Below are 72,089 nucleotides of genomic sequence, written 5' to 3'. Positions count from 1 at the left end.
CGCTCAGTCAGTTCCAGCTGACGGTCATAAAAAGGGTGCGACACAGTCCAGTAATTCAGCGGTTCCCGTTAAAGGGACATGCAACTATTGTAAACAGCCAGGTCATTATATAAACGATTGTGCAGTTCTGAAACATAATATCTCCACGGGTAAAACCAAGGAGAGACCACGTCCGCCTAGACAGGATCAGATCCAACAACAAGTACCTCAGAATATACAGCCTATACAAACTGCACAACAGACCGTACCACAACAACAGCCACAGCCTATTGCCGCAACACAAAACACGACACAACAGATGTACCAGTATGCACAAAATGACTATCCAGAGTATCAGCGCTACACATGAAATAGCCTGGAGAGGGAAGTTGGCTTACCCCTTATTGAGGTTCCTGTAGATCAAGAGGGTCCCTATGTGCAGAGTCAAGTATTAGGGAAAGACAGAAAGTTTCTACTCGATACAGGGGCAAGCAGAACAACTATAAGTCACGATGAAGTTCCAGGGGCACCCCTCTCAGGCTCACAAAATATTTCCCTTGGTTTTTCAGGAAAGCCCACTATTAACGAAGTATCGCAACCACTTGCATTCACAGTCGGTCCATTAACACGGACTACAGATCTATTGCTTACGAAATCATGCCCAGAAAACTTGTTAGGTATAAAAACATTGAAAGCTCTAGGAGCTATAATATGCTGTTCTCCGGACGGAGTACGACTATTTTTGCGTGACTTTAAAGGTCACTACGTGTCTAGAGATATGGATCACCGGTTACAGAATCTACCTGCACACTTATGGGCACAAGGCCCCACTGATGTAGGTTGTATGCACATTACACCTTATCGAGTTACGCTCAAAACAGGAGTGGTACTACCACGAATGCCACAATACAAGTTACCACCAGATGCTGTAGTGGCTTTACTGCAAATCATTGACGAGCTCATTGCACAAGGAGTGGTTGTAGAAACCGACTCCAATGTATGTAATTCTCCGATTATTCCGATTCTTAAACGAACCGACCCAAAAGCACCCCCAGTATATCGATTAGTTATTGATCTGCGAGAATTGAATAAATGCATTGTACCACAATATCCCGTGGTCCCAGATATTTCTTCATTACTGACAGCTATTGATTCAGAGGCAACGTTCTTTACTGTAATTGACCTCAAGAACGCCTTCTTCAGCGTCCCAATCGATCCGGAAAGCCAATATTTGTTCGGATTCAGTTTAAATGGACGAAGTTTTAAATTCGCACGCGCACCTCAAGGATTTACAGAAAGTCCTAGCATCTACAGCCAAGCACTGAAAAGACAACTTGACAGTATCCACATGCCTGTTAACACTGCACTGCTTCAGTATGTCGATGATCTGCTGATCACCGCCCGAAGCGAACCCGAATGTGAAAAAGCATCACTGACGGTTTTACATTTCTTAGCCGACAAGGGGCACAAGGTGTCCCCTTCAAAGCTGCAATTTTGTGCCCAGCAAGTTGTGTACCTAGGGCACTTGCTGTCCAAATGGGGGAGACAGCTCACACCTGATCGTATCCAGTTAATTGTAAACATGCCACCACCCAAGACACAAAAGGAGGTACGGGCCTTCATAGGCCTCACTTCGTACTGCAGGCAGTGGATTCCCCAATATGAATTTTTAGCAAAACCACTCATTCAGTTGACAACCCAGGAGGCAGCGACATCGACTGTCCTCCCTTGGACTCCAGAACATACACAAGCTTTTGAAGACTTAAAGAAAGCTTTATGCCAAGCACCTGTTTTAGCGACACCATGTTATAGTAAGCTTTTTACACTCTTTGTTACAGAACGTGAAGGTACTGCTTTGTCAGTACTCACGCAGGAACAAGCAGGATCACACAAGCCATGTGCTTACTTTTCTAGCACATTAGATCCCGTAGCTCAAGCTCTTCCTGCGTGTCTGAAATCAGTTGCAGCAACAGCTCTAGCAATTAGACAAAGCGATTCCATAGTATTAGGACATCAATTGACAGTACAAGTACCACACGCAGTAGAGGTTCTCTTGAACCGAACACAGACACAACACTTGACTATAGCACGACTGACAGGTTACGAACTCACATTGTTTCAGCCACACATAGAAATCAGACGTTGTAGTACATTAAATCCTGCCACACTTTTGCCATTAAGTGGAACAGACCCACTGGCACATGATTGTATTGAAGTCATTACTATTACGACGAAACCCAGACAAGACTTGACAGATGTCCCATTACCAGATCCAGACCTGACACTTTATGTAGATGGTTCATGTATGAGAACAAGTACAGGAAAATTAGTGGCCGCCTATGCAGTCACGACAGACACCGAAGTCATTGAAACAAATTGTATCGACACATTATCAGCTCAAGCAGCAGAGCTTATTGCTCTGACACAAGCCTGTATTCAAGCCAAGAATAGAAAAGTTAACATATACACAGATTCACGTTATGCTTTCGGAGTCGTACACGACTTCGGAGTCCTTTGGCGAGAGAGAGGTTATTTGACTTCTCACGGTGCCAACATTCAACACGGTCCCCTCATTCAAGCTCTATTAGATGCAATACATCTACCTACTTCAATATCTATCATGAAGTGCAAAGCCCATACAAAAATCACCGATAATATTTCCCAGGGTAACGACCTAGCAGACCGAACAGCTAAGCAAACAGCACAGAATCAGACTCATGCAACTGACTTGACAAAGACAATAGTTCCAACGCCGACACACTGCATGACAGTTAAGGATCCCGCTCTTGATGTAATTGACATACAGACACATGCTACACCAGAGGAAATAAAGAAATGGACTGAATTAGGAGGGATCCAAACCGATCAGGGATGGATGACGAAGGGAAAATCTATATGGTTTCTCCCCGACTCAATGGTTCAAGTTATCATTAACACAATACATAGTCCAGCACATCTAGGAGACAAAGCTATGTTAGACAGTATTCAACACATTTGGTTCAACAAACACTTACGAGCTGCAGCCAAACAGAAAGTCCGAACTTGTATGATTTGTTGTCAGTTCAACCCAGGTAAAGGCGTACCTGTAGAGCAGGGTGGATTTCAACCTCCCGATCACCCTTTTCAAGTCCTCCAGATGGATTATATCCAGATGGAACGATGTCGAGGATTCAAATATGTCCTCGTAGTTGTATGCGCTCTTTCCCGTTGGACAGAGGCGTATCCCGTTTCAGATTACACTGCCCCGACTACTGCCAAACAATTAGTTCGTGAATTCTTCCCACGGTATGGTTTGCCCCGTATCGTGTACTCAGATAATGGCCAGCCGTTCTCATCCGAGCTAATGAAACACATTTCACTCTTGTTAGGCTATCAATGGAAATTCCACTGTGTCCGACATCCCGAGGCAGCAGGTCTCGTGGAACGTCATAATCAGACCCTGAAAATACGACTTTCAAAAATCTGTAGAGAGAAAGGTGTCGACTGGATAGTAGCCTTACCGGTTGCACTATTTTACATGAGAATGGTAGCACATTCTCGCACAGGGCTATCCCCGTACGAGGTGGTCTTCGGTAGGCCACCAAATATGTGGGGGATGCCCATACCTCGTAAAATAACTGATGTTGATTGTAATATGCTGACAGATTACCTTGCTTCCTTGATGTCTGCACTACAATCTTGCCGTTCACAGGTAGCTGCAGCCTTTCCCGACAACACCGAGGTAAAGCCCCATGAAGTAGTTCCGGGAAATCTCGTTTTCATCAGAAATTTCGACAGGAGGAGCCCGTTGGAGCCTCGCTGGCTACAACCGAAGCTGGTTCTCCTAACGACGAGGACAGCAGTGAAAGTCGAAGGTCGCAAGGGTTGGTTACACTCGAGTCATATCAAGAAATTTCATGGACTACCAGCCGATCTGAACTCTCAGCCCTGCCCCCTTCCAGAGACTGATTCAAAACTCCCCCTGGTTGAACAGTCCGAATCTCAAAACTATAAACTGAAACTAAGGTCTAGCAAGTCAGACAATTCGATTGTTTAAGTCCTCTCCAAGGTGAATCTGTTGAATTGAGTCTTTGACATGTATCCTCTAGACCGAATGAGAGAGAAAAATAGACAGAAACAGCTCAAGAAACATGCATACTGTAAATCACTTCATAGTCACTGTATAGTGACATTGTTGATTATGTTTTTTCTAAGTCTTTTTATTATTGCTGCAAGCATACTGTTACATATGTACTATCCTATTTTCAAGCATGCTTACAATGTTACTGCCGAACATTCTTTTAGTGAACTACCTCCACATGAGTTGTCCTATAGATTTGCGCTGCGCAACAATACATTCATTAGTATGTTACACCATTTCCATCAAACCAGCAATGCTACAAATTGTTGGATATGTGGCCGACTCCCTCCCTATCAGAAATACAAAGGAGTTCTGCCTCTCTTTCCATATCCGTTCACACACAATGGTTCCTGTGGAGCATGGTTTAGTTTGATTAACTCTTTAGATTCAAACACCGTAGTTTACCAGAGCAACTGGGTATGGGGAAACCTGAACTTAGTTTTGCTTAAAGCCTGTTATCCTAACAAGGAGGGACTTCCCAAAAGAACAGGAACTGACCTAGAAAATGAAGTATATGGATTAGGTAATTTTACACTTAACCTCATGATTATAAATGTTGAATCTGAAGCTACACTAGTCTTGCCTGCTATGTCCGTATTACCAGTCAAAGGTGAATTATGTGTAAGAAAGAATGGTTCAGTACACCTGGGTCATAGTAAATGTACTACTGTGATCGAATTCAGTGATAAAGGCAAGTCTACATTTAGAGCTTCCCGTCACTCCTACTTCATCTGTGGTCACACCGCATATATACGCCTACCCCTAGATTGGGATGGTACCTGTTACATTGCATTCCTTCTGCCACCTGTTTTCCTAGCCCCTCCTGATTATCATAGAAATACCAATCTAGTACACCATAGACCCCAGAGAGATATCCCGATTGTTGACTACACCGAAACAGCATGGGAACAATATACAGACTTCAATAAAGGTCTCTTTCCTTACATAGGTGTTGTCTCAAACAGTAAACTGATACGTAGATTAACTAGAACCCTTGAAGCAGTAGTGAATGAAACTACCTCTGCCCTAGGCAACTTAACAGAGGAGCAGTCTGCGATGCGGATTGTTGTTCTCCAAAATCGTCTTGTCCTTGACGTCATCCTAGCAGATAGGGGCGGAGCTTGTAGGGTCATCGGATCAAGTTGCTGTGTTTTCATCCCAGAAAACGCGCCATCCGTATATAAAGCCATAACTCGTCTTCACAAGATTGCAAACCAGATACATCAGAATGCAGGCACCTGGACATGGTCCGGTTGGTTCTGGAGCGTGTTGTCAGCCTGGGGATGGAAAGTCCTATCCTTCCTAGGTATTGGCCTTCTCATAGTATTCAGTTGCTGCCTATGTCTACAATGTGGACCAGCGATTTGTGGCCTGTGTGCCACATCGTGTATTCCACGTTCAAGTTTTCATTCAAGATCCCGGAAGAAGAAAGAAGAGCAAATGATGTTACATGAGCAGATTGATGGATTCCTGAAGATCGATATTTCATGAGGGTCCGTAGGGGACAAGGAGGGAATGAGGAAATATGAATTTTTTATGGTCAATTGTGTCCCCTATCTAGACCCCAACGGCTCCATGTACATGCTACAAGTACATGTATGTTCCCTCCACTTCAAGCTATGAAGACGCAAATACAATTGTGTCCAACGTTAATATGTACTCCTTCATATCTGCCATGAATGGGCCAGATATTCCGTTCCTAAGTATGCCTTGCCACCGTCTTTATATGGTATACTTTTCACGTTTTCCAGCTCTGGCAAGGTAGGCCCTGAATTCTGCCATCGAGCTTTTTCTTGCTTCTGCCTCTGAATGCTCCAGCCTGAACCTGCATCTGTATCCATGAACTTTGTCTTACTTCCTGCGCGGCTAACGGTGCCTGGCCCGGCTTGTTGCCTGCCAAAAACTGTATTCAGCCTTCAAGTTATCTGTTTCGCTCCTCAAGAAATGCATTCCTGTCTAAGTAGCTTAGGTAAACATCCCTCTAGCTGCAGAGCAAAGGGCCCGGCCTTACTGTCTCCGTGCAAGTAATTCATGACTCTCGTTACCATGGTAGGCCCATGCCCCCTCGCATCCCATGTAGACACTTAGACGCTTGTACACGCACTAACAGTCAGTATAGAATAGGATCTGTCCGAGAAGACTTTTGCCTTCTAGATAATATAGTTCCTTAAACACAAGATATTAGATATGATTTAGGACTAGGTTGTCCTGACACCCCAGACTTCTGTCTCCTCATGTAGGGCTAAATGTCAAGTTCCCTTCACCCTCTAGTTACACGTCAATCACACGTCATGCGGCTGCGCGCGCATCTCTGCCATGTATTTTTGCTGACTTTGCAGGATTCTCTTATGGATCCACCCATTTGTGTCACCATCATAATGACGTTTTTAGTATACGCCTCTATGCACGCCTATTGTAACGCCTTTTCTATTACGTATGTGTATTCTTATCAGTTGTTACGCCTCCTGCATCTGTCTTCACTGTAATGCATCACTATATATGCCATAACCTGTCAATAATGTATTGCTGATCCCTTCCTGAACCTTCGTGGTGACGGAACTAGATTGCCTGGTTCGAACCATCATTCCTTTGTAAGGAATAAATACCCTATTATACCCTCGAATACCACGGATTCTGCCTCTTATTTTTACTGAGTTATTCGTATTGTATTTTACCGCATAAATTAAGTCTAGGTAATTTAAATTTACCACAACAATGAAAGAAAGATAGGTCCGGGGAAAAGAGGTTGAGGATGAGAAAGAGAGAGAGCCCTCTCACCAGCAGGTTGGATGATAGATGACCTGAACTGGATTCTTAGAATTACAGGAGACACTGCGATACACGTACCTATGTACATAACCCAAATATCTGTTAAGACACAGAGTGAAAGACAGCAAGTACTGCATTAGTCATGAGGGAAAACAGATTCAACAATGATATGCAAGACCTAAAAGCTTACCCAACGAACTGCGGAGTCTCACTGTAACTAGCCCCACCTTCCAAGGCAAACTAGGAAACTTGACAGAGAACCAAAAATGAATAAACTCCACAGGACCAGACAGGAGGAGCAAGGCTGGATATCCGTGTCTGTACACAGGAGTGGAGAAAATGGTACAATGAATACGGCAGACTCTACAGAAGGAAACACTATAGCACAATCATAGAGGACAAGGTCACAGAACGGGATCGAGGGAACAGAGAAGGGAAAAACAATAAACGTTTGAGAATGAGAACAAGTGCAAAAGTATGTGAATGCGAAAGAGTCACAACAAACGCTGTCACCAGACACCCGCTTCCAGTTCAAACATCATCTTTAGAGGGCTCTACCTATTAGACAGTGGCTGCGCATCTACTTCCTACCGGCCTAAAAGAGCTGGTGCAGCGTAGATGTTGTGACGTGGTGGCCCCAAAATGAAATACGACCAAATTGGCAGTAGAAAGATATTCATTAAGAACACCCCAGGAATCAACCGCTTCATTCCAACTGACGCACAGCCAATTCTCAAAACCCCAATGAAATAACTACATTCTATAAAGGGCACTCTGCATGCAGAGAATAGTGCAGAAGAGAAACACCTCACAGGTTGTACTGATTTTGCAGTGCTGGATTAAACCCGGTGCAGGCCCCTAGGAAGTTGAAATTTCAGGGCACCCCACGCAAATTATCTCCTAATACATTTTTAATTTTACCAACCAACTATTTTAATAAACCAATTTTATTACACTAAACTAAACATTAACATGTATTAATGTTTATTTATAGAGCTCAGACGTGAGTCCCTTGCTCTCCCTGCCACTGGAATCAAGCTATCCTGGCTGACGAGGGCTGAAAGCCCGAAACCGGTCCTAGGATGCTTGTTTCCAGTCCAGGGAGGACCTGGCTTGGCAGTTCGGGCTGGACTGTTCCCATGGGGCACAGGGTCAAGACTGATTTGCATATGGCTGGGTTCAAACTGGAATGGCATGGTGAGCAATAAAACGATGGATTTAGGCCCAGATCTCTGTACTGGGGTGAATGTATGACATTGTTCTGCATTCTGTCCATCAATTGTTGTTTTTGCATTTGTCACCCCGAGTGGGAAGGGTATGCTCAGACGTGAGTCCCTTGCTCTCCCTGCCACTGGAATCAAGCTATCCTGGCTGACGAGGGCTGAAAGCCCGAAACCGGTCCTAGGATGCTTGTTTCCAGTCCAGGGAGGACCTGGCTTGGCAGTTCGGGCTGGACTGTTCCCATGGGGCACAGGGTCAAGACTGATTTGCATATGGCTGGGTTCAAACTGGAATGGCATGGTGAGCAAAAAAACGATGGATTTAGGCCCAGATCTCTGTACTGGGGTGAATGTATGACATTGTTCTGCATTCTGTCCATCAATTGTTGTTTTTGCATTTGTCACCCCGAGTGGGAAGGGTATGCTCAGACGTGAGTCCCTTGCTCTCCCTGCCACTGGAATCAAGCTATCCTGGCTGACGAGGGCTGAAAGCCCGAAACCGGTCCTAGGATGCTTGTTTCCAGTCCAGGGAGGACCTGGCTTGGCAGTTCGGGCTGGACTGTTCCCATGGGGCACAGGGTCAAGACTGATTTGCATATGGCTGGTTCAAACTGGAATGGCATGGTGAGCAAAAAAACGATGGATTTAGGCCCAGATCTCTGTACTGGGGTGAATGTATGACATTGTTCTGCATTCTGTCCATCAATTGTTGTTTTTGCATTTGTCACCCCGAGTGGGAAGGGTATGCTCAGACGTGAGTCCCTTGCTCTCCCTGCCACTGGAATCAAGCTATCCTGGCTGACGAGGGCTGAAAGCCCGAAACCGGTCCTAGGATGCTTGTTTCCAGTCCAGGGAGGACCTGGCTTGGCAGTTCGGGCTGGACTGTTCCCATGGGGCACAGGGTCAAGACTGATTTGCATATGGCTGGGTTCAAACTGGAATGGCATGGTGAGCAAAAAAACGATGGATTTAGGCCCAGATCTCTGTACTGGGGTGAATGTATGACATTGTTCTGCATTCTGTCCATCAATTGTTGTTTTTGCATTTGTCACCCCGAGTGGGAAGGGTATGCTCAGACGTGAGTCCCTTGCTCTCCCTGCCACTGGAATCAAGCTATCCTGGCTGACGAGGGCTGAAAGCCCGAAACCGGTCCTAGGATGCTTGTTTCCAGTCCAGGGAGGACCTGGCTTGGCAGTTCGGGCTGGACTGTTCCCATGGGGCACAGGGTCAAGACTGATTTGCATATGGCTGGGTTCAAACTGGAATGGCATGGTGAGCAAAAAAACGATGGATTTAGGCCCAGATCTCTGTACTGGGGTGAATGTATGACATTGTTCTGCATTCTGTCCATCAATTGTTGTTTTTGCATTTGTCACCCCGAGTGGGAAGGGTATGCTCAGACGTGAGTCCCTTGCTCTCCCTGCCACTGGAATCAAGCTATCCTGGCTGACGAGGGCTGAAAGCCCGAAACCGGTCCTAGGATGCTTGTTTCCAGTCCAGGGAGGACCTGGCTTGGCAGTTCGGGCTGGACTGTTCCCATGGGGCACAGGGTCAAGACTGATTTGCATATGGCTGGGTTCAAACTGGAATGGCATGGTGAGCAAAAAAACGATGGATTTAGGCCCAGATCTCTGTACTGGGGTGAATGTATGACATTGTTCTGCATTCTGTCCATCAATTGTTGTTTTTGCATTTGTCACCCCGAGTGGGAAGGGTATGCTCAGACGTGAGTCCCTTGCTCTCCCTGCCACTGGAATCAAGCTATCCTGGCTGACGAGGGCTGATAGCCCGAAACCGGTCCTAGGATGCTTGTTTCCAGTCCAGGGAGGACCTGGCTTGGCAGTTCGGGCTGGACTGTTCCCATGGGGCACAGGGTCAAGACTGATTTGCATATGGCTGGGTTCAAACTGGAATGGCATGGTGAGCAAAAAAACGATGGATTTAGGCCCAGATCTCTGTACTGGGGTGAATGTATGACATTGTTCTGCATTCTGTCCATCAATTGTTGTTTTTGCATTTGTCACCCCGAGTGGGAAGGGTATGCTCAGACGTGAGTCCCTTGCTCTCCCTGCCACTGGAATCAAGCTATCCTGGCTGACGAGGGCTGAAAGCCCGAAACCGGTCCTAGGATGCTTGTTTCCAGTCCAGGGAGGACCTGGCTTGGCAGTTCGGGCTGGACTGTTCCCATGGGGCACAGGGTCAAGACTGATTTGCATATGGCTGGGTTCAAACTGGAATGGCATGGTGAGCAAAAAAACGATGGATTTAGGCCCAGATCTCTGTACTGGGGTGAATGTATGACATTGTTCTGCATTCTGTCCATCAATTGTTGTTTTTGCATTTGTCACCCCGAGTGGGAAGGGTATGCTCAGACGTGAGTCCCTTGCTCTCCCTGCCACTGGAGTTAAGCTATCCTGGCTGACGAGGGCTGAAAGCCCGAAACCGGTCCTAGGATGCTTGTTTCCAGTCCAGGGAGGACCTGGCTTGGCAGTTCGGGCTGGACTGTTCCCATGGGGCACAGGGTCAAGACTGATTTGCATATGGCTGGGTTCAAACTGGAATGGCATGGTGAGCAAAAAAACGATGGATTTAGGCCCAGATCTCTGTACTGGGGTGAATGTATGACATTGTTCTGCATTCTGTCCATCAATTGTTGTTTTTGCATTTGTCACCCCGAGTGGGAAGGGTATGCTCAGACGTGAGTCCCTTGCTCTCCCTGCCACTGGAATCAAGCAATCCTGGCTGACGAGGGCTGAAAGCCCGAAACCGGTCCTAGGATGCTTGTTTCCAGTCCAGGGAGGACCTGGCTTGGCAGTTCGGGCTGGACTGTTCCCATGGGGCACAGGGTCAAGACTGATTTGCATATGGCTGGTTCAAACTGGAATGGCATGGTGAGCAAAAAAACGATGGATTTAGGCCCAGATCTCTGTACTGGGGTGAATGTATGACATTGTTCTGCATTCTGTCCATCAATTGTTGTTTTTGCATTTGTCACCCCGAGTGGGAAGGGTATGCTCAGACGTGAGTCCCTTGCTCTCCCTGCCACTGGAATCAAGCTATCCTGGCTGACGAGGGCTGAAAGCCCGAAACCGGTCCTAGGATGCTTGTTTCCAGTCCAGGGAGGACCTGGCTTGGCAGTTCGGGCTGGACTGTTCCCATGGGGCACAGGGTCAAGACTGATTTGCATATGGCTGGGTTCAAACTGGAATGGCATGGTGAGCAAAAAAACGATGGATTTAGGCCCAGATCTCTGTACTGGGGTGAATGTATGACATTGTTCTGCATTCTGTCCATCAATTGTTGTTTTTGCATTTGTCACCCCGAGTGGGAAGGGTATGCTCAGACGTGAGTCCCTTGCTCTCCCTGCCACTGGAATCAAGCTATCCTGGCTGAAAGCCTGAAACCGGTCCTAGGATGCTTGTTTCCAGTCCAGGGAGGACCTGGCTTGGCAGTTCGGGCTGGACTGTTCCCATGGGGCACAGGGTCAAGACTGATTTGCATATGGCTGGGTTCAAACTGGAATGGCATGGTGAGCAAAAAAACGATGGATTTAGGCCCAGATCTCTGTACTGGGGTGAATGTATGACATTGTTCTGCATTCTGTCCATCAATTGTTGTTTTTGCATTTGTCACCCCGAGTGGGAAGGGTATGCTCAGACGTGAGTCCCTTGCTCTCCCTGCCACTGGAATCAAGCTATCCTGGCTGACGAGGGCTGAAAGCCCGAAACCGGTCCTAGGATGCTTGTTTCCAGTCCAGGGAGGACCTGGCTTGGCAGTTCGGGCTGGACTGTTCCCATGGGGCACAGGGTCAAGACTGATTTGCATATGGCTGGGTTCAAACTGGAATGGCATGGTGAGCAAAAAAACGATGGATTTAGGCCCAGATCTCTGTACTGGGGTGAATGTATGACATTGTTCTGCATTCTGTCCATCAATTGTTGTTTTTGCATTTGTCACCCCGAGTGGGAAGGGTATGCTCAGACGTGAGTCCCTTGCTCTCCCTGCCACTGGAATCAAGCAATCCTGGCTGACGAGGGCTGAAAGCCCGAAACCGGTCCTAGGATGCTTGTTTCCAGTCCAGGGAGGACCTGGCTTGGCAGTTCGGGCTGGACTGTTCCCATGGGGCACAGGGTCAAGACTGATTTGCATATGGCTGGGTTCAAACTGGAATGGCATGGTGAGCAAAAAAACGATGGATTTAGGCCCAGATCTCTGTACTGGGGTGAATGTATGACATTGTTCTGCATTCTGTCCATCAATTGTTGTTTTTGCATTTGTCACCCCGAGTGGGAAGGGTATGCTCAGACGTGAGTCCCTTGCTCTCCCTGCCACTGGAATCAAGCTATCCTGGCTGAAAGCCCGAAACCGGTCCTAGGATGCTTGTTTCCAGTCCAGGGAGGACCTGGCTTGGCAGTTCGGGCTGGACTGTTCCCATGGGGCACAGGGTCAAGACTGATTTGCATATGGCTGGGTTCAAACTGGAATGGCATGGTGAGCAAAAAAACGATGGATTTAGGCCCAGATCTCTGTACTGGGGTGAATGTATGACATTGTTCTGCATTCTGTCCATCAATTGTTGTTTTTGCATTTGTCACCCCGAGTGGGAAGGGTATGCTCAGACGTGAGTCCCTTGCTCTCCCTGCCACTGGAATCAAGCTATCCTGGCTGACGAGGGCTGAAAGCCCGAAACCGGTCCTAGGATGCTTGTTTCCAGTCCAGGGAGGACCTGGCTTGGCAGTTCGGGCTGGACTGTTCCCATGGGGCACAGGGTCAAGACTGATTTGCATATGGCTGGGTTCAAACTGGAATGGCATGGTGAGCAAAAAAACGATGGATTTAGGCCCAGATCTCTGTACTGGGGTGAATGTATGACATTGTTCTGCATTCTGTCCATCAATTGTTGTTTTTGCATTTGTCACCCCGAGTGGGAAGGGTATGCTCAGACGTGAGTCCCTTGCTCTCCCTGCCACTGGAATCAAGCTATCCTGGCTGAAAGCCCGAAACCGGTCCTAGGATGCTTGTTTCCAGTCCAGGGAGGACCTGGCTTGGCAGTTCGGGCTGGACTGTTCCCATGGGGCACAGGGTCAAGACTGATTTGCATATGGCTGGGTTCAAACTGGAATGGCATGGTGAGCAAAAAAACGATGGATTTAGGCCCAGATCTCTGTACTGGGGTGAATGTATGACATTGTTCTGCATTCTGTCCATCAATTGTTGTTTTTGCATTTGTCACCCCGAGTGGGAAGGGTATGCTCAGACGTGAGTCCCTTGCTCTCCCTGCCACTGGAATCAAGCTATCCTGGCTGACGAGGGCTGAAAGCCCGAAACCGGTCCTAGGATGCTTGTTTCCAGTCCAGGGAGGACCTGGCTTGGCAGTTCGGGCTGGACTGTTCCCATGGGGCACAGGGTCAAGACTGATTTGCATATGGCTGGGTTCAAACTGGAATGGCATGGTGAGCAAAAAAACGATGGATTTAGGCCCAGATCTCTGTACTGGGGTGAATGTATGACATTGTTCTGCATTCTGTCCATCAATTGTTGTTTTTGCATTTGTCACCCCGAGTGGGAAGGGTATGCTCAGACGTGAGTCCCTTGCTCTCCCTGCCACTGGAATCAAGCTATCCTGGCTGACGAGGGCTGAAAGCCCGAAACCGGTCCTAGGATGCTTGTTTCCAGTCCAGGGAGGACCTGGCTTGGCAGTTCGGGCTGGACTGTTCCCATGGGGCACAGGGTCAAGACTGATTTGCATATGGCTGGGTTCAAACTGGAATGGCATGGTGAGCAAAAAAACGATGGATTTAGGCCCAGATCTCTGTACTGGGGTGAATGTATGACATTGTTCTGCATTCTGTCCATCAATTGTTGTTTTTGTATTTATAGAGCTCAGCATTCATCCCGAAGGATATCACGGCGCTCTGTAGCGAGAACTCGTGGTAGGGCCGCCGATGGGTGTGGTGGAAGTGTCAGGTATAAGACCTTAGGAAACAGATGAGTTTTAAGTTTCTTTCTAAATGCAGTATAGTCAGCCGTGAGGCGTAGGTCTTGGGGTAGTTTGTTGCACTGCTTAGCTGCCAGATATAAGAATGAACGTCCTCCTGCCCTCACTTTCCTTATACGTTTTGTCCCGGCCTGCGCTTGGTTGTGTGACCTTAAGCACCTCGTAAGGAAGTAGAATTTGATTTTATTCTGTAGAATTCTAGGGCCACAGTCAGGGCCGGACTGGCCATAGCGGGCATCGGGCAATACCCCGGTGCGCCGCACGAGTGGGGGCCGGTTTTGGAACCCCTGGGGGCCGTTTTTTTTTACAGGGCTGTTTTTGCAGCATAGCTGCAAAATCGACCCTGTAACAAAATCGGCGAAAACCTGCCCTGGCAAAGCCCCAGGGGGGCCGGCCGAGCACTTTGCCAGGGCCGATTTTGGTTCCCAATCCGGCCCTGGCCACAGTGGTGCAGGGGCTTGTGTACTTGTCTGAGCAGCTTAAATAATGCTCTTTGGTGCATGGGTAGCCAATGGAGTTGTTTCATGCACATCAATGCTGAGCTCAGTCTGCTTTTATTGCACACCAGTTTGGTCGCAGCGTTTTGTAGCACCTGCAGGAGTGTAAAGAGGCACTCTGCCATGCCTACAAACAGTGCATTTCCATAATCTAACTTGCTGATAAGGAGGGCCTGCAACAAAAATTAACTAGAAACAATTTAAGAAATCTTGATTGTAATTTTCTTTCAAAATCAAATCAATATTATTTTGATCCATTGTCCAAGGGCCCCTAAAAGGTGTGGGCCCATAGGCCGGTACCTACTTTGCCTGTTTGGTAATCCGGAAATTTGACTTGGAAGTCTCTGCCCTTCACAACTGTAGTCTCCATTGCACTGTCCTCTGTCTGCTCCATATGTGGAGCTTTCTGAGCCTTTTCTATGGTGTTTCTGTCAGCTCTGCACAGTGAGGGTCATTATTTCGCCGGGCACCCTATTCTTGATGATGAGTACTTCTCATGGCACAGAGCTGCAAGTATTATTACTCATCTTACCTTTAATCAGAGAGGATATTATGGTGCCGATTCCAATCCTGTAAAACCCGTGTACGAATCGTCGTACGGAGCGTATTCTCCATACGACTCGTACCCGGGAAATCCACCGTACAATACAGCAAGTACGATTCGTACAGAAATACCATTTCCGTACGAAACATACAAAACACGGTACGGCTAAAAAATACCTACGAGTCTGATCCAGGACAGCGCGTACGCGACGTTCGTATGGAGTCGGGCAGTGTTTTACGGACCAGCAAGTACGAATCGTCCCTACGTCACTCCACACAGCTATTTTTTTACGGCAGCCAAAAAACCCCGGAAAACTGAGTCTGACATGAAAACGGAGCCCCGGTTCGCGACGGACAGCCATGGACCCCATCCTACGTGTCATCCCGGCCCTCTTAGCCTACGACCTGGTGCACCGGACCCGACGCACACGCCGCAGAAGGTGAGAACAACACCCAGGGGCCAAGGGGGGGTGAGGGGCAGGAAACTTACCCCTTCCCCAAATTAAAACCTACAATATTGAGGACATACATTACCTCCAGGGTCTGGTCACTTCGGGGGACGTGTCCACCAATCCTTGCGTCCTGCAACAACGGATGTGGACGTGTACGGGTACCCCTACGGCAACACTACAATAGTGATACGCACCGTACTCACACATCCATAGCGTGGGTACGGTCCGTATCACGATTGTAGTGGGGCCGTAGGAGTACACGTGGGACAGACCGTACACATGCTCTCAGAGCGTGTGTACGGCCCGTATCACTATAGTAGTGGTGCCGTAGGGGTACACGTGGTACGGCCCGTACACACGCTCTGAGGGTGTGTGTACGCCCCATATCACTATAGTAGTGGTGCCGTAGGGGTACGCGTGGTATGGCCCGTACCACGCGTATTCCTATGGCACCACTACTATAGTGATACGGACCGTACCCACACATACATAGCGTGGGTACAGGCCGTATCACTATTGGATTGGGGCCGTAGAGGTACGCGTGGTACGGACTGTACACACTATATGAATGCGGGGGTATGGTCCGTATCACACGTACCCCTACGGCACCAGTACATTTGGGATACAAGGCGTACACACGCCACGAATGTTGGCTTACGGCCTGGTGCAGCATATTACCTTTATATTGGTGTGTGTGTAGGCCCAGGACAGCAGTGTACTGAACCAAGTGGGTGGGTGGGTGGGTGGCTGCATAGGATTCCCAGCAGTGGACAGACATGTGAGCGGTGGGTGCAGAGGACTCCCAGCAGTGGACAGACATATGTGGGTGGGTCCAGAGGACTCCCAGCAGTGGAAAGACATGTGAGGGGTGGGTGTATATGACTACCAGCAGTGGCCAGAGACATGGGTGTGGGTGCATATCACTAACAGCAGTGGACAGACATGTGAGGGGTGGCTGTAGAGGACTCCCAGCAATGGACAGACATATGTGTGTGGGTGCAGAGGAATACCAGCAGTGGACAGAGACATGGGGGTGGGTGCATATCACTCCCAGCAGTGGACAGAGACATGGGGGTGGGTGCATATCACTCCCAGTAGTGGACAGACATATGTGGGTGGGTGCAGAGGGCTCCCAGCAGTGGACAGAGACATGGGGGTGAGTGCATATAACTCCCAGCAGTGGACAGACATGTGAGGGGTGGGTATAAATGACTACCAGCAGTGGCCTACAATATGAGGGGTGGGTGCAGAGGACTCCCAGCAGTGTACAGAGACATGGGGGTGGGTGCATATTACTCCCAGCATTGGACAGACATGTGAGGGGTGGGTGTAAATGACTACCAGCAGTGGCCTGCAATATGAGGGGTGGGTGCAGAGGACTCCCAGCAGTGTACAGAGACATGGGGGTGGGTGCATATTACTCCCAGCATTGGACAGACATGTGAGGGGTGGGTGTAAATGACTACCAGCAGTGGCCTGCAATATGAGGGTTGGGTGCAGAGGACTCCCAGCAATGGACAGACATGTGAGGGGTGGGTGCAGAGGACTCCCAGCAGTGGACAGATATATATGGGTGGGTGCAGAGGACTCCCAGCAGTGGACAGAGACATGGTGGGGTGTACATCATTATCAGATGACCACAACTCCATGGTTGTATGTACGCATCCCTAACTTTGGACTATGATAATAGTGCCATAACAACACATCACTGACAGCAGTGTCCCACTCCCAGGAGGATGGATGTCTTTCCCCCACTGTATGACACATCACATGTGGGTGTGAGGACAAATAACACATGCATACCCACCCCTGGCGGATGCAGCACAATACACACACTGAGATCATGCCACAAGACTGTATAGTCATGTCACTGCCTACTAAACTAAGAGAGCCAAAGGGAACACACACTGTCACGCACATCCCAGGACTGATAGGACTGTACAGGTGCTGGGCCAGCCACCAAGATGTTGTCTCTCATGGAAGGAATAGGGTGGAGTTCCCACAGATACAATGCCCACAATTGTGAGTCAGGTGCCCAAATACCCTGCAGAACAAGTACCATATGTGTGCTAGGCGGGGATTACACACATGCATAGTGCTGAAAAGGGAGAATTTCTCCATGAAGGCATTTCAACATACTCAATACACAAGTACAGTGACTAGCAAGGATGGCACAGACGATCCAGCCGGAGACATTGCGGAGCAGGCATGGCCATAGTTGAAGGGATCCGTCACCAACAAAGGAAATGTAGACACAGGTCAGCACAACAATTGTGTAACTCTTTGCAGGGAAGATGTCAGGTGCCACAGAGGAAGGAACACTCCTTGGGACAATGTCTCAAAACCAAAATAACACATACTACCAATGATTCTTTGCAGAGACCTTGTGATGACACGCAGATACCATGGTCCACCTCGTGACCATCAGACTAGAACATTTCTCAGAACCATAACACATTACCACAACACCAACTCCTGGAGCTTCAGCACCAACATCAATACCTGAAATGAAATAGTCTTCAAAGTAAAAATAAAATGCTTTATTCAGCATAAAAAACAAATTATGAAATCACAATATATACAAAGGCCAATGGCCAGTCCATAATAGAAGTCCTTGGGGGGACACATGGGCATGCGTCTCCCCTAGCTTGCCTGCACAGTGGAACCCTCAGGTTAGTCGACCGGGGGGGGGCATCATGTGGGGAAGGACCAGGCACCGCAGGGACAGGCGGGGGAAGGATAGGTGTGGTGGGTGCAGGGGTGGATGTCTCCACCACAGGGGGTGGGGCAGCGCCAAAGGTGGAGGTGAGCTCGGCGCTGCACACTGCTGCCAGGGCGTCCAGAGTAACCCCTGCACCGGAAGAAACCCCAGGGCCAACGGAGGGGGGGGTGGCTGAGGGATGGGGTGCAGCGCTCTTGGGGGAGGGGGTGGACATAGGTGGGGGGACTCAACTCCCCTGCCCGGGGACTTCCTCGCCCGCTTGCGGGGTGGTGTTACAGTGGGGGTGAGGGCCCGCTCAGCCAGTTTGGCAGGGGAGCCAAGGGGAGTGCTTTTGGAGGGACTGGGTTGTGATGCCTGCGGACTCAGACTGTGGCTGCGTGTATGTCTTTTTGCCCCAGACCCAGTGGGTGTGCCTACATCCACCTGAGTGTGCGTGCCAGGAGGTGTGCGCTTGCCCTTACTTGGTGGTGTGCTGCCTGTGTCTGGTGGGGTGCGTGCTTGGGAATGTCTGGGTGTGTGTGGGACAGGTATGGGAGAGGGAAGTGTGGATGGGGCTGGGGTAGGGGGGGACGAAGCGCTGCAGGAGAGTCACTGCTGCCGTCAGGGAAGAGTCCATGGACCGCAGATACCTGCGTTGTTCAGACATTGTTGCTGACATGCCCTCCATGACCGACACCATCTGTGTCAGCAGTGTGGAGTGGCCATGGAGGACATTCAGCACCGATGCCTGCCCAACCTGCAACTGCCGCTGTATGTCCTCAGACTCTGCACTGAGGGCAGCAGGGGTGACAGGGGCAGGGGGTGCGGTGCCTGTCCCGAAGGAGACATGGCGGGGCTCTGCAGGGACAGAAGGGACCTGAGCAACTGGGAGGGCGGTGATGGGAATGGAGGAGGCGGGGACAGATGTTCGGCTGCTGCCAGGTGTTGTAGCAGCCTCCGCCCCCTCGATGAGGTCAGCCTCGGACCCGTCTGCGTCATAGTTGGGCTCGCCACCAGACAGGTCCTCCGACTGACTCCCCTCGCCCTCCGTGCCACTGGCTCCCGCAGACTCGCCAGCACTGGTGGCACTGGTGCTGGGTCCCTCCTCCAGGTCCGTGCAGGTGTCTCCCTCGGTTTCCAATGACGATGCTGTGGGCAAGGTGAAGATACAGAAAAACATCAGTCACCTGTATACATCTGACACATGAGTACAAAACCAATAGGTCACAGTGCATATCTGGCAATGCATCATGAGTAACAGCTAGATTACTCCGCACATATGTAAGCCCTGTACTCCTCAGTTGGTAGACCCACCATGCCACTTGGACACAAGGAAAAATAGGACACACCAGCCCAAAACTTGAATGAGAAATACACTGAGAAGCTAGTGTCTGGGAACAGGTGAGCACAGCAATACAATGAAGTCATGCCACCTTATGTTTACCCTCAAAGAAACAGTAGTGGTGCACCCAAGGCAAACTAACAGACCTCAATACTAAAGGTGTCCCCACACTCAGAGACCTGTACACAAAACTAAGAAAATGTGGTCCCTTGGGAATCACAATACTTTACACAATCGACATGTTTAGAATGTGGGAATGTGCCATTTTGTGAACAGAACACACATGTGCCTGTATAAAAGATGGCTCCCAAGGAGGTGCACACCAAACTACATTTACTCAGTCATTGAAGAAGCTGGCAGCCTTATTTAAAGTAGCCACTGTTAGAAAGAAATGGTGTTGCAGAAAGTACATATACATGGGCCCACGGAGGTCTTGATGACACTCGTAAGTTGGTATCACCAACATCCAAGGACTTACCCAAATTCCACAACACTGTGGGAACATGTATATGTATAATCTGAAAAACAGTCTTATTAGAACAGTGCCTTCTTTTAAAATGTGCCAGCGTGTTCCCTGAAATTGTAAAGGTGGTTTGTTGTGCACTTCCTTGGGAGTCATCTGTCATGCAGGCACATTATTGTTCTTAACAACAAAACATCAAACTAAATCATTGAAAACATGAAGACCTGTTGACAAGTGTTGTGAGTGCCAAGGTACAATACTTTTTCACTAACAACTGGAATTATGTCAATTGTCACATGGCCATCCGTTACCTGATGACACAGTTGGCAACACATCTGACCCACTGCCTGTCATTTGGAGTGGCACACATGTCCAAACCCAGGACAATGCATAAGCTAATGGGCCTGCAATTGTGTTGTAAAAAGGCATACCTGCACTGAGGAGACACCCTCATGGCAAGCCAGAATGCCCACACAGATGTCAGCACACAAAGACCAAACTACATAGCATCTGGACCACACACTGGTGCAAAATATGTATGAGCAGGAATCATGTATTTAAACAATTGACACATGCTGCAAAGCACAAACATAAAACCCTGCACAACATCTCTGGGTCACTGCACGTTGAGTCTCTGTCCAGCCAATTATCACACACAGGTCAGACCTGGCAAGGAGACATAAGGTTTGGCCATGTAGGCCTCGCTCGCACAAACCCCCCATACCTGAGACATTGTGATTGAGACAGATCAAGAAGTGACACTTCTTAATCAGGGTTTACAAAAATGTGCAGCAAGAATTCCCAAATGTACTCCACATCACCTTGTGAGGCTGGCAACACATATTTGTGACAAACAACCATCAACAGATAGTTGTGAATAGACACACAGGCACTGCCCAGTGTGAGTATGCACAAGCCAAATGGGGTCTCCCTGTCCAGTGGACACATGTAGCACACTTTGGATAAATACAAATGAGGCCAGGGAACAATGCCACAGAGGCAAACCTATGCTGAACACACAGAGAATGGGCACAGTGTTGGATGACACACATGATTACGAGGCAAGGGTGTCTCAGGGGACTGTAGTGGGCACACTGCTCCTTGTTCTTGGAATGATCTGACTGTAACATGAGCAACCTTCCTGGCACTATGCATATCTCCCACTCATGCACATCATGTCTGAAGCCACAACATTGGTCATGCATGCTGCAAGTGTGTTCATTTGAAACCTCACACTCCTATGTTGAGACTCATTATCAGTGCCAACAAATATGGACCCCCAACAGAGTGAACAGGACAGGGCACAGGCAAGGTACCAACACCTGTCACAGACCACCCTCCCACATGATGCAGAAAGCAATGTGCACTTGGATTAACTGGCAGCCTAGATGACCATGTGCAATTGTGATTACACACAGACCAGGGGACACATGTCAAGGAGGGGAAGGGAAGAATAAGAGCACCGGTTGACTTTGGGGAACAGAATATGCACTGCACATATAAACCCTGGCAGTGTATCCAGGCTACAGAGACACCCAACACAACAACATGTACCTACCCCCTCCTTGCTACTGTCTCTCCTGTAACTGCCTATCCAGGTCAGGGAAGACCACCGCCAGGACATGCGTCATGTGGGTGGTCAGGCGTCGGCGCCCGCCGTGGGGGCGTGGAGGTGAGAGCCCCAGCTGGACCCGGGCGATCCGCCGGGTCCAGCACCGGATGTCCTGCCACCATTTTCGGACTTGGGCTAGGTGCCGACTGCGATCTCCCGCCGATCTCACGGCCCTGACGATCTCCTTCCAGATACCCCCCTTCTCGTAGGCAGTTACCTGTGAGAATGACAAAGAGAGACAACATCACTACACCTGCTCCATGTCACAGAGACACACATTTGAACATCTTTGATATGTTGAACAGGGCATAGGATGCTGCCAATGAATTGCATCTTTCTCATATACACATTGGCCTCTGTGGAAGCCCCAATGCACTACATGGCATTGAAAGTACACAGGTGGCAGGAGAGGTGCGACACACTCCCTGATCATGGCACACACTGTGCATCACATGCAACACCAGGCTGATGGACAGCACCTCAAAGCAGTTACATGCCCCAGGCCACTGACGCAACCTCAGCAGAGTACACAGACACACACAGGCACAGATCAATCACCTGCCATTGGCAACAGCGGATACAAACCTCACTCTGCACATGTGCCACTTGCCTGTGGGGTTATATAAGAAAAAAGTTTTACCTATGCCTCTGGTGACTTCAACACTTATTCATATGAAGTAAGATAAACGAAAATTAATACGTTTATCTAAGCAATGATTTATGCCTTTTATTTATTTTATTTTTTAAATTAATATCTTTGATCACAAAAGGAACACATAATGAACTACACGAAATACCACATTGATATTTACACAATGGAAGTGAACAACGTGAAACATGTGTTTTGACATACAATTATAAATAAACTCATAATAATCAAACATTGAAACAATCAAATGCAGTGTCACAAAAAACAATATATACACAATACGAAATACAAAGCTGTCAAACAAATTGATAGATTGGACAACCAACACCCTTATATTTGGAATCAATCAAATCCCCTAAATATCAGGGACACAAGGGGGTATATTTGTGATATTTAACCAAGAAGTTAGATTCCTTTGTCTGCCTTGTAATATTTAACCAAGGAGTTGAATTCCTTTATCTGCCGACACGTTTCGTGTGCCGGTTAAATCAATTGCCGCACTCTCATCAGGGCTGGATTAATCTTTCTCACGAACAGACTGCATTGTGCCGGTTGAATGTAACCATAAGCAATGTATAACACGCAGTGGTTGCCAAACTGGTTTTCAATATTGCGGGACCAAGACGTTTTTTAAACAACTGCAGATCTTTAATTTCGAGAAGGGGGTCAAAGACGTGGTCCCACAGAGGAAGTGTTGTAACAAATAACGATCCTTCACTCTCTTTAAAAGTAGTTCGTGGCTAAAGAAGCTTCAAGCTCAAGATTTCAAGCTCAAGGTTTCAAATGGGGATCTGTCTCCATTGTTGCTGGCAGCCTGTGGGGTGTCACAGGTGTTGGGCTAGCTCAGCAAGTCAGACACACAGCACGGCTTACTTCTCACATCAGATGGGTAGAGCTGTTGCCTCCTCCATGCAGCTGTGGTGCAACACTTCACATAGACACTCACCCACATGACAAGGAACATTCACACACATCAATGTCCAGGAGGGCGTACACATCACTTGGACACTCTCACCACAGTTCCACTCAACTCATACATATCTGTGGGTACAGTCACCTGTCACACCGGGGGACCACTGAATCACCTCAGGAAAATTGCCCAAAAATGCCACCAAGGATTTGTCAGGCTGAATGTGTCATGTACTCTGCAGTGAATGTCACAGTAAGCACAATGCAGGTGAGGAGTGCACACAGGACCTACATCATGCTCTGCATGAGAGACATAAGCCTTTCCCCCCCTGGGACCCACTATAAACAACATTGCATGTCTGTCACACCTGGACACAATGCCAGAAGTGACAGTCACAAAAAAGGTGCACAGTCAAAGGTAGTGGAGTCAGCACTCACCTGCTCCCCTGGTCTCCCATACAGCTTGGGGTACTGTGGGAGGAGGACATCCAGCAATGCCTCATTCTCCTCAAGTGTGAATGGCTGGGCCCTCTCCACAGTAAGCTCTGAGAGCGTGTGTATGGTCCGTACCACGCGTGCTCCTACGGCACCACTACTATATTGATACGGACCGTACACATGCTATGGATGTGTGAGTACAGTGCGTATCACTATTGTAGTGGTGCCGTAGGGGTATGCGTGGTACGGACTGTACACACGCTCTCAGAGCGTGTGTACGGTCCGTACCACGCGTACTCCTACGGCACCACTACTATAGTGATACGGTCCGTACACACGCTCTGAGAGCGTGTGTACGGTCCGTACCACGCGTACACATACGGCACCACTGCTATAGTGATACGGGCCGCACACATGCTCTCAGAGCGTGTGTACGGTCCGTACCACACGTACTCCTATGGCACCACTACTATAGTGATACGGGCCGTACACACGCTCTCAGAGCGTGTGTACGGGGCGTTTCATACGCTTACACTGGTGATAGGAGGCAGACACGAAAGGAATGGATGTCTCCGACTCGCACAAGGCTGTACATCAAGTCATTGTCATTGCAGACTTTCTTGTGCAGGGCCTAGGTGTGTCAGGCAGTGATATTGCACATGTCTTCTCATGTAGTTGCACAATTGATGTGTGATGACCTGTGTACACATGTCATGTGTGATGGGGCACTATGTGGCACACTTCCCCTTCACACTTTGCACATGTGTGCCTGTAGTACAAACGTGTCAAGCACAGCATCATTGGTATGGCACAGTCACCACCATGCGCAACTGTCCCGTGATGCCAGGGACAGGGACACTAACAACTGACATTTCACGATCAGCGTGCCCCGATGTGACTCTGTCATGTGTGTGTCATGTGTTCCCATGAGCTTGCTGTTAGTGTTCCGTCAACTACATCTGCTGTTGCTGCAACCAACATGTGTCTGTGTGGAGATGGGCATGGCACACATCTACACACACCATGCCACATGTGGATTCGCACGTAAGCAGGGTCTGTATGCATCAAACATCATATTTTCACATGAGGACATACAGCTTGGGGTACTGTGGGAGGAGGACATCCAGCAATGCCTTATTCTCCTCAAGTGTTTATGGCTGGGCCCTCTCCACAGTACGCGACATGGTGCCAGAGGAAGCACAGACAGCAGCAGTGTGGTTGACAGGAAAGTTGTGCAGGCAAGTGCCCTCTCATTGGTTCTAGCTGACTTATATCTGTCTTGCTGGGGACTTTCATTTACAGGAGTACAGAGTGATTGGTCAGACTCATTTGCATCCTACGTTTCCTCCAATGCCTTTAAACATACACCAATGACACAAATTTGCATGGTTCAAATTTTGAGCATCATAGCAAGGCAAACACCACTTTGCAACATTGTAATTTTTGGGCCAACTGACTTTTTAAGCCCACATGATGGCCACATTGCAACTGAAATCTCTGTATCCATGACAACCAGCATGCAATTTGGGCCTAATACTTGTCCCCTATATAATTTTTGAATCCAAAAAACATGTACGGTGCGTTTCACACGTACCCGTACATGTACGGCACCACTACAATAGTGATACGCACCGTACTCACACATCCATAGCGTGGGTACAGTGCGTATCACAATTGTAGTGGTGCCGTAGGGGTATGCGTGGTACGGACCACACGTACACACGCTCTGAGAGCGTGTGTACAGTCAGTACCACGCGTACTCCTACGGCACCACTACTATAGTGATATGGGCCGTACACACGCTCTCAGAGCGTGTGTACGGTCCGTACCACACGTACTCCTACGGCACCACTACTATAGTGATACGGGCCATACACACGCTCTGAGAGCGTGGGTTCGGTCCATACCACGCGTACTCCTACGGCACCACTACTATAGTGATACGGTCCGTACACACGCTCTAAGAGCATGTGTACGTTCCGTACCACGCGTACTCCTACAGCACCACTACTATAGGGATACGGACCGTACACACGCTCTCAGAGCGTGTGTACGGGGCGTTTCATACGCTTACACTGGTGATAGGAGGCGCACACGAAAGGAATGGAGGTCTCTGACTTGCACAAGGCTGTACATCAAGTCATTGTCATTGCAGACTTTCATGTGCAGGGCTTTGGTGTGTCAGGCAGTGATATTGCACATGTCTTCTCATGTAGTTGCACAATTGATGTGTGATGACCTGTGTACACATGTCATGTGTGATGAGGAACTATGTGGCACACTTCCCCTTCACACTTTGCACATGTGTGCCTGTAGTACAAACGTGTCAAGCACAGCATCACTGGTATGGCACAGTCACCACCACCCGCAACTGTCCCCTGATGCCAGGGACACTAACAACTGACATTTCACGATCAGTGTGCCCCGATGTGACTATGTCATGTGTTCCCATGAGCTTGCTGTTAGTGTTCCGTCAACTACATCTGCTGTTGCTGCATCCAACATGTGTCTGTGTGGAGATGGGCATGGCACACATCTGCGCACACCATGCCACATGTGGATTCGCACGTAAGCAGGGTCTGTATGCATTGGACATCATATTTTCACATGAGGACATACAGCTTGGGGTACTGTGGGAGGAGGACATCCAGCAATGCCTCATTCTCCTCAAGCGTGAATGGCTGGGCCCTCTCCACAGCACGCAACAAGGTGTCAGAGGAAGCACAGACAGCAGCAGTGTGGTCGACAGGAAAGTTGTGCAGGCAAGTGCCCTCTCATGGGTTCTGGCTGACTTATATCTGTCTTGCTGGGGGCTTTCATTTACAGGAGTACAGAGTGATTGGTCAGACTCATTTGCATCCTACACTTCCTCCAATCCCTTTAAACATACACCAATGACACGAATTTGCATGGTTCAAATTTTGAGCATCATAGCAAGGCAAACACCAATTTGCAACATTGTAATTTTTGGGCCAACTGACTTTTCAAGCCCACATGATGGCCACATTGCAACTGAAATCTCTGTATCCATGACAACCAGCATGCATTTTGGGCCTAATACTTGTCCCCTATGTAATTTTTGAATCCCAAAAACATGTACGGTGCGTTTCACACGTACCCGTACACGTACACGAACGGCACCACTACAATAGTGATACGCACCGTACTCACACATCCATAGCGTGGGTACGGTGCATATCACTATTGTAGTGGTGCCGTAGGGGTATGTGTGGTACGGACCATACACACGCTCTGAGAGCGTGTGTACGGTCCGTACCACGCGTACTCCTACGGCACCACTACTATAGTGATACGGACCGTACACACGCTATGGATGTGTGAGTACGGTGCGTATCACTATTGTAGTGGTGCCATAGGGGTACGTGTGGTATGGACTGTACACATGCTCTGAGAGCGTGTGTACGGTCCGTACCACGTGTACTCCTACGGCACCACTACAATAGTGATACGGGCCGTACACACGCTCTGGGAGCGTGCGTACGGTCCGTACCACGCATAGTCCTATGGCACCACTACTATAGTGATACGGTCCGTACACACGCTCTGAGAGCATGCGAACGGTCCGTACCACGCGTACTCCTACGGCACCACTACTATAGTGATACGGGCCGTACACACGCTCTGAGAGCTTGCGTACGGTCCGTACCACGTGTACTCCTACAGCACCACTACTATAGTGATACGGGCCGTACACACGCTCTGAGAGCGTGGGTTCGGTCCGTACCACGCGTACTCCTACGGCACCACTACTATAGTGATACGGTCCGTACACGCGCTCTAAGAGGATATGTACGGTCCGTACCACGCGTACTCCTACGGCACCACTACTATAGTGATACAGGCCATACACACGCTCTCAGAGCATGTGTACGGGGCGTTTCACACGCTTACACTGGTGATAGGAGGCGCACATGAAAGGAATGGAGGTCTCTGACTCGCACAAGGCTGTACATCAAGTCATTGTCATTGCAGACTTTCATGTGCAGGGCCTAGGTGTGTCAGGCAGTGATATTGCACATGTCTTCTCATGTAGTTGCACAATTGATGTGTGATGACCTGTGTACACATGTCATGTGTGATGGGGCACTATGTGGCACACTTCCCCTTCACACTTTGCACATGTGTGCCTGTAGTACAAACGTGTCAAGCACAGAATCACTGGTATGGCACAGTCACCACCACCCGCAACTGTCCCCTGATGCCAGGTACAGGGACACTAAAAACTGACATTTCACGATCAGCGTGCCCCGATGTGACTATGTCATGTGTGTGTCATGTGTTCCCATGAGCTTGCTGTTAGTGTTCCGTCAACTACATCTGCTGTTGCTGCATCCAACATGTGTCTGTGTGGAGATGGGCATGGCACACATCTACGCACACCATGCCACATGTGGATTCCCACGTAAGCAGGGTCTGTATGCATCGGACATCATATTTTCACATGAGGACATATCTGCGTCGTCTCAATGTCTGTTTTTTCTGTTTTCATGTGTGCCCCTTCATCGCAATGTGTTTGATCTGTACATTTGACATTCCATGTGATCTGTGCGTCTAGCTTGCCGTCAGCTGTCTGTATGAGATGACATCCTTTAAATGCAGCTATGTGGATGTATGTCACTCCTTTGATGTCTCTGGCTGTTCACTGAGACTGGCCCCCAGCTCGTTTCAGGGCATGTCATGTAGACTTGCCAATCAACGGGTGTATCTGGATTTTCGTAGGAGTATCACCAAGCTGGCATACATGTCCTGGATGTATTGCACAGACCAGACTCTGTATTTAGCTGATGTGTAGTAGCAGTTTAGCATGTGCTCTGTTCATTGACATTGATGTTGGTATGCTCTCAATCTTCGTTATTCAATACAATTTTCTGCAGGGCACCGCCTGTCCCCCGACCAATGCCAGACTTGGCTGCCATGAGGGAACGTGCCTGCATCCGACGTTACAGATTCACTCAACATTTGATTGAGGACTTGACCGACAAGCTGGCACCACAACTCCAACCGCGACACAGGTATCCTACTGCGCTGACCCCCAAGATGAAGGTGATGTCAGCCCTACATTTTTTTGCCACAGGTACGTTTTAATTCACCATAGCTGATGTTGGTGGCATGTTACAGACAATGTTCAGCCGTGTCCTGCGTGATGTTTTGGCAGCCATGTTGGAGCACCTTGATGAATTCATCCATTTTCCTACTCCTGAGGAGTTGACAGGTGTCAAGGGTGATTTCTATGCCCTGGGAGGGATGCCCCATGTCATTGGGTCCATTGATGGGACACGTGGCTTTGGTACCACCACAGGCACAGGAGGTAGCCTATCGCAACCGTCAACATTACCACTCTATAAATGCCCTTGTGGTGTGTCTTGCTAACATGCTGATTTCCCATGTCTGTGCACGTTTTCCAGGGTCAGCACATGATGCCTACATCATGAGGCGTAGCAGGGTGCCACAAATGATGCTGCGGCTGCACAACGAACAAGCATGTCTTGTTGATGGGTATACTCTGTTTGTCCTGTCTGTTGCGGTATCTTTGGCTGTTGCGGTATCTTTGGCTCTTACGGCATCTCCTGACCCACTTATTTACATGATGTTTCCATGTAGGGGACTCTGGATATCCCAACATGCCATGGCTGATGACACCTCTCCGCAACCCAAGATCAGCTGCAGATCACCGGTACATCAATGCACACGGGCAGACCAGGCGAGAGATTGAGAGGACGTTTGGCCTCCTGAAGAGCCGATTCCGGTGCCTTCACAATTCAGGCGGGTCCCTCCCATATGCAACGGAGAAGGTCTGCAAAATCTTCCTCGTGTGCTGCATGCTGCACAACATGGCAGTGGAGAAGGCAGTGCCACTCATCCTGGAGCAGGATGAGCAGGAACATCCACCCGTGGAGGATGAAGGGCTTGGTCATGAGGCAAGTGAGGAGGAGGAGGATATCCAGAGTCAACTCATATGCAACTTCTTCTCATAATGGTGAGTCACTGGGTCTGAGTGTGCATGCTTGTAGCCTTGGGTGGCATGTGTTGCAATGTGTGTGTCCAGCTGACTGTATGCAAAGTGACTTAGATGTGTGTTCTGTTGTGTCACTCGAGTGATGATGTCATTCCACACATTTTAGCAGAGACACTTTCTTTTAAATTTGCATGGGGACAACATTGTTCATGTTTAGTAAATGACCATGTATGCGAAGAAAAATCTTTTAGCTGACTTCTTGTGTGTCTGTCATTCCCAGGTTCTTGCGTATGTTGTCTGTTCGTGTCATCGTTGTCCTCCTGCTATTCCTCATGAGTATTGCAACGTGTGCTGAATCAGCGTTCCATGCACGGACATGGGGAAATGTCATTTTGGGTAAGGATTGCAGCAAGGCATTTTGGGGGTGGTACGTGTTTGGAATGTGTGGGGACTGCTTCTGTGCATGTTGTGTTACCATGCATACATGTCTACTCACCATGGTGCACATAACATGTAGCATGACTCCCATGAATTGATAGTCACCCTTCGTGACAGTCATCTGTAATGGATTTTGGATTCTGATGAAGGCATCAATGTGTGTAAAACTTCCCTCTGAAACATACGGGATGGTACGGGTGGATATAGTGTGGGACATCCCCATAACAGGCTCAATGAGGAATTGCAGCCTCTTCGTGTGCAGCAGGAGGTGTTTGGCTCATCCCCTTAACTTGTGTGCCAGTTCATATGGATTTACAACATCCGTGTTGTGAAGGGGGTGTCCAGCGTAGGTCCCACATGTTCAGTCAAATGACCTGTGAGTCTGTTCATATTGATGCATTTCCCTTAGTGTGAGTTTCAGTAATAAAGGTGTTCCTCACCCTCCAAAGTGCCTCATCTCTGTCAATGCAGGTCTCTTGCCACTTTGCATGCATCATCTCTGGCATAGTTGTCAAAGATTGTGCATATGAGTGTATGTGTAGTTCGGCAACATGCATGGAGTTCTTCATGGCTAATAATCTCTATTGTGCATGAGGTCCATGGTTGTGTTTGTATTTGGGCAGGTTGCTCCCCCCAATGGGCCATCAACGCCTGCTGAGGGTGTGTCTCCTGTGCGCAGCTCGGCCTTCTGTTTCCTGATCCTGTGTCAGTCATCTTTGGTGATTGTTCATCCAGTTTCTCTGGGTGAGCCATGAGTAACCTGACACTCCTTCCTTTACGTACGCCTGTTGCAGTTGTCCTTTCTGACATCCTTGTCTTTGTGTGCTACTTTCGGCTTAGTTTCCAGTACATGCCGCCTGCTGCTGCGGCCCTTGTGGCAAGGGCCCACCAAGATCCCGGATTCTGCAACCCACACGCCTCCAAGATGCTCCTCCCTTCCTCCCCCCACCCATTCATTAGGCTGTCATCAGCTTGTCTGTGCCACTGTTGCGGCCACGCCGTGCCAAAGGCAGGACCGTCAGCGCATGCAACGTGCACATTGCACGGCCCTCATGTCCTTGCATGACCCACATCACACAACAGTCTCATGTTGCAGCCACCCTCCAAGCAATGTCCAACCAAAAATCAACCGCCTGCTCTCAGGCATACCCTAAGCACACACACGACACCTTCGCATGCTGAGTGTGCAACTCCAACTGCCTACACAGCGCTGCCCCGCCTTCCAGGCCCTGTCATACCAACCAGGTCATGTCCCTCCTACTCCACACCGGCTCCATCCAACAGCACACCATTGGACTCTGTTACCTCCTCAACACAACAAGCCCACACATCACCTTCATGACAGTGACCTGGATAAAAGCATCCTCAGCACACAACTTCTTCATTGCCATCTCAGACGGATACAAGAGCACCCGCAGGGATGGCACTAACAATCCCGGAGAATGAATTGATATCTATTCACAAGTACGCACTCAGGGTCACAAATCCGGTTTGGCACAAACCCCCTGCAAACCCTCAGAGTAACACTCATCTACAGATCTCCAGGCCTACATCCACAATTCCGCAAAGCCATCAACACGTCCATCTTCACGCACACCCTCACATCCACAAGATACATGTGGCTGTGGGCCAGGAACTTCTGGCTGGATGAGAACCACACCAGCATCCATCATTGGTCCATCCACATTAGCATCCACGTCTCCGACAAGCAACACACTGCCACACACCCCGCTACCAATCCCCCAAAGATGCTTGATGTAAGTCAACACAGACATGCTGTGTGGGACACTGGAACCAACACCACCGCCACACCCTGCAACCTCACACACTGGATCAGCAACTGATCCAACAATCAAGCCACATTGACGGACTTTCCTGTGACGCACAACAACAATTAAGCCACCTGGGACAAGGCAGACCTACTGGACTCATACATGTCTAGCAGGACTCTTGTGCACAGCTTGCAACACAAATAACCATCAGTGGCCTTACAACCATGGAAAACGGCACACACAGCCATCACCATATCATCAGCAAGGACAATTGGAGATCCTTCAGATGGGGGCGAGGCAAAAAAACGTACGACATCAAGGAGCTCATCAGCATTGTGAGTGCACTGACATCAGCTCTCCATCCAAAAGACACCCCACCCTTGCAAGGCTGAGCCAATCCCTTGCAACTTGCTACCACTGCAAGCTCATGGACATATACGCCAGCCTTGGCACACAGAGGCAGACAGCACTATTATACGCGGGACCAACCCCCCTCAGGTTTTGGACTTCCATCATCAGGAAATACAACACCCGCTCATGTGCAACATCCCCTGGGGATCTCCATCAGGCCCCTTCCCACACAACATCTCAACCACATAATTCCCCATCCTTGCAGCCCCCGTCCAGCACGTCATGTATGTATCATTGGAGTTAGCCACATTCCATAGTAGATAGAGGCATGCAGTGACCTAGGCCCTTCTTAGACAACGGACGGCAGGAACGCAGGCTCTCAAGGAACATCACCGTGCTTCCCTAGCCAGAAAATGTCATCAGGAAGACAGTCAACGAGCAACTGACAAACTTCCTCCATGCAAAGAGCTCCAGGCAACCTGCACAAGACCATCTTCCACAGTAATCACCCCACTGCAACCGTTATCATTGCCACCAACACCGACAACTTTGCCCTGCTCAACAATGGTGAGGCCACACCCCTTGACCTCTCCACAGCATTATACACGATGTGCTCACACACTGTCAGCTCACACATCTCCAACACTGGTATCCAGAGGATGGACCAGGATGAAATCACCAAGTAGCTCACCAGCAAGGCCATAGGAGTGGGACTCAAGCCTTAAGCATGTAGTACAGTGGCGTCATCTGGCACCTGGGCCAGGGCTCATCTCTCAGTGTGTCAATCTTCAATCTGTCCATGACCCCCCTCTCCACCATCACATGTGCACACAACCTCATCATCATCTTGTATGCCATTGACAGCCAGCTGCTCCTAACCCTCACCAAAGACACAGCCATTGCCAGTTCCAACATTCAAGAAGGCATGAGGTCCGTTGATGAATGGCTGAACATCAGCCACCTGAGGCTGGACTTGGCCAGGACTGAGGTCATCATCTGAGGATTGTCCCCTTACAGCTGGGTCAACTCCTTGTGTCCCACCCACCAGGGCACTGCACCAGCCCCCAGTGGCCACGCATGCAAGATGGTGTGCATCATGGACTCATCACTCACAATTGCCATGCAACTCACCAGCATCTGTACCTCATGCTGCAACACCCTCCGCATGATGCGCATGATGCACATGATCCACAGATAGATCCACTCCAAGGCAAGACAGACCGTCCCCCAGGTCCATGACACCAGCCGTGTCAACTACAGCCCCGCCCTCTACGGAGCAAGAACAGCCAAACTCCCGGAGAACTTGTCCACATCCAGGGTGCATCTGCACACTTCAGCTTCACCATCCCTTGCCCCAGCCACATCACCGTCCACCTGAGATAGCTGCAATGGATCACTGTCTGCTGCAAGATGACCTTCAGACTCCTCACCCACACTCAGGAGGCAGTCCACAACCCCAGACCCCAAACTAACCTCGAACGTCTGTCATCCAAGACCCCGTTGGGCCAACTTCGTGGATAGTTCTCCCACCTGGCCAAACATACCTGGGACTCCCTCCCCGGGAACCTCCACATGAGCCATGACCTCTACGCCTTAATGATACTCTTCCAAATAGGTCTGTCCGCACAGTATTGCAAGCCCCCCCTCAGCTGCTTGAGGCCATCACGGGTGAGTATTGGGCTCCATGTCTGTATTGGATGATACATTGTGACCCATGTGTGTCCTGTACCGGACTCCGATCCCAGGGTATGGATGGCTGGAGTTAGTTCAACACTTAGGCATAGTTTGACATTTTCCCCACACGTATGTTGTGGACTCATGCAAAATGACTGCAACATCTAATTAAAGAAATTTAGTTTTATTCTCGGTGGGGGGCGTGTTTTGTGGGAAAAAATAGGTGCTAAACAGTGTGCCTAGAATCCAAAGTTCACAGGGGGAGATGGGATCCTTGGAATTTGAAGTCATCAGAGTCCAGAACACAGTGTTTGTCATCATTGGTCAGACTGTGACCAGCAAGTCCATGTGGCAGAGAATGTCAGTGAATGAGGTGATGCTGTTGCGCATGAAGGCCAGGTGCCAGGCCAGGTGACCTGGGAGATGTGGATGGGCCGCTGCCTCTCACGGTCTTTTCCGTGGATGACCCACCTTCCTCGCGGGACCCTCAGATGCAGGCCTTGACGATGCTTGGGATGCTCCGTTGGACGAATCCTCCTCCTCCTCTCTCCCTGTGGCTGGTGGTGGTCTTCGCCTGGTGGCACAGGGAGGGTTGCCCATGTTGTCGGCGATCCAATGGAGTGAACGGCTTATGTCCGTTTGCACCGCCAGGAGCTCAGCCAGTCTTGCCTCCATCCGTCCTTGGTGTTCTTGTTGACTGGTGTGTTGCTCGGCCTGCAGGTTCTTAATCTCTGTGAGGGTCTCCACTACCTGGCTGATGGCCCTGGTGTCACGCCGGTATGGGCCCTTTTTATTGGTCCATTTGTGGGTGTGCCTGAGTTTGAAATTTTGGTGGGTGTGTTATAAGAGGTGGTTGTGAGTTTGGGCCTCTGTTTGCCTGTTTGGATGTGCCAGGTCAGTCATTTTGATGTTTTTTCTACTGTAGACGTGTTTTGTGGTGTTGTGCGAGTCGAATTGTCCCTCCTTGTGCTGTTTTACAGTGTCCTGGTTCAGTACGAGTTGTTTTCGCGTATGTAAGGTGCGTACATACGCGATGTTGTTGTACCGTGCTCGCATGCGCAATGTTGTAAGGTCTGTACATACGCGATGCTGGGGGACGGGACTGGGGTACGGTGCGTCCAAGTACGGGACTGGGGGACAGTGCGTCCAAGTACGGGGCTGGGGTACGGTGCGTACAAGTACGAGGCTGGGGTACGGTGCATCCAAGTACGGGGCTGGGGTACGGTGCGTCCAAGTACAGGGCTGGGGTACGGTGCTGGGGTATGGTGCTGGGGTACGGTGCGTACAAATATGAGGCTGGGGCACGGTGCGTACAAGTACGGGGCTGGCGTATGGTGCGTACAAGTACGGGGCTGGGGTACGGTGCGTACCAGTACAGGGCTGGGGTATGGTGCGTACAGGTACGGGGCTGGGGTACGGTGCTGGGGTATTGTGCGCCCAACTATGGGGCTGGGGTACGGTGCTGGGGTACGGTGCGTCCAAATACGGGGCTGGGGTACGGTGCTGGGGTACGGTGCGTACAAGTACGGGGCTGGGGTACGTTGTGTCCAAGTACGGGGCTGGGGTACGGTGGTGTCCAAGTACGGGGCTGGGGTATGGTGCTGGGGTATGGTGCATCCAAGTAAGGGGCTGGGGTACAGTGCATCCAAGTACGGGGCTGGGGTACGGTGCGTCCTAGAACGGGGCTGGGGTACGGTGCGTACCAGTACAGGGCTGGGGTATGGTGCGTACAGGTACGGGGCTGGGGTACGGTGCTGGGGTATTGTGCGCCCAACTATGGGGCTGGGGTACGGTGCTGGGGTACGGTGCGTCCAAATACGGGGCTGGGGTACGGTGCTGGGGTACGGTGCGTACAAGTACGGGGCTGGGGTACGTTGTGTCCAAGTACGGGGCTGGGGTACGGTGGTGTCCAAGTACGGGGCTGGGGTATGGTGCTGGGGTATGGTGCATCCAAGTAAGGGGCTGGGGTACAGTGCATCCAAGTACGGGGCTGGGGTACGGTGCGTCCTAGAACGGGGCTGGGGTACGGTGCATCCAAGTACGGGGCTGGGGTACGGTGAGGATATGGGGGGGTACAGTGCTGACATACAGGGATACGGTGCTGACATACGGGGGTATGTACGGACATACGCGGGGGGGCTGTACAACTCGTATCATGGGCACAAGTTTACCCAGGATACGAGTGGTACAGAGTTCGCTACGTACGGGATGTTTTACATACGCATAGGGCGGTAAGGATCGTACTTGTGTGCTCGGACTTCAGTTTTACGATTTGTATGTAAAAATATCCGGGTACGTCTCGGAGACCTTTTCCCGATACCAATTGTTTGTATTTTCACGTACGAATCGTACTTCACCGGTGGGACGGATACGAGTGGTACGGGATTTTTTTTTACCCGATCGGAATCGGCACCTATGTGTTCAAGCATACTGAGATACTAGTCCTGAAATTGCTCTTTGGAAAAGTGGCTCAGTGAAGGGAATATAGAAGCTTGCCTTTAATGTTCATAAACCTTCTCAGAAGGTTGGGGAAGTGAACTCTACCCAGCTGAGTACTTTCCAAGGCAACCAGAGCCAAGAATATGGCTATTGCTGATGTAAAATAACTGCAAGTTTAATAGGAGATGTGCTGGGTTATAAAACCCTTAGATTCCTTTACTTGGTTCTCATATTTCAGTGGCTAATGTTCTAACCCTGCCTCAAGTATTCCCAAGAACTTGGGATGCAAGGAGCATGCTATGGGGTTTAATGATGTTTGGCTTACTCAATTCAACATAAGCTTCAAGGTTGGAGTACTAAACAATCCACACACAAATGAAGGCGAGTAAAAGCATTTCGCACACGCACAGACGCATGTCACATGAGGTTAACACCACCAAGACAGAACTCCATGGGTGTGCGTTTGTGAAGGGTTACCTTTTTAGAGGTAAATGAGGGCATATATGTTATCCTTGTCGTCTACAGCATGGGATTTTTTAGACCGCGCGCACAAACCACATGCTTACAGGCCAGAGAAGAAGCAAACAAAGTATATTCTCAAGAAAGGAAGGTTAATGTAAGAGCCAATGAGATTCTGTATGCCTGGCGGTGTGACTGGCTGACTGCCTGCTCAGAAGGTGTTTAAGCAGAACATTCAAGAAGGAGGTTTCAGACTGAGAGTGAGTTTTTGAAGAAAGCAGTCCTTGTGTGTGTGTCCTGCAGTATATCTCTGTTGTGTTATGCCTAGAAGAGGTGGCAAGGCCCAGGACATTCCTGAAAGTTTGAGAATCTTATTAGTTCACAGTTACCCACCTATCAAGAAGAACTAGACCATCTGTGAGACCCCATAAACTGGGTGGGAAGGCACTGGACCCCATTCAACCAATGCTAGGCAGATTCCTTAATGGTATCTGCTGATGTTTAGCTGGACTCAAGTGGGTCATAAGAAAAGCAACTCACACCTGCTCTCAAGATATTTTGTGTGTCACTGTTTACCTTTTACAGGGTGTGTAGATTAACCAGACGTTTCTTGGATACAGTGGTATTCATTTGAAGTGATCGAAGGTGTTTACTGAATGGCAAAGAGAGATCTAACTGCTGCGGAGGCTTAGAGCAAGTAAGAACGCAAACTGAGGCTGTATATTACACAGGATTAAGACGCAGATTAGGACACACATTTTGTTGTGAACAGAGTTCGGAACATTAAGAGTTCCACCCATAAACACATATTTATTTTTGGAGTTTTCTTACACACCAACAGTTCTTTTTTGCTGCTCTGTGCTTTTGTTTTATCAGAAGCCTATGGTGGAAGAGTTGTGCATGCTTAAGGAGAAACACACAGGGCCTGCAGTTGTATGATAAGCTGTGTGGTTATGTTTCCCTAACAACAAAAGCACTGCTGGTGTTGTAGTTTGTGTGACCTGTAGGTGCGGTGAAGTCACTCCACCTCTGTGGCCCCTGCTGAACATAAAACACCTACATTTGGAGAAACCGAGCACAGGGCACTAGTACAGAGATCCAGAAAGAGTCTTCTGCTGCAGAATTGCTGATCAAAGATCAGGACATTCAGAACCACTGGAGCATTCCAGAAGGGATTCAATAGTGAGAGGAGAAAGAGGCAAAGCACCCTGCCCGTGTCCCATACACATTGCGACAGTGAATTGTGTTGCTAAGAGTACTTAGTACCTTGAAACCCTGACTGGACCGCGATTATTATTAATATTTTTAACAATTTCTTGTAGAGTGCATGGCTACCCAAAACAGGCTTCCCAGAGCTAGCAGAACTTGTGAGAATGGAAATAGGCTATTTATGCTGTTAGAAAATAGGCTGTTAATACCAAAAGGTGGGTCTTTAAATGCTTCCTGAAACTTAGCAGATTGCTGTTAAGAGCGTGATAAAGGTGGAATTGGGATTCTTAGAACAGTGAGAGCTAGACATTGATGATGAAGAAGGAGGCACCTCTTTAGTGGAAAACCAGAGTGCGAGCCAGAGAGCACCTCACTCCCTGAGGCATGGGAAGAGGTTAAAGTACAAATTGAGGAGCCAGCCATTACCTTCACCAGCTTCTGTGGATCTCCATTTGAATGTTGGGCCAGTGTGATTTGGATCCCAAAAATGAGGATCAGCAAAGAGAAAGTGGATAGAGTTGTGCCTGTGATACTGGTAGCATTGGTTTCAACCATGCCTGCTTTCGTGAAAACAGATGCCCTTTCGTGCATCATACAGAACAGCTGGGATGCCCATCATTTGATAGGAAGGGGCCAGCCAGGGCACAAGAAAGAGGACAAACATCATAATGGATTTAATTTCTAGCAAGAGAGCCACTTATAGAAGGCATACACTTCAACAATAAAATAACTGGTGTAAATTTTAGGTCAGGCAATTACAATTTAGTGATGTACGTGGATGACATGGAAAAAGCCAAGTTGTCCATTCTGATACTATTTGACTTGATTAAGATATATGATATGGCAAATGTGAAGTTTGTCTTTACAACATACTCGGTGTTCTAGAGTTTGTGGCTAACATAGGTCTTTTGTGGTATGCAGACAATATATCGGTCTAAATATCGATATACCATTATATCGATGTTTAAATATCGATATGACAGAATATCGACCATCAAGAATATCGTCGACCAGAATATCATCATGCAGGTAAGAAATATCATTTTAATTAATATCGATGTTAGTAATATCGTTAGTAAAAATATTGTTGTTAATAATATCGATTTTTTTTGTCTGTTGTGTATGTTAGTATATGTGTTAAAAGTATAGCTTATTTTTTGTAATGTATGTTTGAATTTTTTACAATTAATTCATGTTATGTTAATTAATTTTTGTGTACTTTAGTTCCATAGCGGGTTGTGGGTTTATAGGGGAATAGGGTGGGAAGTAATTTAATTATAATATATTTAATAATAATTTTTTTAGAAGTTATAAAAAAAATTAAAAACATAAATATTGCGTTTTAGTTCTGTAGCGGGTTGTGGATTTATAGGGGAATAGGGTGGGAAGTAATTTAATTTAAATTAATAATTAATAATTGTATTTATTAATATTTTTGTATTTAATAATTGTTATTTTTAATTGTGTTAATTAATTTGTTATGAATTAATTATTAATTGTTTATTAATAATTATTACTTAATTGGTAAATATGTTAATTTTGTAATTTTTTGAGGAGCTGGTTGTGGTTTTATAGGGGAGTAGGGTGGGGAGTAATTTAATTATAATTGATTAATTAATTAATAATTTTATCGATTAATAGTTATGTAATTAATATTTTATATTGTTAATTGTGTTAAAAATGTCATTCATTAGTTATTAATTGGATATTAATTATTAATGAATAATTAGTAAATATGCTAATTGTGTAATTTTTTATGAGGTGGTTGTGGGTTGATAGGGGAGTAGGGTGGGAAGTAATTTAATTTTAATACAAATTGTATTATTTTTTTAGGTACAATATTAATTTAAAGTTATTTTATAGTGTCAATTGTATGAACTTATTTATGTTTGATTGTTTTTAATTTGCTTGTTAATTGTTATTAGTTAATTAATTGTTAAATAATTATGTTAATTGTGTATTATTTTACAATATTGGTGGTGACGTTTATAAGGGAATATAGTGGGAGGTAAATTATTTATGAAAAATTAATTATTTGTTAATTAATGTTAATTATTTTGCAGGAGTTGGAATACTAAATGATTCCCCTCCGCTACCCAACATTTTCCCTACTGTTACACTTGGTGAAGTGGGAATAGTACATTTTACCCACCCGCTATCCAACACTTTTTTCACTGTTGCACTCGCTGGAGTGGGAATAGTAATTTTTACGTACCTGCTATCCAACACTTTCCCTACTGTTGTACTCGCTGGAGTGGGAATAGTAATTTTTATCTACCCGCTATCCAACACTTTCCCTACTGTTGCACTCGCTGGAGTTGGTATAGTAATTTTTACCCACCCGCCTTCTAAACCTTTCTCTACTGTTACACTCGGAGTAGGAATAGTAATTTTTACCCACCCGCTATCCAATACTTTCCCTACTGTTGCACTCACTGGAGTGGGAATAGTAAATTTAACCCCACGCTATCCAAAACTTTCCCTACTGTCACACTCGTTGGAGTGGGAATAGTAATTTTTACCCACCCGCTATCCAAAACTTTCCCTACTGTTGTCCTCACTGGAGAGGGAATAGTAAATTATTCCCCTCCGCTGTCCAACACTTTCCCTAATGTTGCATTTGCTGTAGTGGGAATAGTAAATTATTTCCCTCTGCTAGTCAACAGTTTCCCTACTTGTGCACTTTCTGTAGTGGGAATAGTAATTGTATCCCCTACGCTATCCAACATTTCCCTACTTTTATAGTTAACGTAGTGTAAAATATATATTTTTAAAATAAATATTAATTTTAATATTTTAATGTATTTTTATACTTATATTACAGGTTTATATATATATATATATGTGTATTTATAACTTTATTATGTTTCTAACATTTTATAATTAAGTAAAAGAATTATTTAATAATATATATTTTAAAAAATGTATGTTCAATTTTTTGAAATTACCTTTATAATTTATCAGTTTTTAACATTTTTAAAAATTGTAACTATTGTTTTTAGTAATTATATCTATTATTTAATTCTTTTTATTTTATTGTTAAGACGTTAAAAAAACGATATTTTAAACCGATATTTTAAACAACGATATTTTGGTTTCGATATTTTTGTACTTACCATTGTAGAGCTAGGCTGTCGATATTCTGTCCATCGATATTGTAGACTAGATATTCCTGTAGCTCGATATTCTGTCCATTGATATTCTGTCAGTGATCCGTCTTTTGTAGCAGCCAAAATATTTTAACTACCTAGGTCTTTGGTTTAATGACGACTTGTAGGACACAATCACGTATAATGAACATGGAGTTTATGACAATATTTACAAGATCTTGGATAACTGGTCACCAAAGTTTATCTCCTTGTGGGGGAAAAATATAACCTTTCAAAATGATGGGTACCACCATTCTAGATGAGCATGTGTTTAATAAGACTCTTGTCTGACTTCTTTAAGATAATAGACCTCTTAATAGCCTGATCTTTAACGCAAAAACAAGAAAATGACAATGTCTGGATAAGAATGTGGGTATAACCAACTTTTCCCTATACCAACGCCTTTCTCTTTAAAAAAAGGCTTATTAGGAGATAAATACACCATTCCCAAAATGAGGGAATATAGAACACATTATTTAGGCACTGGACACTTAGGGGCCGATTCCGATCCGTGTAAAATTTTCCCCGTATGAATCGTATCCGGACTTTTGTACGTACGAATCGTACAAGTCCCGTACAAACTGGCAAGTACGATTCGTATGTAAAAAACTCCATACGAATCGCATTGGGAAAATTCCCCGACACGTCCCCGTGTCGGAAAAAGTGTCCGACACGTCCCCGGACAGTTTTACCTACGAATCCGGAAACCGAAGTCCGAACGCGCAAGTACGATCAGTCCCGTCCGTCCGAATGCACAACCGTATGGTAAAAACACCGTACGGAGCGAACCTCTATAGCAACCATGTAGACGTCCAAACATGTGCCCGCATATGCGCCGAACACCCCCCCAGCCCCCCGCAGATGTACGCACCGGGCCCCCAGCCCCCCCCGTGGATGGACACGCCGGACCCCCAGCCCCCCCCCCGCAGACGGACACGCCAGACCCCCAGCGCCCCGCGGATGTATGCGCCGGACCCCCAGCCCCCCCTGCGGATGGACGCGCCGGACCCCCAGCCCCCGCAGACGGACGCGCCGGACCCCCACCCCCGTATGTACGGTGCGGACCCCCAACCCCGTATGTATGGTGCGGACCCCCACCCCCGTATGTACGGTGCGGACCCCCACCCCCGTATGTACAATGCGGACCCCCACCCCCGTATGTACGGTGTGGACCCCCACCCGTGTATGTACGGTGCGGACCCCCACCCCCATATGTACGGTGCTGACCCCCACCCCGGTATGTATGGCGCAGACCCCCAGCGCATAGCGCTGGGGGTCTGTGCCGTACATACGGGGGAGGGGGTCCGCACCATACATACGGGGTGGGGGTCCGCTCCGTACATACGGGGGTGGGGGTACGCTCCGTACATACACGGGTGGGGGTACGCTCCGTACATACACGGGTGGGGGTCCGCACCATACATACAGGGGTGGGGGTACGCTCCATACATACACGGGTGGGGGTCCGCACCATACATACGGGGGTGGGGGTATGCTCCGTACATACACGGGTGGGGGTGCGCACCGTACATACGGGGGTGGGGGTACGCTCCGTACATTCACGGGTGGGGGTCCGCACCGTACATACGGGGGTGGGGGTCCGCACGTACATACGGGGGTGGGGGTCCGCACCGTACATACGGGGGTGGGGGTCCGGCGCGTCCGTCCGTGGGGGGCTGGGGGTCCGGCGCGTCCATCCGCGGGGGGGCTGGGGTCCGGCGCGTCCATCCACGGGGGGGCTGGGGGTCCGGCGCGTCCATCCGCAGAGGGCTGGGTGTCCGGCGCGTCCGTCCGCGGGGGGGCTGGGTGTCTGGCGCGTACATACGGGGGGCTGGAGGGGGTGTTCGGCGAGTACCGGGCCCCCTTTTCCTCACGCTTCGCGGCGTACTTGGCTTTTCCGGCACTTTTTGGGTGCCGTAAAAATATTGCCGTCCGGAGTGCTGTCGGTACGAATCGTACTTGCTGGTACGTAAAAGGCTGCCTAACTCCGTCCGCATGTCGCGTATGCGCTGTCCCGGATCACATTCGGATGTATTTTTGTGTCGGGCGGTGTTTTGTACGATTCGTACGGAAATGGTGTTTCCGTACGAATCGTACTTGCATGTTTGTATGGTGTTTTTACCGGGTACGAGTCGGACGGAGAAAACGCTCCATCCGACGATTCGTACCCGGTTTCTCCAGGATCGGAATCGGCCCCTTATTTTATTACAAACTATTAAACTCTCTATAGTAAGTTTAGCAGAAATGATCAGAGCCCTACTTCAGTTACACAGAAAGCAGAACAAAATGGAAGGAAGCTACATGTCATGTTGTTTTATTCAACCTTCTGTACTGAGATTTCCATCTAAATCCAATCTTATACAGTTTAGATTTAGATACATTTAGATAAATCTCACTTCTGATCATAAGTTTTATCATTTTTATCATCAACATTTTGACTCATGATTCGCCATTTTATATATGCTGTCAGGATTTATTAATTTCAAGTGATTTCACTTGAGCCTTTAAGCAAGTTTGGAACAATTGACTTTCAGATATCACCTACTTGAGGATTTGCAATTGTACCCTGTCTTGTAACATTTCATACATACTTGGCAAATGATTTCCCACTAATGAATGCAACACTGAAGATCTAACCATTTAGCTTTCTGATTTTTTTGTTTTGGATTCATGCTTTTGCTTTGGTTTTTATTCTTTTGTTATAAAAGAGAATCAATAAAATTCCTTTGGACAAAAGAAGGCATCACTTTCTGGAATGTCACAGTGAATGTATCAGTCACTGAGGAAGCGGTAGAACTGATCAGTCAGAAGTTGTGTGTTACACAGTTTTGTGTTGTAGAGAACTGTGCTGCAGAACTACAGCAGATTCCACGGAGAAGATGTTGAAACTTGCAAGGTGCACAGTTGCTTTCAGCCATCTAGACCTTCAACAAAATTACAACTTTAATACCATGATCATGACTGGTGAATCTTGCAAAGTCTTCTATATTATCTAGAAAAGTAGCTGGCCAGGCCAAGAAATGTACGCACCATGGAAACATCTTGTGGGGATCAGCATTTAACAGATCTTGTACTTTAGCAGGATCTGGTGTCATGCCCCTATCAGAAAAGATATGGCGAAAGAATTTTAGCCTTGTCTTATGGAACTCACATTTGTCTGCATTCAAGGGTAAACCTACTTCTGTGTAAGAGCTTTATCATGTTATTTTTGGGTAACTACAAAATCCAATATGGCATCGCTGTAACTGAACGCATTCATGGTACGCTGTATGATATGTCAAATGACATCTTGCAACAGGTCTGCAGCAGATAACACACCAAAACGTAGTCTTTTTTAATCTAAAAATGCAACATGTGTAGAAAAGGTTGTAATGTACCTTCAATGTTCTTCGAGTTCCAACTGATGATAACCTTTATTTTAATCAAGGTGAGAGACGACCTTGGCACCATTTAGTTGCATTATCATATCAGTAATGTGTGGACTGGATGTCATTCTCATTCAATTGCCTTGTTTCCTGAGGCATGCCAACACATATGCGTATCGCTTCTTCACTGTCCCTTTTGGACACTATCACGATGGGAGAAACCTATGGCATTGGACTAGTCGAACACTTAGGGGCCAATTCCGATCCGGGTTGGGAAGCCCTCCGACCGAGTCGGATCCGGAGTGTTTTCCGACCGAGCCAGACCCCTACAGTCCGACCGACCGAGTCCGATGTGCACGTATGCTGTCGGACTCAGTTCAGTCGGACTCCCATAAAAGTCAATGGGAGCCGGTCGTACGACGCGTACATGGGCTCCCATTGACTGAATGGGTATGTTTCGAACAAGTGTGCCCCCTACAGCGGGTACGCATTGGTGCCATCCGCACCGTACATGCCTGTGTTGGGGAGACCCATATGTCTCCCCCTGTGTCCGAGTCGTAGGGCTGCGGGTGTTAGGGGGTCCGACGCGGACCTCTGAAGTCCGACTCCGGGAGATTTTGCGAGCCGGACACTCTGGCTCACACAGGCTGTCCGACGCGTGCATCGTACTGGCTCGGTTGTAAATCGCATCCATTGAACGCCACGGTTAGCTCCCGACCGAGACGTACGGAGTGGTTCAGACCCGGAAACAACTCGGTCAGTGAATTTCATGTAGCTCGCATCGTACTTGCTCGCTTGTACAGCTGTACGAGTCGGCCGGAAAACACGCGTACGGCTCGTAGTTTTTCCGGCCGGATTGCGTTCGGTGCCCTTCCGACCCGGATCGGAATCGGCCCCTGAATGATATCATGCTTGCTTAAGTAATGATTCTTTTTCAACAGGATCTTGTAAATGAATAGCAATTTGCCCTTTATCTCTGAGCAACAGGACAGACATCCTTATTATTATACAACTTTACTTTCAGAGTCTTAAGCTTTACCAAACCATGAAACAACGAAGGGAATCCACTTACTATTTGATGGTGAGCATTCAAGTTGTAGTTCAGCAGCTATGCTGAGTAGAAAGGCACTTTGATGCTGTCCCTTGTAGCACATGGATGGGTGCTTGCACCTTCGTTTTCCTGTGTTTTTATTGTTGCTACAAATGAACCTTGACTTTTTAAGCGTATCGTTGCAGACCAGGTGTACACTTTGGTTTTCAACAGCATAAGTGGTGGCAATAGATGCAATTCATTATATTTCTCCTCAGGCATAATGTTTACGAATGCACCCCTGTCAATGATGAAACGTATCATACAACCATTACTTTCAATGTATGCCCAAACGTGGGTCCCGTGCTCACTGTGCCACTGTATTCAAGCTTGCCTCGCTGATGAGGGTTAATGCCCCGAAATCAGGACCAGGATCCTTGAGTGTTTGAAACGTTTCAGCACTCTGTTCATAATCTTTCAGTTTTTGCTAGTTTTAAGAAAACAGCAGCATTGTAGACCAGTGTAGAACTTACTGAAGCGGGACGTGGCAGTCTTTCGGCGACTGCTCCTAGCTCATTCTCCCTGAGACCCTGTGACAAAGTGGCCTCTGGATCATCCTTAATAATACCTGGAAAAGTGTTTTTTTTCCTTGGTCACCATTGAAACAAAAACCTCCGGACTCCTCACTGACTTTCACTCTTCAGAAACCTGTGGAGTTCTTCTGAGCCCCACTCAGCAGCTTTGGTGGCTTGCCTTTTCCAGTGTGGATGGCTCCATAAGCACAACCCTGAACACTTCTCTTTGAGCCGCTGTGTCCAGTGTGCGGTATGAAGACTCACTTAAATTCCTTCTTGTAAGCGGACAACTGTTTCTTGCATCTAGTTCACTTTGCTTCAGACATTTCTATGTACTTGCTTACAAGTGGTTGATCTCTGCCTTACAGCACAAATTGTCCTCAGTAAACCCCGCTTCTGTTCCGGCCAGCTCGGAGCTTTGTGAAAAAATAGCTTCATTCTTTTTGAATAAAGTTAATACTATCTTCACCAGCCTTAAGGACCCTATTGCGAGGAATCAGGACGGCGTTATAAAGTCCAATGAAACTTTGCCACCTGTTATCCTCAAGGAGTTTAAGCATCTTACCGTTCAGGACACCCTGGAGCTAATAGCTAAAACCAATTCTGGGTCCCCACTGGACCCCTGCCCTCTGAAAATCATTAAATTGGCGCCAGGGCCGATTGCCATCTATCTCACAGCAATCTTTAACGGCATGTTTGCCGGAGGGATATTCCCAACAGTTTGGAAAAAGGCATCTATCCTCCCCTTGCTGAAAAAACCTAATCTGGACCCCTCCGATCCTAACAATTTCCGCCCTATCTCTCGTCTCCCATTTCCGGCTAAGCTGGCTGAAAAGGCGTTAAATTACCAACTCACAGCTTTTGTAAGGAACACCTCACTATTAGATTCATCACAGCACGGATTCCGGGAAGGACACAGCAGTGAATCCGCGCTGATCACAGCAACGGATCAGATCAGATTTACAGTGGATCGGGGAGGCAGTGCAGCTTTGATTCTTTTAGATCTCTCTGCTGCGTTTGACACCGTCCATCATGGTCTGCTAACGGACCGACTGAAGAAAAGTGGAATACAGCAAAAGGTATGGAACTTGCTAAACTCTTTTCTTTCTGATATTTAAATAGTTTCCCTGGAAAACTTTGCTTCCCGACCTTTTTCGCTGCCTTGCGGAGTCCCTCAGGGATCCGCGCTAAGTCCCACACTTTTCAATTTCTATGTCTCCTCCCTAGCGCCCATTGTCAGAAACTATGGTTTTAGCGTTACGTCATATGCGGACGATACGCAAATTGTTGTGTCTCTTTTACCTGGTCAGGAACGGGGGTTGGACCTGAACTTTCAGTCTTGTATGTCTGAGGTGGCTCAATGGATGGCAAATAACTGCCTTAGACTGAATTCCAACAAAACCGAGGTTATGTTGTTTGGCAACAACCCTAGTTTCTGGACTCCTGCATGGTGGCCGCAGGAACTGGGGACCCTCCCCACTCCTGTAGAAAAAGTCAAGAATCTTGGAATGGTAGTGGATGCCAAGCTGTCCATGGCATTACAGGTAAAGGCCATAGCTTCTAAGACCGGCTACATCCTGAGAATGTTGAGGAAGATTTTGTTCCTGATTCCGCAGGAGCATCGACAGACTGTTGTAGTGGCCCTGGTTACATCTAGACTGGACTATTGCAACAGTCTTTACCTCAACATTCGGAAAGGCCTGTTGCATAGACTGCAGCTTTTGCAAAATGCCGCTGCCAGACTCCTTACTGGTATTCCTAAATTTTCCCCGATATAAAAAGCTATTCGGGATCTACACTGGCTTACTATTAAATACAGGGTCCAGTTTAAGTCCCTTTGCTGGGTCTTCAAGGCCCTTCATGGAGAAGGCCCAGATTCTCTTATCAATAGCTTTAGAAGATATGTCCCTGCCCGACATCTCGGCTCGTCGGATGCTTGCCTGATTAAGGTCCCTCTTACAAGTGAGGAAATATGAATTTTATGATCAGTTATGTCCCCTATCTTAGACCCCAACTGCTCCATGTACATGTTACAAGTACATGTATGTTCCCTCCAGTTCCAGCTATGAAGACGCAAATACATGTGCGTCCAACGTCAACATGTCCTCTTTCAGATCCGCCATGAATGGGTTGAATATTCCATTCCTAAGTATGATTGGCCACCGACTTTATATGGTTCACTTTTCACGTTTTACAGTTTAGGCGAGTAGGCCCTGAATTCTGCCATCAAGCCTTTTTCTGCTTCTGCCTCTGAAATGCTCCAGCCTGGACCTGCATCCGTATCCATGAACTTTGTCCTACTCCCTGCGCGGCTAACGGTGCCTGACGCGCCTGTTGCCTGCCAAAAACTGTATTCAGCCTTCAAGTTATCTGCTCCGCTCCTCATCCAATGCATTCCTGTCTAGTAGTTTAGGTAAACATCCTTCCAGCTACCGAGCAAAGGGCCCGGCCTCGCTGTCTTTATGCAAGTAATTCATAGCCCCTGTTACCATGGAAGATTCCTGCCCCCTCGCATCTCATGTAGACACATAGACGCTTGTACATGCACTAACAGTCAGTATAGAATAGATTCCGTCCGAGAGACCTTTTCTTTTGGATAAAACAGTTCCTTAAACAAAGATATTAGATACGATTTGGGATTAGGTTGACCTGACCCCCCAGACTTCTGTCTCCACATGTAGAGCTAAATGTCAATTCCCCTTCACCCTCTAGTTGCACGTCAATCACACGTCATGCGGCTGCGCACGCATCTCTGCCAAATATTTCTGCTGACACTGCAGGATTCTCTTATGGATCCACCCACTTGTGACATCATTTTAAATGACGTTTCTAGTATACGCCTATTATTACGCCTATTTTCATTACGTATGTGTATTCTTATCTGTATTATCAGCTGTTACGCCTCCTGCATCTGTCTTAATGTAATGCTTTTCATATATATATATCATTACTTGTCAATAATGTATTGCCGATCCCTTCCTGAACCTTCGTGGTGATGGAATACGATTGCCTGGTTCGAACCATAATTCCTTTGTAAGGAATAAAGTCCTTTTCAGAACCTCTAATACCACGGATTCTGCCTCTTATTTTGACTGAGTTATTCTTACTAGACTTTACCGCATAAAAACTAGTACAGGTAATTTAAATATTTACCACATAAATTGGCGCCCGAACAGGGACACTTTCTCATCTCACGCGCCGGAGGTGCGTTGCAGGCCCGGTCTCCTGCCACAGCTGGACGGACAAAAACGCGTACCCGCAGGATTTCCTGTATCTCCCTCCGGCCAAGCGGGGGTGACTGAGGCTGCGATCAACACCCAGACGAGGCGGTGAGAAGTGTGAAGTATCCCGACCAGAGCCTAGCTGAGAGAGCAAGATCCGAGGTATACAGAGGCCCACCAGGTTCCGAAGTTCCGAGTCAAGTCGAGTCCAGTCCGGTCCAGTTCAGTTCCGAGGCCTTCCGTTCCGGGCTACCCGGTGAGTACCGTTGCTGGGGAGGCATTTAGACGTGCACATTAATTTGTGCCGGTCATGACGGGTTTGGGTACACAGATCCGGTCTGCACTGTTTTAGCAGTGTATCTGTACTGTTTAGCAGTATATCTAGTATGTTCATGTATATAATTCAGTATTATCTAGTATTAGTATTATGTCGGTGACTAGTTTTCTTCTAATTATCATTGTTCGTTAAATGTTAAATGTTAAATGTTAAATGTTTTAATGTGTTTAAAAATAGTGGTATGAATGAGTGTTCATTATTGTGTTTATTGTATTAATTGTGTTCAAGTCCAGTTCGAATAAGAATCAAGTAGCAAGGTTTAAAGATGCCGTTCTTTTCAAAATTAAGACAGGTCAAAACTAGAAAAGGAGTACTCGAAGAAGCTGTTCCCATTCCACCTAGGGACACTCCAGGGTATTTTATGTACCATAAACATGGCCTAGATGCCGTATTATATCTTGATTTATGGGTGGACTACACCAAGGATCTAGCAGAAAGTCAGAGGTGGCCCGCAGCTGGGACATGGGATGCAGATTGCATCATGAGAGTAGAAGAAGAATTATGGAAAAAGAAAGCCAGACAGTCACAGAAAGATGCCATTGAGTTATGGCGTAAAGAATCGCATGGGCGCACAGAGAAAGCGCTCAGACAGGAAGAGAAAAGTAGGGAGAACTCAAATAAAGCCCGAGAAAATATATTAATTGAGGAAGGTACCCGAGTAAAAACAGAACAAGTAGACAGACAACGAAACACTGTTATGAATGGTATGTATCCTCTTTTGGCCGAAGGTTTACCTAAGGCCACCCCGGAAATACCGAAAGAAATCCACCTTGATTTGCCACCCCCATTACTCCCGATTAAAGCACATCCCAAGACCGCAAAAGATATTTTCCTTTCTTCCTATTTAGACGATGTAGCTCCCGAATATGTTAATGTTCCACCACACACGCCACCTGTCGATGGTGCTCAACCCCGAGATCATCCGCCCCCATCTCCGCAACAACAAACTCCTCCTCACATTCCAACAGTTTCATCTGTTTCTACCACTTTTCCTGCATCCACAGTTTCTACCTTACATCCCACAAATCCTTTCGTGCCTAACACCTCAGAAGGTGCGACAGGAGGTGCAACAGCAATTTTTGCCACACCACCGTCACGAAGTAAATCGCCTCTTAGAGATTTAGCAAACCAACGTACTCCCCAAATAGCAACGTCCGACATGTTTAAGGAACATCTTGTGGATTGTAGATATGATCCAGTGCCCGGTAAAAATGACAGAATGCTGCTATCATCACTACGTATACGACGAGCTTCAATATATTTAACGACACTACCAGGAATGGTTAATCATCTGGACAATATATATCGCTTTGTCCAAACAGGGCAAGGCCCTGAAAGTATTGACGAAGCCATGGATTACCAGAAAGTGGATATACAGAGATTACTGTTACGCTTCTTCATAAACTGCTTGATCAGAGACAGAGATAGGCCTGGGGTAGATCAGGATGAAATGCAAGTACTTACCAGATGGGGTCAGAATATATCAGAGGGAAAACATGATAAACAGACGTGTATAGTAGCTATGTGCCGAAAGATCCGCAAAGAAGTAGAACGAATACATAAAGCCAGATTGGAGGCAGACAAAACTGAATCAGAGGGAGAGGAGGAGGAAGAATCAGAAATGCACACAGGACAATTAGAAACGATAGCTTATGTAGGTAGGGGAAGACCTTGTAGTAATACCAGATACTTTAATGATCCGATGCGTCCGATACGTCCAGAATGCAACAGACATTTTCAAGCCCCTATGCTAAATACGAAGTCCCCTGAACACCTATTCCAGGCTGCTGATAAATTACTTCGAGACCGAAGGGGGTATCACATGCTCGATTCTATGGATGAACAAGAATTAGCCAGGTCAGCAGTACAATGGGCTGACAGTTCTGAAAAATACAGTGATGATGCGCTAGCACACACGTTTTTGAATCTTACCCCAGACGAACAGCGTTTAGCTGGTATATACATGATACAACACCTCCTTATATTATATAGAAGCCAACACTCCGATCCTGGTCCCCTACCTGATATACTGATAGAATTACTCACGAACAAATGGAGAGGTTCAGGTACTGATTTAATTAAAGAAATTCTAGAATATCGACACCAGTACATTGTCTTCGTATGCCCAGAACATGTTTCAGTTCCCCCCAAGGAAAGAAAAACGTATCACATAGACAGACAGAATCCCTTACGCGAAGTGCACCCAGTCAGAGGTGATGACAATACTTTTAAACGCATGTTTGTGTACGCGCCCATAACTAAAATTGAATTATTAGAAATGAAGAAAGTAGTACCTAGCCATGACAAAGACCCAGCAGGTTTCCACCGTGAGATAAAAGACATGTTACTCATGGGAGAGTATACTTACCCTGACATTATGAAAATATTAAAAGTCTTATTACCTGCCGGTATTTACGAGAAACTCAAAGAAAAGGAATGGGAGGTGGGAGACCAGAAGATAGATTGGACAGCATTAGAAAACGAAGAAAAGGCCCGAGCTGCAGGTTCAGGGCTTGGGGAAAAGACTACAGCATTACCAGGATTATTAGTGCAGGTACTACCACGTTTATTGACTACGAAAAAGGAAGACTGGGGTGCAATTTCAGCCTGTAAACAAAAACAAGATGAAGACACTAGTGATTTCTATTCCCGATTTGAAAAATGTTTTGGTATTAATAGTGGCATAAAAGCAAGTAGTGAGTCGTATCCACATCTGTTTGTGACAAAATTAGTTGAAAATTCCTTGCCCCAAGTTAAGAATAGAGTACTGAAATTCGAGAGTACTTGGCAAGGTAACACACCGTCACAGATGTTACAAATGTTACAATATCATCACAATAGAATTAGAGAAGAACAAGAACATGAACAAAGACGTATGAAAGACACGAAAATGAAAATGCTTGTTGCGCAGTCAGTTCCAGCTGACGGTCATAAAAAGGGTACGACGCAGTCCAATGATTCAGCGGGTCCTGTTAGAGGGACATGCAACTATTGTAAACAGCCAGGTCATTATATACACGAGTGCGCAGTTCTGAAACATAATATCTCTACGGGTATAACGAAAGAGAGACCACGTCCGCCTAGACAGGATCAGATCCAACAACAAGTACCTCAGAATATACAGCCTATGCCAGCTGTACAACAGACCGCACCACAACAACAACAACAACTACAACAACAGCCACAGCCTATTGCCGCAACACAAAACACGACACAACAGATGTACCAGTATGCACAAAATGACTACCCAGAGTATCAGCGCTACACATGAAATAGCCCAGAGAGGGAAGTTGGCTTACCCCTTATTGAGGTTCCTGTAGATCAAGAGGGTCCTTATGTACGGAGTCAAGTATTGGGGAAAGACAGAAAGTTTCTACTCGATACAGGGGCAAGCAGAACAACTATCAGTCACAGCGAAGTCCCAGGGGCACCCCTCTCAGGCTCACAAAATATTTCCCTTGGTTTTTCCGGAAAGCCCACTATTAACGAAGTATCGCAACCACTTGCATTTACAGTTGGTCCATTGACACGGACTACAGATTTATTGCTTACTAAATCATGTCCAGAAAACTTGTTAGGTATAAAGACATTGAAAGCTCTAGGAGCTATAATATGTTGTTCTCCGGACGGAGTACGACTATTTTTGCGTGACTTTAAAGGTCACTACGTGTCTAGAGACATGGATCACCGGTTACAGAATCTACCTGCACATTTATGGGCACAAGGCCCCACTGATGTAGGTTGTATGCACATTACACCATATCGAGTCACACTCAAAACAGGAGTAGTACTACCACGAATGCGACAATACAAATTACCACCAGATGCTGTAGTGGCTTTGCTGCAAATCATTGACGAGCTCATTGCACAAGGAGTGGTCGTGGAAACCGACTCCAATGTATGTAATTCCCCGATAATTCCGATTCTTAAACAAACTGATCCAAAAGCACCGCCAGTATATCGATTAGTTATTGATCTGCGCGAATTAAATAAATGCATTGTACCACAATACCCCGTGGTCCCAGATATCTCTTCATTGCTAACAGCCATAGATTCAGAAGCAACGCTCTTTACTGTAATTGACCTCAAGAACGCCTTCTTTAGCGTCCCGATCGATCCGGAAAGCCAATATTTGTTTGGATTCAGTTTAAATGGACGAAGTTTTAAATTCGCACGTGCACCTCAAGGATTCACAGAAAGCCCCAGCATCTATAGCCAAGCACTGAAAAGAGAACTTGACAGTATCCACATGCCAGCTAACACTGCCCTGCTTCAATACGTCGATGATCTGCTGATCACCGCCCGAAGCGAACCTGAATGTGAAAAAGCATCACTGACGGTTTTACATTTCTTAGCCGACAAGGGACACAAAGTGTCCCCTTCGAAGCTGCAATTCTGTGTCCAGCAAGTTGTGTACCTTGGGCACTTGCTGTCCAAGGGGGGAAGACAGCTTACACCCGACCGTATCCAGTTAATTGTTAACATGCCGCCACCCAAGACACAAAAGGAGGTGCGGGCATTCATAGGCCTCACTTCGTACTGTAGGCAGTGGATCCCTCAATATGCATTTCTAGCAAAACCACTCATTCAGTTGACAACACAGGAGGCAGCGACATCGACTGTCCTCCCTTGGACTCAGGAACATACACAAGCTTTTGAAAGCTTTATGCCAAGCACCTGTTTTAGCAACACCATGTTACAGCAAACATTTTACACTCTTTGTCACAGAACGTGAAGGTACTGCTTTGTCAGTACTCACGCAGGAACAAGCAGGATCACACAAGCCATGTGCTTATTTTTCTAGTACATTAGATCCCGTAGCTCAGGCTCTTCCTGCGTGCCTGAAATCAGTCGCAGCAACAGCTTTAGCAATCAGACAAAGCGATGCCATAGTGTTAGGACATCAATTGACAGTACAAGTACCACACGCAGTAGAGGTTCTCTTGAACCGGACCCAAACACAACACTTGACTATAGCAAGACTGACGGGTTATGAATTGACATTGTTCCAGCCACACATAGAAATCAGACGTTGTAGTACATTAAACCCTGCCACACTTTTGCCATTAAGTGGAACAGACCCATTGGCACATGATTGTATTGAAGTCATTACTATTACGACGAAACCCAGACAAGACTTGACAGATATTCCATTATCAGATCCAGACCTGACATTGTATGTAGATGGTTCTTGCATGAGAACAAATACAGGAGAGTTAGTGGCCGCTTATGCAGTCACAACAGACACTGAAATTATTGAAACAAATTGTATCGATACCTTGTCAGCTCAAGCAGCAGAGCTCATCGCTCTGACACAAGCCTGTATTCAAGCCAAAAATAAGAAAGTCAACATAAACACAGATTCACGTTATGCATTCGGAGTCGTCCATGACTTCGGCGTGCTTTGGTGAGAGAGAGGTTATTTAACCTCTCACGGTGCCCACATCCAGCACGGTCCCCTTATTCAAGCTCTGTTAGATGCAATACATCTGCCTACTGCAATATCGATTATGAAATGCAAGGCCCATACGAAAGTGACTGACATTATTTCTCAGGGTAACGACCTAGCTGACAGAACAGCTAAACAGACTGCTCAGAATCAGACTCATACAACTGACACGACAAAGACAATAGTTCCGACACCAACACACTGCATGACAGTTAAGGATCCCGCCCTTGATGTAATTGACATACAGACACATGCTACACCAGAAGAAATAAAGAGATGGACTGAATTAGGAGGGATCCAAACGGATCAAGGATGGATGACGAAGGGAAAATCTATATGGTTTCTTCCTGACTCCATGGTTCAAGTCATCATTAACACAATACATAGTCCAGCGCACCTAGGAGAGAAAGCTATGCTAGACAGTATTCAACACATTTGGTTCAATAAATACTTACGAGCAGCAGCTAAACAGAAAGTACGTACCTGCATGATTTGTTGTCAGTTCAATCCAGGAAAAGGCGTACCTGTAGAACAGGGTGGATTTCAAACCCCCGATCACCCTTTTGAAGTCCTCCAGATGGATTATATCCAGATGGAACGATGTCGAGGATTCAAATATGTCCTCGTAGTTGTATGCGCTCTTTCCCGGTGGACAGAGGCGTATCCCGTCTCAGATTACACTGCCCCGACTACTGCCAAACAGTTAGTTCGAGAATTCTTCCCACGGTATGGTTTGCCCCATGTCGTGTACTCAGATAATGGCCAGCCATTCTCATCCGAGCTAATGAAACATGTTTCACTTCTGTTAGGCTACCAATGGAAATTCCACTGTGTCCGACATCCCGAGGCAGCAGGTCTCGTGGAGCGACATAATCAAACTCTGAAAATTAGACTGTCCAAAGTATGTAGAGAAAAAGGTGTCGACTGGATAGTAGCTTTACCAGTTGCACTCTTTTACATGAGAATGGTAGCACACTCTCGAACAGGGCTATCCCCGTATGAGGTGATCTTCGGTAGACCACCAAATATGTGGGGGACGCCTATACCTCGTAAAATCACTGATGTTGATTGTAATATGTTGACAGATTACCTGGCTTCCTTGATGTCTGCACTACAATCTTGTCGTTCACAGGTAGCTGCAGCTTTTCCCGATAACACTGAGGTGAAACCCCATGACGTGGTTCCGGGGGACCTTGTGCTTGTAAGGAACTTCGACAGAAGGAACCCGCTGGAGCCTCGCTGGCAGTCGCCCAAGCTCGTCTTATTGACCACAAGGACAGCTGTGAAGATTGAGGGATGTAAAGGGTGGTTGCACTCGAGCCATATCAAAAAATTTCATGGACTACCATCTGACTTGAACTTTCAGCCCTGCATTTCCTCACAGACTGACTCAAAACTCCCCCTGGTTGATAAGCCAGAAAAGGAGAATTATAAACTGAAACTAAGGTCTAGCAAGTCAGACAATTTGATTGTTTAAGTCCTCTTCAAGGTGAATCGGTTGAATTTGTCTCTGACATGTATCCTCTAGACCGAAATAGAGAGAGAAATAGACAGAAACAGCTCAAGAAACATGCGTGCTGTAAATCACTTCGTAGTCACTGCATAGTGACATTATTAATTATGTTTTTTCTAAGTCTTCTGATTATTATTGCCAGTATATTTTTACACATGTATTACCCTATTTCCAAGCGTGCTTTCAATGCTACTGCCGAACATTCTTTTAGCGAATTACCTCCGCATGAGTTGTCCTATAGATTTGCGCTGCGCAACAATACATTCATTAGTATGTTACATCATTCTCATCAGACCAGCAATGCTACAAATTGTTGGATATGTGGCCGACTCCCTCCCTATCAGAAATACAGGGGAGTTCTGCCCCTCTTTCCGTATCCATTCACACACAATGGCTCCTGTGGAGCATGGTTTAGTTTGATTAATTTACTAGATTCAAATTCAGTAGTTTATCAAGACAACTGGGTATGGGGAAACCTGAACCTAGTTTTACTTAAAGTCTGCTACCCTAACAAGGAGGGACTTCCCAAAAGAACAGGGACTGATCTAGAAAATGAAGTATATGGATTAGGTAACTTTACACTTAACCTCATGATCCTGAATGTTGAATCCGAAGCTACACCAATCTTGCCCGCTATGTCAGTATTTCCAGTTAGAGGCGAATTATGTGTAAGAAAGAATGGTTCAATACACATGGGCCATAGTAAATGTACCACTGTAATAGAATTCAGTGATAAAGGCAAGTCTACATTTAGAGCTTCCCGTCACTCTTACTTCATCTGTGGTCACACCGCATACATACGCCTACCCCTAGATTGGGATGGTACCTGTTACATTGCATTCCTTCTGCCACCTGTTTTCCTAGCCCCGCCTGATTACCATAGGAATACCCATTTAGTACACAATAGACAGTAGAGAGATCTCCCGATTGTCGACTACACTGAAACAGCATGGGAGCAATATACAGATTTCAATAAAGGTTTCTTTCCCTACATAGGTACAGTCACTAATAGTAAGCTGATACGTAGATTAACTAGAACCCTTGAAGCAGTAGTGAATGAAACTACTTCCGCCTTAGGCAACTTAACAGAGGAGCAGTCTGCGATGCGGATTGTTGTTCTTCAAAATCGTCTTGTCCTTGACGTCATTCTGGCCGATAGGGGCGGAGCTTGTAGGGTCATCGGATCAAGTTGCTGTGTTTTCATACCAGAAAACGCGCCGTCAGTATATAAAGCCATAACTCGACTTCATAAGATCATAAGCCAGATACACCAGAATCCAGGCACCTGGACTTGGTCCGGTTGGTTCTGGAGCGCGTTGTCAGCCTGGGGATGGAGGATCCTATCCTTCCTAGGTATTGGTTTTCTCATACTATTCAGTTGCTGCTTGTGTCTACAATGTGGGCCAGCGATTTGTGGTCTGTGTGCCACATCGTGTATCCCGCCTTCAAATTTTCATTCAAGATCCCGGAAGAAGAAAGAAGAACAAATGATGCTATATGAACAGATTGATGGATTGATGAAGATGGATATTTCATGAAGGGTCCGTAGGGGACAAGGAGGGAATGAGGAAATATGAATTTTATGATCAGTTATGTCCCCTATCTTAGACCCCAACTGCTCCATGTACATGTTACAAGTACATGTATGTTCCCTCCAGTTCCAGCTATGAAGACGCAAATACATGTGCGTCCAACGTCAACATGTCCTCTTTCAGATCCGCCATGAATGGGTTGAATATTCCATTCCTAAGTATGATTGGCCACCGACTTTATATGGTTCACTTTTCACGTTTTACAGTTTAGGCGAGTAGGCCCTGAATTCTGCCATCAAGCCTTTTTCTGCTTCTGCCTCTGAAATGCTCCAGCCTGGACCTGCATCCATATCCATGAACTTTGTCCTACTCCCTGCGCGGCTAACGGTGCCTGACGCGGCCTGTTGCCTGCCAAAAACTGTATTCAGCCTTCAAGTTATCTGCTCCGCTCCTCATCCAATGCATTCCTGTCTAGTAGTTTAGGTAAACATCCTTCCAGCTACCAAGCAAAGGGCCCGGCCTCGCTGTCTTTATGCAAGTAATTCATAGCCCCTGTTACCATGGAAGATTCCTGCCCCCTCGCATCTCATGTAGACACATAGACGCTTGTACATGCACTAACAGTCAGTATAGAATAGATTCCGTCCGAGAGACCTTTCCTTTTGGATAAAACAGTTCCTTAAACAAAGATATTAGATACGATTTGGGATTAGGTTGACCTGACCCCCCAGACTTCTGTCTCCACATGTAGAGCTAAATGTCAATTCCCCTTCACCCTCTAGTTGCACGTCAATCACACGTCATGCGGCTGCGCGCGCATCTCTGCCAAATATTTCTGCTGACACTGCAGGATTCTCTTATGGATCCACCCACTTGTGACATCATTTTAAATGACGTTTCTAGTATACGCCTATTATTACGCCTATTTTCATTACGTATGTGTATTCTTATCTGTATTATCAGCTGTTACGCCTCCTGCATCTGTCTTAATGTAATGCTTTTCATATATATATCATTACTTGTCAATAATGTATTGCCGATCCCTTCCTGAACCTTCGTGGTGATGGAATACGATTGCCTGGTTCGAACCATAATTCCTTTGTAAGGAATAAAGTCCTTTTCAGAACCTCTAATACCACGGATTCTGCCTCTTATTTTGACTGAGTTATTCTGACTAGACTTTACCGCATAAAAACTAGTACAGGTAATTTAAATATTTACCACACAAGGAAGGTTAATTGGGGAGGCCGTAGCTTCTCTTATGGTGCTGCCAAGTTGTGGAACGGGCTGCCACTCCACCTGCGTTGTATGGAAAATTCATTCCAATTTAGGAAAGCGCTGAAGACCTGGCTATTTGTTAAATAATCTCTGAGTTTTGGTTTATGGAGTAATGGACAGCGCCAGGACACCTGTTGGTAATCGTGCGCTATATAAATTACGATAACATAACATAACACTTATAATTGCAGCATTATATTGCACTTGACTCTCACTTTGTACTTTTTGACACCAGGTTGATCTCTGCTTGGCAGTGCTTGTAATCACAGCGTTATCACTCCATACTATGTATGGCTTTATGCTGCATAGTGGCATGATACTTTTATGTAAGGCCTGACCAACATTTTCTGGACCAACGATGTGTAGATTCTCTATGAAGGCTTCTGTTTTGAACTGCTTCACAACAGCTGGAACTGCGCTTTGACTCCACATGCATTAAATGTCATTTCCATACTTTGACAACGTCACTCGTGGCATGCACAAGCAGTTTGCTTGGACCTCGGCAAACTCTGAGAGAGCCTTGCCAATCTTCGAGGGCCTCATTTGGTCCAAAAAAAAGTCAATATTTTTTTTGTCGAGGGCTATTCGCCAGAGTGCACGGACATGAACCTTTGTGGGACCCAAGACCTGCGCAGCTAGGCATTTGGCGAAATCGAGCCACTGGCAGGCAGATTCTTGGGGCTCTCTTCGTCTTTCCAGGGGCTTAGTCACAAGAGTCAGTGAACACTTTCCATACTGGAATTCCTAGTTGGGGTGTAAGTGGACAATGAAGAGTGAGCCAGCCCCAAAAGCAAACATATGTTCACACTGGAGAAGGAACTTACTATTTACAAATGAAGGAGTTCCTTCCAAGGTCCATCAAGCATTTGCAAAGCCTAAGTCTTCCCAACTAGGGATCATTGGTTCTGGCACAGTGTTCTGGTGGATCCTAGAGGAGCACGCAGAAATCACTACTCCACCTGCTAGCATGATAAGATGTGTGTCGTCCTACTGTTCACTACACAGAGGTGGTGTGTGACACTTGTGGGACAGGGCACTTCCACAAGACTGTTCTGAGCCAAAGTAAGGGAGAGAATTGGCTCACCAGAGTGTGTGAAGACAGAGGGTTCATAAGAGCAACACCCGTCTGTATGAATGAAGGTGCTTGGCTTAAAATGGCACAGGCTAAAAGGGATGCCCCTATGGCATGAGTAGCACGCAGACCAGGCATTGCACCTGCTCAGGGTGCGAAATTCGCACAGTGAGAAGTGTGAAGTGTGCTTGATGTGGGAAAAAGGATTACATTTGCAATGCCGTTCTCACACTAATCTGCATTTATAATCTTGCATGTGAATGAATCCTATTTAGGTGTGGAAAGTTATCGCTATCCTTAATTTTCCTAAAATATGTAAGAAAAGGAATGAAATTTCATGGAAATTAACTTTTTAGAAAAAATGGGAATATTTTAAAGATGTATCCAGTTTCCTAACCTGACAAAAGGAAGTGGTGAAGTCTGCACGTGCAGGAATGTATGAAAATAGCGTACCTTTATATGCATACATTTCGAATAATATATTCTAAAATACTTCTGAGAGGTGTGAATTCTGTATACAGTCATACATTTCTGTAACGTACAGCTGTGCACCACTGTATCTGGAGATCTGCACGTTGGTCTCACAGAGCTTGTTTAAGACTTCCCAACTTAGAGATTATATTCCCAAAGGTCCAGTCTTTTACAGAATTCAACAGCTTCATTGTCTCTCAGGAACTCCAATCCCTTCAAATACTAGTAAGGTCTTTACATTCACCATCACAGGGCTGAAGACTCTTCATCTTTAGTAGTGTCAATGTTTTCTTTCCCGTGCTTTTTTCTCTCTCCCTCTGCTACCTTAAACTCTTTAAAACCCAGTCTCCGGCTTCCATCTACTTTCCTCTTCCAGTCTCCTTTGGGCTCTGGTACAAGCGATTGGTGGCTTGTTCACCGCATCCATCCTCTTGGGAGCTACTGCTTCAGTCACCTTGAGACAGTATCTGTGCCTTTACCACTGTTCAGCGTCCCACTGCCTTTCAGCTAGGTTTACACTTCACAAATACCAAACACATACATGAATTCGTACACGGGGCTTGTTCGCTGCTTCTTCTGCTGATGAAAGATGGAGCCCGGCCTACAGACCAAAGAAAGCTCTGTGTTGGAAGCTCAGACCTCTGTGAGGAGGGCTGGCTCCCCTGGCATTCCACGCCATCCTCCGGAGCTCCAAGGGCCTCACCTAAATCAACTGTAATTGGTTTCATCCAAGCTATCTCTCTATTGAGCAAGCAACTTAATTGCCCAATTTCGCCTTTTGTTTACGATTCTGTTTATTGCTTTTTCAATGCTGCTTTCAAGAAAAGTTATTGTCATCGGCGCACAGTTACCCTCTCCTCCCTCCCCAAGTCAAAAGAGAATAAAATGCAAACGCAGATAAACAAGCAAATTACAAAGTGAGACGTGATCCACACGGAAATATATCGAAAGTTCAATTAATCGACATCCCAAAGACACCAGTCTCTGAATAAAACACCTTCCTGTCTAACTCGGGGAAACCGTGCAGGATTTAGCATCAATGAAGTCCATAATCCTGCATGTTTCTTTCCCCGACCCTGTGGCTTGTATCTTTAGAATGTATTGTTTGCAGATGCCAAGGCCAGGCCCAGGCTCTGTTCACTGGGTGGTTGGGCCGTTATCTGCTATGAGAGTTATTGGGACTAAAGACCCCCGCATGACTGGGCACCTGTGCCATCCTGCCCTTGTATTGTTTCTGGAGGGGCCGTGTTTCTGCTTCAGTAGCCAAGTCAACCAAGCAAGTCCACTGAAGGTGCTCCATGTCGGTTCTATTTTCAACTACAGAACTTTGCTTTAGTGTCAGGGACACCCAGCCTGTGGTGCCCTTCTTCTGAGTAGGCTCAGGCCTAACAAGCCAGGCTGAGAGGTGGCAGGTGAGGGGAGGGGTGCAGTTTTTTTTTTACTTGTAGCCACACAGGGAGGCTGTAGTAAAGAGTCAGGAGGCTTCTTTTGGCAATAAGCTAGAAGTTTATTCCAGAAAACGATAGCACCCACATCCAGACACTCCCGCTACGCACCGGACTCCAGACAACTGACTAACGTTGTCAGAACCCTGGAACGCATCGAGCAGCGTCCGATCATGAAACCTTGTTTAAACATATACAAGAATGGCGTGAAGTATCCTCGCGCTGGGGTACAGCGCGAGGATAACGTAATAACAATACACTACAACTTCTCCCTCTTCACAAGGAAGAAAAGCAAAAACCTAAAGAAATAAAAACAATTTGAAGTGTAAACAAGAATTGATATATAAGATAAAACAAGTAAAATACAATAACAATAAAATGAAATATCAGATCATGATAAAACATAATCATTCAATTTGGAAGGTAATTTTCTGCGGTGAACTCCTAATTCCGGTGGTAAGGAATAGGTGTCAGCAGAGATCACAGCACTGTTAGAAGTGAAGGGACTTGAAGAGTTGGAACGTGTAACTGGAATGCAGGATGTAGAAGAACTTACAATACCGGATGTTGGGGTTTTCTACCAAAAAGACCAGTCACAATGTTCAAACTCCTTTTTGGTCAAATTAAGTAAGGAGTGGGCCTGTGAAACAGAAAGATGTACCAGAGATCTTTTGTTCCACCATCCTCTAACACCAAGTAAGTCTGAACCTCTGCTGACACCGGTGACTTGTACCGGTGGAGAAAATTTTGACAAACCCTTAGTTACTTTTTTAGGATTTTTAATGAGGACCCAATCACTAACCTTCAATTCGAGTAAATCAAAGTTTTTTGCAGAGTCATGCACAGACTTCATAAGATTTTGTTTTTGCAAAACTTTGGATGCCAATTCTTGATTGCCATCACTTCTCTTGTTGTTCTTATTAAGTAACCAATTGGGACACAATCTGGTGTGAACAGGTCTGTTTCTTAAGAGGGAAAACGGAGAAACACCTGTGGTACAATGAGGAGAAATATTACCACAACTTGGCTGCAAGAAAATTTTGTACATCTTGTGAGAAGAAACGGCTGCCTGAATGGCATCTTTAACCAACCTGTTTGCTCTTACCACCAAACCATTCGAGGTTGGTGAATATAGAGTGACTTTATAATGTTTGACATCACGTTCAGCCAGGAATGAACTAAACTTCTCAGAAATGAAATGGGTGCCCTTGTCTGTAACAATGACAGAAGGTGAACCTTCTACCAAAAATATATTTTTTAAAAACTTAACAGCATTGGTGGAATTAGGTGAATCACAGAACATATGGTAAACCCATTTAGAACGATAGTCAATTAGCAAAATTAGATATTTTAGGTCATGAGAAAGAACATCATAAGGTCCAGAGAAGTCTAGACCAACTTTTTCCCAAGGTTTATTGGGAAAAGGAAAAGGATGTAAAGGCATGTTCATAACTTTCCATTTTTTATCAGATAAAAGACACTCAGGACACGAGTCAATGTGAAACTTGACTTGAGATTCAAGAGACGGCCACCAATAATGAGACTTAATGAGCTGTGAAGTCTTTGAAATTCCAAGATGACCTAGGTGCGCAAATTGAATAATGTCGTTTCTGAGACTGGAGGGAAGTACAAAAGAATCATGTCTATTCACTAAGCCATTGACCAAGGATATTTTGAATGCAACCATAGTGAATGCTTTCAACTCATTGGAAAGTTTACTATTTTCTGGCCAACCCTTGACAATATATTCAGTCACCAGTTTTAAACTTTCATCCTTATTATGTGCTTCCAACCAGGATTGTTCAGAGATGCAGGGGCATGGTTTAATGGCATCAAGAGCAGCGACCACACATTCAGATTCTTCGACATCCTCAACTTCAGAGGGATCCTGAAAAGCCATGCGTGACAGGCAATCCGCCCTGAAATGTTTTCCCCCTGAAATATGTTTTATGGAGAAATGAAATTCATGTAACTTGGAAAGGAGTCACAGGCTGAGGCTTTACCATTGAGTAGCTGCGCGAGGGGTTTGTGATCTGTGAACAAATCAAACTCGCGCCCCCAAATGTAATTTTTAAACTTATCGATAGCCCAAACACAGGCGAGAGACTCGCGTTCGATGGTGCTATAATGTGTTTCAGAAGGTTTGAGCATCCTTGATGAAAAAGCTATGGTTTGCTCCTTTCCTGAGACCCATTGGCCCAGCACAACCCCCAACCCCGTAAGACTGGCATACACCATTATGAAACATCTAGAGGAGTCATGAAAGGGATGTAGGGCCGGTGCTTCAACAATGAGCTTTTTGACTTGATGAAATGAAGAAGCAATTTCTCCTGACCAATCAAACTTGGAGCCCTTCCGCAAAAGGGCAAGCAATGGCTCAACTATTTGGGAATATACTTTGACAAAACGGGCATAGAATTCTGCTAGGCCCAAGAACGATCGAAGTGAGTCTTTGTCTTTGGGACGGGTAGCATGACTGATGGCTTTAATAAGGGATACTTTGGGTTTGATTCCTTCTGGGGACAAAGTATGACCCAAATAATCCAATAACTGTGTGCAAAATGTACACTTGTCAGCTCTGATTGTCATACCCGCCTCATCTAATTTAGTTAAAACTGAAGATAAATTTGATAAATGTGATTCCCATTTATCAGAAAAGACCAAAATGTCAGCCTGGTAGGCCTGGACCCCGGGCATGTTCTGAAACAGATTATCCATGATCTTTTGAAAAACACTGGCTGCGGAGGCCAGGCCAAAGGGAAGTCTGAGGTACTTGTACACCCCGAAAGGTGTAACGAACGTGGTGAACTCTTGTGAATCTTTGGTTAAAAGTACCTGGTGGTAGGCTGAACGTAGGTCAATGATTGAAAAACATTTTGCTCCTCCCAAGTTGGCAAGAAGTTTGTGAATTTTGGGGAGGGAGGGACAGTCAATCAAAATATTCTTATTTAATGTGTGCAAGTCCGCACATAATCTGACCTCTCCAGATTTCTTTCGGACAATAACGATGGCAGAAACCCACTCTGAAGAGTCAGAAGGGGCAATAACACCATCGTCACACAAAGATTTGAAAACAGACTTAAGTTCATCCTTCGCACTAAGGGGCAAAGGACACACCTTGTGAACAACAGGTTGGGCTTGTGGCTGAAGTCTGATTTGGTGTTGAAAACCTTCAACAGTTCCCAACTTATTTGAAAACAGTTTGGGAAATGTATCCAGCACTTTCTTAAGGTCAGAAGTGTGATCAGTGAGACATAAGCAATCAGTTCTAGGATGTGGAACATTTCTAGAACCAGCAGGAGTATAACCTTGGGTGGGTTCACCAATGGCGATTGGGTTTTCGGAACCTGGAATCAAATATAGACCCTTTTTTGCAACGTCTTGCCACCCAATGATGTTGCGTCCTTTGACTGCAACATATACTTTTGTGACAATAAACCTTTCTAAACATTCTAACCAAGAATTGAAGTAGCCAAGCATTTCAATATCAAACTCGCCAAAAGCTTTCGGGTTGACATCCGTTTGAAATAAAGATATTGATCCTTGCCATTTTTCTAAAAACATGACATCTGATAATATAGTTATTGGGGATCCAGAATCAGCCATGATAGGAATCTCTATGTCACCAAAGAATGCAGTACCTAAGGGTCCTTTGACCAAATGCGGGATAAAAATAGAGTTACATTCAATTGACATGACCATATCCTGAAAATGATCTGTACAATCGTAAACATTTTCAGAATATTCAATACTGTTGATTCTGGTGGGTCTTTTAACAGATCTACATGAACCTTGAAAAAGCCCTATTTTCTTACATAGTACACATCTCTTTCCAAGGGCAGGACACATAAGGTTATTTCCCAGGTGTGATTTAGATCCACATCTGTAACAAACAGTATTAGTTTTTCTAAACGCTGGTTTAAAAGATTTGCTAGCAATAACAGCATTAACCGAATTAGTAGTATCCTGTAACGGAGTTTTAAAAGAGTTGTGAGCTTGATCATTTTGAAGAACTTTGGAAGTAGTGATAAACCTCTCGATGCTCTTAGCGATATCTATAGTTTCTTGAAGTGTAGGTTTCCTACACCTAAGTAAGCCTTCTTGTATCTTCCTTGAGTGGCAAGCAAAAACAAATTCATCCCGAATGTAAATGTCTGGATTTGCTCAAATTCACAAGTCAAAGCGAAAACTCGCAATTGCGCAATATATTCTTCTACTGTCTCATCTTCACGTTGCTTTCTCCTAAAGAAATTGTGTCTCTCTAGCATATTTGACTCTTCATCGTAATGTTTTGCAAGGCGAGATAATGCCTCATTATAAGAATTCCAATGTTCTGCATCACCAGCCTCTCCACTAGGAGCTGGAAATTTATGTACATTTTCAAATACATGTTGTGCTGCAAGACCTAGGCAACCATACAAATTTGCAACTTTGCGTTCAGGAGAAAACTTGACAGTATCAATAGCGACAATATGGTTCTCAAAGGCTTTTACCCACTGACGCCATGGAATGCTTGGTTTGCCAGGATGCTGTAAAAAGGGAGGAAGTTGCGCAAACTGTTGTGATGAAGCCAAAGATGAGTCAAATGTATTATGAAATTGTAGACGTGAAGGAAAATTAAAGTAGAATTAAATTAAAAATAACATTTTTCTTTTAAATGCCAACACAGTAAATTGATAACTGAAATAAATAAATGGGTACTGAATGGTGAGCCTGAAAGGTAGCAGGTGCAGGCTTAGAGAAAACGAAAGGTGTGCCTGTCACCGTTAAATTGTATAAACTGAATTGAAGTAAAAAGGGTTTAAAATTCCTTTAAAATATAATGAAAAAGGTGTGCCTGTCACCGCGGAAGAGTGCAGGCTAGATCCTACCTTCGTGAAAATGCGTGACGATGCGTCTCTTCCAGCGACGGTAAACTTGAAGCGAAGCGATTCCAAGCATTGCCAAGTAACCAGGACTGGTTAAAATGGCCGCTTGACGCTTGCGTGGAGACGCTGATATGACGTTCTTTCGACGTTTCGAGCCGTGTCAGAGACGAAGTGAGGTATGGTCCTGTTGCTAGGGGAACCAATCACAGGATAGTTGACGTCATCTTGCGGCTTGCGAAATTCCCAAATCGTCTGGGAAACGCCGAGAAAGAGGAAGATGAGCCGACCCAGGGGCTTCACTCGAAGAGGAGGATTCAGCAAGGTAGGAGCGAGTTAGCGAGGCAGGAGCGAATTCAGGAGGTGCCGAAGTAAGGAAAGCTTGGCTGGTGGGTGCTGTAAGCGTGGATTCTTCGTCCGCTCGTTGCCAAATGTAGTAAAGAGTCAGGAGGCTTGTTTTGGCAATAAGCTAGAAGTTTATTCCAGAAAACGATAGCACCCACAACCAGACGCTCCCGCTGCGCACCAGGACTCCAGACAACTGACTAACGTTGTCAGAACCCTGGAATGCATCGAGCAGCGTCCAATCATGGAACCTTGTTTAAACATATACAAGAATGGCACAAAGTATCCTCGAGCTGGGGTACAGCCCGAGAATAAAGTAATAACTACACTACAGAGGCAAACTACTGGCATCGACTTGCTGCTGGACCGAGGGAGAGAAGGAAAACCTACCTGCTGAGGATCTGGAAGAACTAGGTACATCTAACACCACAGTATGAGCTGGGCCCACGCCCAGGGCGCCGACCTTCAGTAGGGCACCGGAGCTGCCCACAGCAGTCTGCTGCAGCCTCCCTCCCACCTGGCTCTAAAGAAAAGTGTGTTAACTAACTATTGTTATGAAGACTGTTGTTATGAAGTTCATTTTTCGGTTTTCTCTTTTTCCCCTCACCTTCCACATACCCCTCCCATTTTCCCAACACAATGCTAATTAAAGATGAAGAGTGGTAGAGGGGCTCCAAATCGTTTTTTGCCCAGGGTGCTATCCAAGAAAAGCCAGCTCTGGTTAGACCTAAGACTTTGTTGGCTGGATCCTAATTCCGTAAACCGTGGATTTTTGAACTCTACAATTTTGGGTGATGCCATTTATTCCACCCCTTTGGTATCAGAGTGCGACTTAAGGACCAGAGCTGGATTCAAAGCCCCCAAATCTGTATCTCTTGCACTTAGAGCTCATGACCAATTATAATTCATACATTAACCCTGTAAAGTGCTATCACCTTCTGGTTATTTGTGTGTTTTGTAGTTTTGTTGCACCGGGTCTGTTTCGTTTACCAGTTCATATAGATGTTATTGAGTGCTGATTACTGTGTTATACTGAATCAGAGTTTCTAACTCCCTCAGTTCCCAGGAGTAAACCGTGACTGCCATACTTTTTACTCTAAGAGTGGTAAGTCCCTAAAGGGAGTCACTTGGATCTCCAATTGGAGAGCACCAGGATTGTGTGTTGGGGACACCAGTGGTAAATGTCAGTGCCCAGCCAGGATACTGTCCTGTATCCTTGGACTGCTCTGTTCAAGGACCCCACTCCAGGAAGGAAAGATGATTCACGAAATGATGAGGCAATCAGTTTCTGTGTGCCTGAGGGTTGCCTGCCATAGAGCGGGTTGTTGAAGATCATTCAGTCACCATTTGAACTACTGCATTTACCTTAAAACAGACTGAGCAGCATTCATTCAGTGTTTCAGTGGAGTTAAAAGGACTGTGTGTTATTGTGATGTAAAATTTCCAGGTCTGGGCTTTTCTTTGACACTTCATGGTCATCGAATACTTCTTCCGGATTGGTTCTCATGAAATACCAAGACCAGCACTCCTAGAAAGCAGCCATGTGTCCACTGCAAGCCTGGGACTAGTCACAAGGTGGCTCCGTGGCAGGGTCATCTGGTAACCCATATTTATTGGGAGATTAATGCTGCATTTGGGTATATTCATCCCTGACAGATTCTCTACCAAAGTGACAATGATGCGCCAGAAGGCTCAATGCATGGTCTTAGGGGCAAACTAGCATGGAGCGGTGTCCGTATGTGAATATTTCCAGTCCATTTAGGTTTCGCTCTATGGCTACTGCCATGCATATTAAATGACAGGTACTCCCCTATCAGGACCTGGTAGCTAACTAATACTTCTCTCGGTAAGGCAGTTCAGTAGGCTAATGCGCTTAATTCCAACAGATTGATAGGACTAATCTGCAGGTCATAGGTTTCAAGTCCAGTTGGGCAAACTCAGAATTCATCATTCAGAGGTAATAAATTGAAAGCCAATAGAAAACACCTACAATTAAATTCTCGAGACACATGCTAGATCAAGAGTCTAAAACCTGTCATGTAATAAGAGCTACTTTTGTTAAATAAAGTTCACCCTACTATTAGTAGTATTGGTGTTGTAGTAGTGGCCCCACCAGACAATATTACCTTAGTGGCTACCCTTGTTAAATGGTAGCGGCAGTTTCAATCGATAACCTTTCAAGTATTTGCCCGGCGGTAATCGCCTCTCATACCACTCGATAATTTACCAATGAAAGAGGCAGGCGCCGGAGACTGGAAGGCAGGAAACAAAGTTTTATTCCGTCGGAGCAGAACACATCAGATCAGACAGCAAGGTATCGTCACGAGGTGCTCTAACTGCATCTCTGAGACCTGGTCTCTTATACACAGGTTTATTGCTTTATTACACATAGTACATTCTTGAGATTCCCTTGATGCATGAGAGAACATCCCCTGAAGCCCCGGCTCAGATCCGATCCCACACATAGCTACAGTAGAAGTTCCCACCTTACCCGCAGTAGGAGATGGCTATCGCGCAGCAGGGTATTCCGCCAATTCCCGGGGGTGTGTGTGACCGGTCGGGTCTCAGGGGGTAGGGGCTTTGATCTACTGTAGTCCCTTTGATGTGGGGTGTTTCCCTTACAGTAGGGGCAATAAACTGCATCCGCAGGGCTAGGTGATGGCCTGGGACCAGTTCGGACAATGGGGCGCAGAGGAAGGGGGTTATCAAAGGAGAGGCATGACCATGTATGGGATGTCGGTCGGATGTGGTTCCGTAGCAGGGTCGCGCAGAAGGAGAGGGTTTACGGCCTGTATGAGAGAGCGGGGGTGGCCGGCGCGCGGGGGATGCTCGCAGCGCCAGGGGGAAGCGCTGGCGATCGAGAATGAGCGGGGAGAGAGTGGGGTGCCTAAAATGGCGGCCGTGCATTCGCTGTGCGTGGCGCTGGGGAGAGGCAAGATGGCGCAGATAATGTTCAGTTTGCAAGCTAAATTTCCACAGTCCTCCCTTTTAACATATCTCGCCAGCTTGCCTAGTTCGGATCTATCCCCATAATACTCCGAACTTCCATCTCATACAGAGCTTTCATTCGCTCTGTTTCAAAGTCCAAAGTCTTAGGGCAGATGCAGTTCATAAAAAGCGAACATAAAGGTGGCAGACACTGAATCCCCAAGCAACATCCACATAGTATCACAATTGGTATGAGGATAAATGAAAACAGCCTCCATCCCCAACTTTTAATAGTGTCCCAAAACCAACTCCCCAGTGACCATTCTCCTTGCTCTTGATGGACCTCTGCGGACAGTCTGTGGAGGTGTTCAATTGCTTTGTAGACTGAGGGTGAGTTATCCGGTACGTAGGTACAACAGCTGGACCCAATGATGCGGCATGCTCCTCCACGATCGGCCAGAACCACATCTAGAACGAGGCGGTTCTGAAGGGCCACTAAGCGGACGGCCTGGAGCTCGGCGGTGTTGTTGGCGAGGGCGCCAGCCGTAATGTTCATCGCCGTTTCGACTGCCTGGGTTAAGTGGTGGATGGCATGGCTGTTTGCCATTGGACCCCAGAGTGGAACGAGGCCTTTCACTGCGTCCATGAACTGTGCTCCGGCGGAGTCGGCTTGCACAATGTCTTTGGCCCGCTTCTGTCGGTGATGGTTTGCTGGAGCCACATATGTCGGAGGAAGGACAAAGGCGATGTAGCAGGTGCCTCCCCAACCTTTCGGAAGCCAGGTGTAGGCCTTAGTACCACAGACGAAGTACATATTCGGGGAGGCAACAAAGGAGGGTGGGTCAACTGAGTCCAATGTTCGGGTGATGAGGCAGGAGCTGTGGCCCACCAGCTGTGCCCCCAGGCCTTCGAGGCACACAAATCCAGTGATGTTGATGACGGACAGGGCCACTGTTAGGGTGGCGGCCGTCCGTTTCCGGAGGTAAGAGAAGGTGGGTCTGGCTGGGTTATTGAACACTTGCATTTCAACTCGTTCTTTGGCAGGGATGTCCATGTGAAAGGAAGTGTTCGATCTCAGAGGGCAGAAGAGGGCAGAAGTTCTTCCAGTTTTGTTCAGCCAGAACCCATGGTAGAAGTGTGACATGGTTCTGCCGGAAGTGGCATTGTCCTTGTAGCTTTCTTGCAGGAGGATTAGCCAGGCGAGGCAGGAACCATGGACAGAAAAAGGTGAAGGGATGAAAGGGATAGAGTGTCCAGTGGCATGTGGTAGCAATCCACAGATCCAGCAATTAGTGGCGTTGGCAGCAAGATTGTGTTGGTGGAGCAACTGCACAAAAGAGTTATTCCAGAACGCCTTACGCCTTTCTCGGATTTGGGGTGACAGTGAGATCAGATGGTGTTCTTTTGTGGTGGTAGGTTGAACGGTGGTCAGCAATATCTTATGAGCGGGTGTGCCCTCCTCCATGATCCAGAAGGTGACCACGAGGAGAAGGCAAAAGAGAA

Source organism: Triturus cristatus, chromosome 7, assembly GCF_964204655.1.
Source record: "Triturus cristatus chromosome 7, aTriCri1.1, whole genome shotgun sequence".
In the NCBI taxonomy this organism is placed as follows: domain Eukaryota; kingdom Metazoa; phylum Chordata; class Amphibia; order Caudata; family Salamandridae; genus Triturus; species Triturus cristatus.
Note: the sequence above shows the minus strand (reverse complement) of the source record.